At 43.8% G+C, this 57083-nt stretch overlaps 1 protein-coding gene across 1 annotated transcript; it reads right to left on the reverse strand.

Annotated features, from left to right (window-relative positions):
- Positions 1-8830: 8830 nt before the first annotated feature.
- On the reverse strand, positions 8831-54027 carry NOD2 (nucleotide binding oligomerization domain containing 2). Its single transcript, XM_069965937.1, has 11 exons — positions 53569-54027; positions 43306-43414; positions 26668-28465; positions 23126-23209; positions 21250-21333; positions 19827-19910; positions 19660-19743; positions 19284-19367; positions 16180-16263; positions 13495-13578; positions 8831-9906 (listed from the first exon to the last, which is right to left on the reverse strand). The coding sequence occupies exons 1-11, from the start codon at positions 54025-54027 to the stop codon at positions 9831-9833; spliced, it is 3030 nt and encodes a 1009-aa protein (XP_069822038.1). The 3' UTR covers positions 8831-9830.
- Positions 54028-57083: the final 3056 nt, after the last annotated feature.

A 57083-nucleotide genomic window follows, 5' to 3' on the forward strand; every position in this document is an offset into this window, starting at 1 on the left:
GAAACCTCGAGGGAGCCATGGCTGGAGAGTTGCCCCTCCTCTGGGCTTAAAGGGTAATGCTGTACTACAAATATAATAAACTGGATGTGAGATAGATCTGGCTGCAATACCTGTAACCTCATTGATGGCTAGGCGGATGTATCTCTTCTCCCTCAGGTCCACTTCTTGAGAAGGTGAAGACTCGATGAAGGGGTAGTCTTAAGCAGACCACCCCTTTTTCTCTGATAGAACCTCCAAATCATATCAAGGGTAGAGGGCAGTACAGTAGTCAAGCTCAAGGTCCTCTGGCGCATCCAAGATGGCACTGATCAGGGCGAGGTGCATTGCTTTATGGAACCTACTCTATGACATAAGCGATTTGTCATCACAGTGCATGGTTGCCATGGTTACTGCAGGTAAACAGCTCTAAAGCATTAACCCATTAATGACTGGCGAGGCAGTCTGCAGAGGTCACTAAACACACTTGTTAACAAGCAAACATCTTATGGTTAGTCCACACTGAGAATACTAAATAATATGGTTTGTTGTGGTCCATAGCAACCAATCACAGCTTAGCTTTCGTTTCTCAAATTACTCTGGTAAAATAAAAGCTTAACTGTGCCATGTGCAACTTAGACAGTCTATAGCAGCCCATAGCAACCAATCACAGCACAGCTTTCTTTTCTAAAAAGCTTAACTGTGCCATGTGCAACTTAGACAGTCTATAGAAGCCCGTAGCAACCAATCACAGCACAGCTTTCTTTTCTAAAATTCCTCTGGTAAAATAAAAGCTTAACTGTGATTGGTTGCTATGGGTGAGTTATGGTGCGTTTACACGTAACGATTATAGTGCGAATTTGCGCGATAACGATCGAATTCAATGATAATCTTACATGTAAACACAGCTAACGATCAAACGACGAGCGAGAAATCGTTCATTTTGATCTTTGAACAAGTTCTCAAATCATTGTTGGTCGTTCGCTAAAATTTCGCTGATCCCTTCGTGTAAACGGTCGTCACGAAAGTCTGCCCGCCTGCAGCCCGGCCCCCGCCCGCAGCACGGCCCCCGCAGCCCGGCCACGCATCCTACAGCCCCCTGCTCCGGCTCGATCGCCACCCCTGCAAGCCCGATCGCCACCCCCGCCGGCCCGATCGTCACCCCCGCCTCCCCGAACGCCCCCCCCCCCCCGCCGCCCCGGCCACGAGCATACCTTACCTGCTCAGCGTAGCGAGTGTTCGAAATTCCCGGCTCCCCTCTTCAGTGCAGTGCCGGAGCCGCTCGCTTCACTGTGTGAACTGACAGGGCTTTCTGCTGCCGCAATTCACTGAGTTCCGGACGCAGAAAACTGACATGTCAGTTATTTGCGGCCCCGTATGGGATCCCGGCCGGAGCGTATACGATGTGTATATGCTCCGGCTGGGATCCCATTTAAAGTAAGGCATTGTTCCGCCGCGCCATCAGGAACAACGGACGTACTTTTACGTAGTGTGAACATAGCCTGACATAGTAATTTCTGCTGCCAACCCTGTCCGTGACAAGACATGGACAGGAGTGGCAGCATAGAGCACTGTGTCAGACTGGAAAGGATACACCACTTCCTGCAGGGCATAAAGCAGCTGATAAGTACTGGAAGGGTTAAGAGTTTTTAATAGAATTAAATTACTAATCTATATAACTTTCTGACACCAGATGATTAAGAGGATTTTTTTTTCCGCTGGAGAACCCATTTAACCCCTCAAAGACAGAGCCAATTTCGATTTTTGCGTTTTTGTTTTTTCCTCCTTGTGCTTGCATTTTTCCACCTAGAAACCCACATGAGCCCTTATTTTTTGCGTCACTAATTGTACTTTGCAATGACAGGCTGAATTTTTTCATAAAGTACACTGCGAAACCAGAAAAAAATTCAAAGTGTAGTGAAATTGAAAAAAAACAAACGCATTTTGTTTATTTGGGGGAAATGTGTTTTTACGCCATTCGCCCTGGGGTTAAACTGACTTTTTATGCATGTTCCTCAAGTCATTATGATTAAAACAATATATAACATGTATAACTTTTATTGTATCGGATGGCCTGTAAAAAATTCAAACCATTGTCAACAAATATAGGTCACTTAAAACCGCTCCATTCCCAGGCTTATAGCGCTTTTATTCTTTGGTCTATGGGGCTGTGTGAGGTGTCATTTTTTGCGCCATGATGTGTTCTTTCTATCGGTACCTTGATTGCGCATATACGACTTTTTGACTGCTTTTTATTACAATTTTTCTGGATTTGATGCGACCAAAAATGCGCAATTTTGCACTTTACACTAGACACCAGGGAACGGCTGAATCCAGTAATCAGATGCAGCTGTCATGTCATGATTACTGTACCCGTTAATACCTGCGGTCCCGGGCTACAAGCGGCACCCAGGACCGCCGCGGTTCAGAGCGGGGTCGCCGCACGGCCCCGCTCTGAACGTCCTTACCGGCAATAGGGCGTAAATATACGCCCTTTGTCGTTAATGGGTTAAGGTTTAAAGGAGTTCTTTATAAATAAAAAATGTAAATAGCAGCAAATGTTATAAAATATATATTAGAAAAAAAACACTTCTCAACTGTTCCACACCAAAATGTGCTGAAAAATGTACTTGATAATACACGCCACAGTTTACACTGTGTGTATATATATATATATATATATATATATATATATATATATATATATATATATGTGTGTGTTGAAATCTCACATATTCCAAGCGTATTGCCAAGGAGTTGGATTGAGCGGATCTGTCATAATGTTTGGGTTCAGTAGGGTTATTTAAACCTAAACACACTATAGGTTCTTTATTATCTTCCCACACCCCCTGCCTGACATTTGTTAGTTTCACAAGACTCCTCTTTTAGGGTACCTTTACACGTACCGGATCCGCAACGGGTTTGCAGCGAAATCCTCATTTATGCACAGTTATGCTCAGCCAATCGCGCCTGAGCAGCTGATGACGCGGCAGAGGAGGGCCGGCATGAGGGACGGATGGAGTGGTTCGGCCGGCCTCCCGAAGATGACATCATTGTCCCAAGATGGCGGACGAGGGTCGACATGAATCAGGTGAGTATAGTGCATCACACTTACGGATCTAGCGTGGGTGGGGGGGGACATGGGGAAGGGGGCCATTCACTAGCATAACATACATTACAAAGTTGTATAACTTTGTAATGTGTGTTATTTAGTAAATAATTTTGAAATGCCACACTACCCCTTTAAAATTGCCTGTACTATTGATTTCTGCAAAAAAAGAAATTTAACGACAGTGACACTTGAAATATATTTGTCTGTGCTTCTATAGCATAGAAAATGTTATAATTCTCTGGTAAAAAGAGTCAAAGAGGCTTCTCCAAACTCCTTAAAGCGACTCTGTACCCACAGTCTGACACCCCAAAACCACTTGTACCTTCGGATAGCTGCTTTTAATCCAAGATCTGTCCTGCGGTCCGTTCAGCAGGTAATGTAGTTAGTGTCCTAAAAAAGAACTTTGCACCACCTCTCCGTCCCTCCTCTTCACCCTCTTCATCATTAGGAATGCTCCAGGCAGATTGTCTCCTATTCCCCACCTGTGTCAGCCTGGCACATGGGCTGGATTGTTAAGCACCTGTGCAGTGTTCAGCATGGAGAAAATGTTCCAGTGGCATTCCTAATGATGAAGAGGGTGGGGAGGAGGGACAGAGGGTTTTAGGAGGGAGTGCACATAACGTGTACATACATATTATATACAACTATGCACAATACAGTATATACACACTTCATACACAGATAAAAAGAAATGCACATTACCTATATGCATACATAGTACACACACACACACACACACACACACAGAAAATGCACAGCATACATGGATATGAAGAAATTACCTATATGCATTCATAGTACAAACACACATGCACAATACACACACCATAAACAGATATAAAAAAAATTACCTATATGCATACATAGTATGCACACACACGCACACTACACACATCTAAACAAATACATATTACATATATGCATAGATAACACACACGCACACACACACACGCATACACACAGACTCACATAATATACATACTTAACCCCTTAACGACCGCGGGCATAAGTGTACGCCCCCAAAACCCGTGCCTTAACGCAAACGGGCATACATTTACGCCCGCGGTTTCCCCTTTACGGTGATAACTTTTATACCAGCACCCCCTCTTCTGGTCCCTCGCTGCCCGAGCTACTGTAGCTTGCGGCACAATCCAAAAATATCAGAAGCAGTAATAGGGCCCTAATATTTAGCAGCCATGGAGCAGACCCAGCGCTTCTGGATATGAAGGACCCCGGATCGCACCAGGGCAACATTTTCCAGGTGACGTCCCCTACACTGGAAAACAGGAGACCCCAGAAGAAGAGCAGAGTGTGCCGTAACAGGGGGATCAGGAAGTACGCCATTTTCCAGTGTGACACCTGTCCTGATTACCCCCGCCTCTACATACAGGATCGCTTCAAGGCGCACCACACGTCATTGGAGTTCTACATTTTCTAAATTCTGTCCCTTATTCCTATTTTAGGGGTCACGTTGGTCCAGGGATTATTCTGATTGCCATTATGGAGTCGGGAAGGAATTTTTCCCCTGTAATGAGGCTACTGTCGTCTGCCTCACGAGGGTTTTTTTGCCTTCCTCTGGATCAACACAGGTTGAATTTGATGGACACCTGTCATTTTCAACCTTATAAACTAATAATTGGCCTAATACCCCCAAATAAATTAGAATGGTCCCTTTTCCCCAGCTAAAAAGGTATGGCCGCCATTCCCATTAGAGGCGTGCCATGATGCAATTACAAAGCCTCTGTGCTGCCAGGACAGTAGAAACCCACCACAAGTGACCCCATTCTGGAAACTACACCCCATAAGGAATCTAACGAGGGGGGCAGGGGGGATATGGCCCCCTGGTGACGGGCACATTTGTGCCGTGAAAATGAAAAAAAATTGAATTTTTTATTTTCACACCATATGTTCTACATATGTGCCTGTTACCAGTGGGGTCCATATGCTCATTGCACCCCTTGTTAGATTTCTTATGGGGTGTAGTTTCCAGAATGGGGTCACTTGTGAGGGGTTTCCACTGTCCTGGCAGCACAGGAGCTTTGTAATTGCGACATGGCCTCCATCCTCCATTCCAGCCTCTAAATGGCGCTCTGTCCCTTTGGTGGCTTGCCCTGTGCCCATATGGAACATTATGTCCACATGTGGGGTATTTTCGTACTCAGGGGAAATTACCCTACATATTTTGTGTTCATTTCCTTTTTTTAATCCCTAGTGGAAATCAAAAAAATCAAGGCTAGAACAACATTTAGAGTAAAAAAATGTTAATTTTTTATACTAAATCATTAATCTTGTCTTGATTTTTTCATTTTAAAAAGGGGTTAAAAGATAAAAAAAACACAAAATGTGTAGAGCAATTTCCCCTGAGTACGGAAATACCCCACATGTGGACATAAAGCGCCATGCAGGTGCAGGGTAAGCTTTCAAAGGGAAGGAGCACCATTTGGTTTTTGGAGGCTGGATTTGGCTGGAATGGATTTCGAGGGCCATGTTTCATTTTAAAGGCCCCTGTGTTGCCAAGACAGTTGAAACCCCCCACAAGTGACCCACTATGGAAACTACACCCCTCAAGGAATGTAACAAGGGGTGTAGTGAGTATATGGACCCCACTGGTGATGGGCACAAATGTGGAACAATGTGGCGTGAAAATGAAATATTACATTTTTTACACTATAATGTTAGTCTAGCCTTGATTTTTTTCATTTTCACAAGGGGTTAAAAGATAAAAAAACACACAAAATGTGTAGAACAATTTCCCCAGAGTCCGTAAATACCCCACATGTGGACATAAAGCGCCATGTGGGTACAGGGCAAGCCTCCGAAGGTAAGGAGCGCCATTTGGATTTTGGAGGTTGGATTTGGCCAGAATGGATGATGAACGCCATGTCGCATTTACAGAGCCCTCGTGCTGCCAAAACACTGGAACCCCCAAAAAGTGACCCCATTCTGGAAACTACACCCCTCAGGGAATCTAACAAGGCGTGCAATGAGGATATGGACCCCTTGATGACGGGCACATTTGTGCCGTGAAAGTGAAAAAATGAAAATTTTCCCTTTCACGTCACATTGTTCCACATTTGTGTTCATCACCAGTGGGGTCCATATGCTCAGTGCACCCCTTATTAGATTCCTTGAGGGGTGTAGTTTCCAGAATGGGGTCACTTGTGGGGGGTTTCCAGTGTTTTGGCAGCACGATCGCCTTGTAAATGCGACATGACCCTTGAAATCCTTTCCAGTGAAATTCAGCTTCCAAAAGCCAATTGGCGCTCTTTCCCTTTGGAGGCTCGTCCTGCGCCCGCTTGGCACTTTATGTCCACATGTGGGGTATTTCCATACTCGGGAGAAACTACGCTACACGGTTTTTGGGTTTTTATTCCTTTTATCCCTTTGTGAAAATGAAAAATTGAAGGCTAGAACAACGTTTTAGTGTAAAAAATAAATTTTTCTTTTTTCACGCCACATTGTTCTGAAAATCTGTGAAGCACCTGTGGGGTCCAGATGCTCACCGCACCCCTTGTTACATTCCTTGAGGGGTGTAGTTTTCTAAATGGTGTCCCTTTAGGGGTGTTTTTTAGGTTTTGGCACCCCAGAGCCTCTGCCAACCTGAAGTGGTACAGTCAAAAATGACCAAGTATAACAGAGGCGTTGAAATTCACTAGGCGCTCCTTTGTATCTGAGGCTTGTGTCAAATAGCGCAATAGGGCCACATATGGGGTATTTCTATAAACTGCAGAAATGGGGCAATCAATATTGGGGTGCATTTCTCTGGTAATAGGTTTATAATTATGAAAGATATTGGATTACATTAAACCAAACTGCACAGAAAATTAAAATTTTCAAATTTCTTACACACTTAGCTTTTATTTCTGTGACTACCCTAAAGGATTAAAAAACATTCTGGGTGTGCTTTTGCAGAGTTTGGGGGGTGCAGTTTCTGAAATGGGGTGCTTTGTGGGGCTTTCTAATATATAGTCCCCTAAAATACACTTTCAACCTGAACAGGTCCCTAAAAATATCTGATTTTGAAATTTTATGGAAAATTTGGAAATTTGCTGCTAATATTTTAAGCTTTCTATTGTCTAAGAAAAATGAAAGATAGTTTAATAAATGCTGCCAACATAAAGTAGACATGTTGCTTATGCTATTTAATATATAATTTATGTGGCATAACCATTTTCTGTATAAGCAGAAAAGTTTCAAAGTTGGAAAAATGCATTTTTTCTCAATTTTTCATGTTATTTTGTTTTTTTTCATAAAGATTTGTTAAAAGTATCGACTCCAATTTACCAGAAATGTAAAGTACCATATGTCACGAGAAAACAATCTCAGAATCAGCTGGATAGGTAAAAGCATCCCAAAGTTATTAATGAATAAAGTGACACAGGTCATATTCATAAAATTTGCTCCGTTCCTTAAGGCCATTTTAGGCCCGGTCCTTAAGGGGTTAATGTCCACACACACAAATTTACCTCTGGTACAGGAAAGCAACAGGTACAGTTCTCATGTTGTCAGATTTGCAGCCCCAGGGCCACATTGGGCAGGCTGCAGTCCCTCTCCCTCCTCTCCTCCCGTTTCCTGACTGCCAGCAGCAGCACATAAAGCAGATGGAGGCAGTCTGAGAGGAGGAGGTGACGGATGGTTCCAGGGAAAAGGAGAGGGGCTGTGCTAAATCTGCACACTACATGCTGCTGGTCACCCCAGTCACCCCTCCCTCTGTATAATATAATGAAATCCCAGGTTACTAGACAGAGGTAGTAATTGACAAGGTGACAGGCATGTGCAGCAGTGCTGCAGGATTATATGTTGTCCTGGAGCTGCTAGACAGGGAGGCCCATCCCCTCAGGGGTCCACAAAGGGGTAGGGCCCACCAGGGGATTCCCCTGATCCCCTGAGTGCCAGTCCGAGCCCAGGAGGGACAGATGTTATGTAGCTGGGCTAATTGAAGTACCACTAAGACACCTGTCACAGTGGACAAGGGTGGTAGCTTTGCCCACCCCTGGATACATGGCACTTCTTGTTTTAGGTAGGGTTACTGTGCAGAGGTGCAGAGTCCAGCTACTTAAACAGTTAAAGTCTTTACGGAGGAAAACTTTGTAGTGCAGTACAAATAAATAAATAAATAAATAAATAAATATATATATATATATATATATTATATATATATATATTTCACAGTTTAGGAATCTTGGTAACACAATAAGCATTGATACTTTGTACTTGTATGGCACACAGCTGCCTTGCTGGCAGAAAAAGGAAGATAAGAGTTGATACTTTTTCAGGCACAGCGTGGACGCTGGTAGAAGTAAAGATACGAGTTGACACAAGCTCTGTATACTTATAGACACTTATAGACGGGGACACCTATTAAGTTCAGCGTTTTTTTGCGCCGGGCCTAAAAAACTTTCCTGCAGCGTCGACAGTTCACAGATGTGTAGAGGCGCACTGCTTCTACATAAATCCTGTGCGAACCAGTGTGCGCACGGAGGGAAACCTACGCCAGCTCAGAGTCCTCGCCTTGCAAGCAGTACAGTGGCACCTGGTGGCGGGAACAGTATTCTATTGGCTATAGACCCAGAGCCTCTACCGCGTACTACTGATCTAAACATGTTGAGACAACAGCAGTGGACACCCGCTTTGGGGCACTGCACAAGATATATTTAGTAAAGAATATGTAGAACTACAATGACGCAAAGAAAACATAAGTTAGATGCTTAGTACCTTTTACTTCATACATACTTTGCAGTACATGTTGTATATATGCCATTGACTATGTCCATAGCATCTTATTAATATTTCTCCAGTGTTCTAATGTCTAAAAATTATAATCCTCAAATATAACATAAATATCAACAAATTAAATATTTTGAAATACTCATAGGCTAGGTTCACATCACGATTTTGCAATTCGTCTTACTGTATCCGTTTTGGAAAATGTACAAAGAAACGCGGTCAACCACATTTTTGTGTATGTTACAAAATGTTAAAAAAAAGGATCTGTTATGATCCATTTTTTTTATAATGTAAGTCAATGGAAAACGGATCAAAACGTATGGCATACAACAGCATCCGTTTTTACCATCCATTTTTGTATCCGTTTTTTTTTTTCCCATAGAAAGGATAAATTAAACGGATAGCAAAATCATGATGTGAACCTAGCCAAAGAGAGACATTTTGTATTTTGGGTTATTTTTTGTTAAGAATTAGATCAGAGGTCTTAAAGCAGCACTGTTTAAAGCTCCTGTGCAGCTCACGGCACATATCAGCTGCGGTTGCAGAAGCAGCTTTATACCCCAGAAAATGTAGTTTAATTGCCCCACACAGGAAGAGAGGACCATTATTGGCACCTCTTCCTGTCAATCATCCCCCCAAGTGCGCTGACAGGGAAAGAGCAGTGACTAGACAAGGGCGGGGAGCTACCCAAATGACTACCTCTCATCCTGCCGTGCGCGTGGGGATACAACTTCATTTTCTGCGGTATAAAGCTGCTGCTGCTACGGCCGGTATGCGCCGTGAGCTGCACAGTTGGGCTGATTGGTTTCCTTTAATGACTTCATGGATTCCATGGAAATTAGCTCTTCATATAATGTTTTAAATTCCTGGTGATACTGTCGTGGAGCTGTAGTGTAAAGAATGGGGGAGAGAGCAGCTGCCTAGATTTAACAACATTCTTAAGTCAATGTCTAATAATTCTTCTTATTTCCATATTCTGAGTGAGTAAAGAAGGATCAGGCTGTAGATAAGGTGATCATCCCTTAACAAATAGTCGTTCAAAATGTTCAAAAGTTTCCTTTTCTTCAGCTGTGAGCTTATTTCCTTCGAGCCTAGAGGATCAAGATATTAAAGAGAAAAAAATCATTGCTTGATAAATGAACTGCATTAGCGTCATCATAGGTTTTCACATGTTTGATCAAAACAGGGGCCAGTTCTGCTGTAAGACCATATCTAAGGATGAGCCTGCTTCAGCTATGAAGAATACTGAATGATGTTACCTACAAGTTACCACCTATATGTTACCATGTGATAACAAATTATTTATATATATAGTGGTACCTCGGATTAAGAGTAACTTGGATTGAAAGCGTTTTGCAAGAACAGCTCACAGTTTTTCAGAATTGTAACTTGGTTTAAGAGCATTGCTTTGGTTTAAGAACTCCCTGTGCTGGGTGGGGGTGAGAGTGGGGGAGGGGCATGGTAAGCAAAGCAGGGTCTGCAGCACTGTACTCTGACCCAGAAAGTCTCCCTCACTTTACAAATCATAGCAGATCCACCTCAGACTGGGGCTTTACTCAGAGTACAGGACTGTGGAGATAATCTCTCCATAGCTGTGACCCCTCTATGTGCCCACATATGCCCTGCTCATTTCTTCATGCTTCCTGCAGTCTCTGTCAGCCCTTGTGTTTCCCATCCCATCCTCTCCATTCCTGCTATAATGTACCTGCACTCACACTCAGCTCTACACACTGCTGCTATATTGTGCCTGCACTCACACTCAGCCATTCACGCTGCTGTATAGAGAAGTTTCTGTCACTGTCCTCCTGCACAGCTCTGTGATTCTCACTTCCTGATTGGTCCATGCTGAACACACAACCCTTCCCCATTGCTGTCATATGACCACACAGACCTCTAACAGCAGCCCCGCTTCTCTATTCTAGCCTGTTGTACTATGCTACTGCATTATGGGGATCTTCAGCTCCATCCTGTATCTACAAACTGCTTCTGTTTTTTCAGGTTTATGCACTTACTAATACGCCACATGCTGATTGCTATAATGTACAGTAACATATAATATCACATATTCAGCTGTTTCTAAATGTTTGTATCATTTGTTTTACATGGTATTTAGAATTAGAAATCATTATTTCTGGGGTGTGAAATCAATTGTCTGCATTTCTATGATTTCTTATGGGAAAATTTGATTTGGCTTAAGAGTAATTTGGATTACAACCATGGTCCCGGAATGAATTATGCTTGTAATCCAAGGCACCAATATATATATATATATATATATATATATATATATATATATATATATATATACAGTGGTACCTTGGTTTAAGAGTAACTTGGTTTAAGAGTGTTTTGGTTTAAGAGCTCACAGTTTTTCAAAATTGGGACTTGGTTTAAGAGCATTGCTTTGGTTTAAGAGCTCCCTGTACTGGGTGGGAGCGCGAGTGGAGGAGGGGCATGGTCTGCATAGCAGGGTCTACAGCCCTGTACTCTGACACAGGAAGTTTCCCTCACCTGCCAAATCATAGCAGATCCACTTCAGGCTGGGGCTTGCATCAGGGGACAGGACTGTGGAGGTAATTTCTCCATAGCTGTAACCCCTCTCTCCCCTCTGCTTGTGATCTTTAAACTGACAGCACAGATATACAGTACACATATCTGTGCTGTCAGTTTTCTTGGGGACACATAACTTTCCACAGGAAGATTTGTGCCTGACAACAATAAGGGTGCCTTCACACCTACCGGATCTGCAGCGGATTTGACTAAATGAATGAATGCAGCATTAAATCCGCACTGTAAAATCTGCTGCGGATCCGCTGCGGATACGATCAGTAGTGAATTACAACAGGGGCGTTCCGGGCGGCAGCCCGGGGCCCTGAGCTCCTGGAGGGCCCATGACAACCCAAAAAGACTTATACTTTCAGTGGTGTACTGTCTCCTGGCTAGACTTCCGCCATGATTTGCAAAAAAAAAAAATCACAGTTTTTTATATGGCAATTTTGCACAAATCAGGCCCTTATGACATTATCTGTCCTGTACTATGAATGCCAGGCTAGTGCTGCCATAGTTACAGTGGGGTGGGGGGCCCAGGCTTGGTGAACAGCCCGAGGCCTATGGTGATGTTAATCCGCCCCTGGATACGGTGTGTGTGAAAGCACCCTTAATTTGAAAGACTCGGTCAGCCGAGGATCAGGCCTTTTCCCCTACCATGGCTGATCTGTGTAAACGTAGCATAAGGCTGCCTGGAAAACATGGATACAGCCATAGGCTATGTTCACACAACGTATCTTTTCGTAAAAGTACGGCTGTTGTTGCAATTGGCACCAACAGCTGTACTTTTTATGAAAAGATACCTTGCTTTGTCTTCTATGGAATCCCGGCCTCAGCATATACACATAGGGGCACATGTATCAAGCTGTGAAATCGTATTTTTTGGCGGAAAGTGCCCATTTGCGAATAATGTTATTTGCAAATGGCCGTTTTGCGAATTAAATATTCGCAAATGGGCACTTTCCGCCCGGTACACCAGGGGGCAGGGAGGGGGTATTGAGGGGGCGGAACGGGGGGCGCGGACTCAGAGTCCACGCTATTTATCTTTAGATTCGCAAAAAAATAAGCAGGAAACCTACTCCAGCTCTCACAGGGAATTTATGTAGAGGCGTAGTGCCGGAGCTGCGGGGACATTTTTATGTACGGCGCAGAAAACGCCGGACTTAATAAATGTCCCCATAGTATACGCTTTGGCTGGGATCTCTCACGGGGCCATAGAAAACTGACATGTCAGTTTTCTGCAGCCACTATTCAGTGAATAGCGGCCGAAGAAAACCCTGTCAGTGCACACTATGGAGCAAGCGGCTCCGGCTGCTCGCTTCATAGTGTGCAATGGAGAGTTCTGTGCCCGCATCATAACTCTGCGGCTGCAAAGATCATCTGTCCGGTACTGCAGGACCAGCCAGGATGATCTTTTCAGAGACTGGCTTTTCCGTAACATCCGGTCTCTTATGAAGTCTGAACATAGCCATAGGCTGTATAGGCATGTTCCTACACAGTATTTTTGCTCAATATTTTGATCAGTATTTTGCAACCAAAACCAGGAGTTGATTGACAACACAGAAAGGCTATGTTCACATGGCAAATGGCAAATAACGGCCGTTATTTCAAAACGGCCATTGTTTTAAAATAACAGTAATTATTTGCCATTAGATGGAAAGCAAATAGCCCTCTCCATGCTCCACATCAGCATACACGGCCCTATTCCTTAGCCACAGCCGTACCCACTGCCCTATCCGCTAAGAAAAGCACATAGTCCTTTATATGTTCCAAATCAGCATTCACAGTCCTCTCCCTGCCCCGCTGCAGCACCCACTGTCCTGTCCTCTAAGGAAAGCAAATAGGCCTCTCTATGGTCCACATCAGCATACATGGCCCTGTTCCTGAGCAACAGCAGCATTCATAGTCCCCTTAATGCCTCAGAGCAAAGCAGATTCTCCTATTTTACCAGAAGCACACACAGTCTGGTAAAATGAAAGCTGTTATGATAGCGGTTATGGTTGCTATTGGTAAAGCCAGACAGTTTTGGTTTCAGGTGTATATATAAATCTATGCCAGTGAGCTCTATGCATTTTGCCAAATAAGGATGGGGAACACATTTTATTTACTTGCTCTATGGCATTACCACTTACCAGATGGCTGTAATAACGTTGTTGGACTTTAGCGCTTCAGCTAGGGCAGATACACCAGCTTTACTGAAGTCATTGTTAGAAAGTCTATTGAAATTAAAAGAAAAAGAAGAAAATTACATTGGTGGAGTAAAGGTTGTGTCAGTAAGCTTGTATGCTCAAATCTGCTGCAGATCTGCTGTGGATCCTCTATGTGTGAGCGCACCCTAAGGCTATGTTCACACAACGTATCTTTTTGTACGGCCGTTGTTGAAGTCGGCAACAATGGCTGTACTTTTTGCGAAAAGATACATTGCCTACTGTTCTATGGGATACCGGCTGTAACGTATACACATAGTATACGCTCCAGCCAGGATCTCTCGCGGCTCCACAAACAACTGACATGTCAGTTTTCTGTGGCCGCTATTCACTGAAAACCATGTCAGTGCACACTGTGGAGCGAGTGGATCCGGCCGCTCGCTCCATAGCGTGCAGTGGAGTGTTCTGATGAGGGAGCATAGGGATGCCCCCGGATCAGAACACTGCAAAAAAAGATGATCTTTTCAGAGACCGGACGTTCCGTGACCGAGCTGGGTCATGGAACGGCTGGTCTAAAACGCTATGTGAACATAGCCTAAGGGAGCATTCACACGTATAAAATCCACAGCAGATCCGCAGCAGATTTGATCTGCTGTATTCAGTTATTTAGATCAAATCTGCTGCGGATCCGCAGCATGAAATCGGCTGCGATACGGTGTGTGTGAAGCTACCTTAAGGCTCAAATAGGAGCTAGTAAGATACAGTGCAGCTGTATCAATATGTAGTGGCTGAGGGACCTGCTACATTTATTGCGGATCATCAGGCCTTAACCATCCGCCAGCTGGTACATACATTACCTGTTCCATGCTCTGGCTTGCTTTGGGGGCTCCCGATGTCTGGACATCCCGCTCAGCCAATCACAGCACTGCACACTGATTAGCCGCATGACGTCCAGCTGGGAACCCCCAAAGCAAGCCAGAGCGTGGAGCAGGTAATGTATGTATCGACTGGCGGAGGGTTAAGGGGGCTGTCACATACTCGCAGCGAGAAAGACATTCCGCTGTGAGTATGCAAGTGACATACGGGCCGGTATGTCTTCTCATTGAAATTGACAGACAAGGGATCCATAGTGGATTTTGCTGCAAATTTGCATCGTGAAATCCACTGCGGATCCGTTACATGTGAAACTGGCCTAAGACTAGTTGGAGGGCTGATTCCAGGAGGTTAAATGAGGTTCAGAATCATTGGAGAGTAGACCTAGGCTTACTTGCCAAACCACAGAGAGGGAGTGGATTGGTTTGGTAAAGGAAGCAACACTATTACTCATTTTCCTGAGTAACTTATTGAAACATACAAGAGAAAAATCGTGTTACGAAAATTATTAGCACCTTGTTATTTAAAGTTATGGTTAAATTATTACTACAGTTAGATTTGGGTGGTTCGTGAACAAATATAAAGGATATAGATTGGGACTTTGACCGTCTTTGACTAGGGATAATTTTCCAAATGTTGTGCAGAATACATTTGTAACACACTTTGCACACTTAAAGAAGCTGCATGAGGTCAGAATCTGTGAGCTATTAGGCCAGAGACATACATATATCAGTCGGTACTTCCAGAATATAAAAAAATAATTTTACTTTTCAGTGCAAAGTGTCAGTGAGGCTTTCCCAAGCAACTGATCTGCTGCAAGCTGTAATGCCTCCTCGCTTCCCTTCCCATTGCTGACTCTGCTAGGAGCTCAGCTTTCAACAGTCAGTGATGGGAGGAGGAACGAGGAAGCTTTCCAGCTTGCAGTAGATCAGGCTTGGGAAAGCCTTGCTGACACTTTGCACTGAAGAGTAAAATTATTTTTCTATATTCTGGAAGTACCGACTGATATATGTATGTCTCTGGCCTAATAGCTCACAGATTCTGACCTCATGCAGCTTCTTTAAGTGTGCAGAGACATACATATATCAGTCGGTACTTCCAAAATATAGAAAAATAATTTTACTCTTCAGTGCAAAGTGTCAGCAAGGCTTTCCCAAGCCTGATCTACTGCAAGCTGGAAAGCTTTCTCGTTCCTCCTCCCATCACTGACTGTTGAAAGCTGAGCTCCTAGCAGAGTCAGCAATGGGAAGGGAAGCGAGGAGGCATTACAGCTTGCAGCAGATCAGTTGCTTGGGAAAGCCTCACTGACACTGCACTGGAGAACAAAGGCATATTTTTGTGTCCTGGAAGCACAGACAGATATATGAAAAGTACCAAAAGTACCATATGTTTCCATATGTACCATATGTTTCTAACAGCTATCTAATGGTTTCAGCAGGGTGGAACGCGCATTACAGCTGACAGATTCACTTTATGGACCATCCTGAAAGGTTGTACCATTGTATAATAAAACAACTTGTTTGTATTGTCCTGGGTGGATCTGATATCAAGCTTTAAAACAACATAAATTCAGACCTAGTCTGTTTTCTACCATATTTTGATGTTGTCATTTGAATTCCTAATCTGTATGTCTTTGAAGGCACACCTACATACTGGCCATTATAAGGCATTCAGCCTGAAAAATTTCATACACAAATGACATGACAGTTCACTTTATGTAGACATCCATTGGGTGTAAGCCACAATCAATAATAATTGTTGAATATGATGTCACTGATGAATGTAATGTATGCTTACTTCAAAACTTTCAAGGCATAGTTTTTCTTGAGACTCTCTGCAATCAAAATGGCATCACTATCCTGGAGTTTATTTTCAGCAAGCCTACAAAAAACAGAAATTATAATGGTTATGTGTGTGTGTGTGCGTGTACCGTTGCGTTAAAATAGCCAGTAAATATGATCTGTTATATATTTGTAAAACCTTTTATTTACCAAAAATAATTCCCTACAGTAAATTCTTGGCCACTGGGTGTCTCCCTCCTTTGCATTTTGTTTTTTACCTCCTGTTGTTAAGAAAAATGCATCTCTACTAACAGAGACAGCAAGAAAGAACACAAGAAGTGTGGGCCAAGCTTTGCATATGCTAAGTGCAGAATAGGTGGAGATGACAGTCCTTTCCTGGGTTGGTTGCTTGCATGCATGTTGAGGCGCATGCATCCCCCAGAGGATCTGCACTGTTCATAACCGTTAGATTAAAGCAAATGTTGTTGTTTTTTTACATGAGCTGATCGACATCAGCGCGGGGATCCCTTATGGTTCCGGTGCTTGGCACCTTTCTTTTGCAGTGCACTGACCCAGCTCTATGCACTGGGGGGTCTCCCGAGTATGACGAGCTGTGACACAGCTCCATTAAAATCAATGGAACAGCATCACAGAGGGGAGGGAACTGGGTGAGGTTTAAAAAAAAAAAAAAGTACCACGCCACCGGGATCCCCGCACTGACGCCGATCTGCTCATGTTTAAAAAAAAAAAAAAGCGATGTACCTAATGGTACATTTGTTTTAAGGTTTTATTCTCATCTTAGCAGCAGTAACAGGTCAGTGCTTCCCATTCCTTCTGATGCTGCTGCTGTTCTGTCCATGTAAGGTAGATTAAGGCTTCCTTCCCATTTCAGCAGTAGGAGCAGTTCAGTGCATAGCGTAATCCCCTCCTTGGTGTGCTGCTGTTGTTTCCTTTCTTCTCCATCCACATGTCATTTATAATCTTATACTGTGTAAGCGGTCCCCTAGCACAGTGCCAGCCTGTTCATTTCACTGCACTTTTACTTATTCTTTTTCATGTCATAGCAGATAGGAGTGCTGGGATGTGATTGCCCTACAAAACTAAGTGAGAAAGTAACTGTGTGTATACTACTGGCACACAGCCAGATCTAGCCCCACTCCCTAAAATGGAAATTATAAGCCATGCACCATAGGGGGAGCACTCTTTTGAAGCAACAGGTACCCAACTAAAATATTGAATATTGGCGTACTAGCAGCTCTGTTAGTCTTGTGTTGTCATCCACTGACCCAAGAATCTGTCAGCAGAGACTCGGTGGCAGATTATAATATAGGCGGTTCGGAGGGCTGAGTCTCCTGGGGGGAGGGGAGGGGGGCACAACCATCCAAACCATCCACATCTGATCTTACTGCAACAGCAAAACACTCGGGGGCCCACTGGACAATCCTCCGTTGGGCCCCTGAGTGATGTGCAGCTGCAGAGCCAGTGAACTTACTAAAAACAAAACTCATCTCCCTTATGCTGCCCTGTCACTGCAGGTCTCCCATCACTTCTCTCCCTGTTCTCCCTTCTGGTACAGATGTGTTACAAATGCTGCCTGTGAGGGAAGTCCTGGCTACCTGTTAACACTTGGCAGCCGGGACTCCTGGAGCAGGCATAATTGGTGAGACAAATTTACTAAAGGGTTATGTTCTAAAGGGGTGACTACACTGGGGGCTATGGATTTAAGAGGGACTACATAGGGGACTATCTACTAAAGGGGACTACACAGAGGGTGATCTATTAAAAGGGGGGGGGGGCTACACAGGGGGCCATCTACTAAAGGGAGGACTATACTGGAGGCCATCCACTGACTTGGGGCCATATACTGACTGAGGGCCATCAACTTAAGGGGAACTACACAGGGGACAATCTAAGGGGACTTCTCATGGGACCATCTACTATGTAGGGGATGCACAGAAGACACACTGATATGAGCAGGCACACTGATGCAGGATCCTAGAGCAATGAGCTCACCTATATCAGTGTGCCATCTATGCATCCCCTATATAGTAGATGGGGGGGGGGGGGGGAAGGGGTGCATTTAATCTGCCACTGCTTACAATAGCCTGTATTTTTCTTCTGATGAAAATGTGATGATGTAACATAGCAGGTGTCATCAGGAAATTTTATTGAAATACAACTTCCCTGCTCAGAATAAAGTATTAGGTAACACTTACACAACATATATCATTTGTAATGTGTGACATTTCATAGATAATTTCACTATGTTGTTGAAAGCAGGAGAGAAGGAAATCCATGTTCCTGGTGAATTACAATTTGGGGGACATTTATTACACATGGGGGGAGATTTATCAAACATGGTGTAAAGTGAAACTGGCTTAGTTGGCCATAGCAACCAATCAGATTCCACCTTTCATTTTCCAAAGAGTCTCTGGGGAATGCAAAGTGGAATCTGATTGGTTGCTAGGGGCAACTGAGCCAGTTTCACTTTACACCATGTTTGATAAATCTCCCCCTTTGTGTTCAAATTGTGTTCAATTTGTCAAGAACTGTCAAGGGCTGTCTAGTGAAGAGGCGTATATTCTCACAGCAGCCTCTTTGCAGCAGTGATTGAAAGAATATGCAGTACATAGGGGGAATGGTACCCTTTATAACAGTCCCACAGCTTTTGCACTATTTTTATAGGGCTTGCTACTATGTTTGTTTTAAACCGTATCACCAATTTATTTTGCCCTAGATACAGAAATCTGCAGCATAATAATAGGTTTTCTTCGTATGTTTCCTCAATGTTTTTCTTGGAGGAAAAAAAAAGACTCTTTCTTATCTTGGGTTTATGCTAGATCCTGTATGAACTATATGTCTCCTTATGGTGCCTACATAGAGCATTGTTTTATGGAGATATTCTCGCCTAAAAGCATTATTCCTATTGGATAACATCAGCATAGACAGCATCTGAAGCGATGTAAGATGGCACCTATGAAATCGGAAGCATGCAGAGATAGTGTAAGGACCCCTAAACTTTTATAAATGCCACACTACGGCTTCATGGAAAAGACAATTTGCACAGAGATGTATTGGCATTTTAATATTGCTATAGCAGGATTGTATAAAAATGCTTACCAGAGTTCCTCCAACACAGTGTTCTTCTCTAACATGCCAGCCAGGGCCTCTGCTCCTACACTTCCTATGTTGTTGCCCACCAAGCTGAAAATCAAAAGTTATTTTGTGAAAATGAAAGAATTTATTTGTGAGGAATAAAAATTCTCACAGTTTCACTAGTTTTAACCACTCTGTTTTTTGTCACTCTTTGTTATCCAGGGGTCCATGAAATAAAATTATAGTTTTGTAGTTTGAGTGTGCACACTGACTGCATGTGGCACCTTCATAGATTTACATGGTTTCCACAACAGTTTAGTTATGCCAGGCCTACATTAAAAAATATTCCTGAGAACCCTATTTATTGTATATTAGAATATTAGTATATTGATATATTTACCTGAGCCATATCAGACTTTTGTTATTTTGTAGGGCATCTGCGATAGCTTTTGCCCCAGTATCCCCCACCTGATTCCCCCAGAGCCTGTAAATGGAACATTGAAATAACTTGTAAGTTATACTGCCCAAACAATCCTAATCTGATTGATTAATGAAATTTCTACTTACCCTAGATACTGAATGGAGTTGTTTTCACTGAGGCTGTCTGCTAATATCTGCCCACCGACATCGGTAATAAAGTTATTCCCAAGCCTGAGGAAGAATGTTTTTATTTTTGATGCTTTATATAGCAGTAGAAGAGCTGGACTGAATTTTTCAGCTCCTTTATTGCTTCTATCTGTGTCCAGCCTGTCATTTGCAGATTATGGGGTCAATGAAGTCAGTGATGTGTAGGAGAAAATGGTTGAAAGTATTATTTACGACCAGTCCATAAAACATACTGCCTTCCATCGACTTTGCAAATCTGCCGCCTGAGGCAATAAACCCATTCAGCCCCATGGCTGTCCTGCTTGTACAGCTATTGACCATATCTACCACTGGAGTGGACATGCAGTATTGCATAGTGGCCATTCAGTTTAATGGCTGTCCATGTAATATCGGACAGGTCGGAACTGCTAGAATGATAGCTGACATGATTTGGCCCATAGATATGGGTCCAAATTTGGGTTGTTCCTTCAAACAAACCCTGAGTCTTTCCTTCACATCGACTGGAGGAGGCAGATCGAGGGCAACATTGGTTATTTGTCTCCTCGTTCTTCTCACTCACCCCCCTTTGGCCCCTCCATAGGATATAATGAACAGTGTAAACCTATCTTCACTCTGCTTCACTGTGATATAGACGGCTTTGCCTTGATAATGACCAGATAAGAAGTAAAGGGGGTAGGTGGGAAAACAGCCCTGTGAGTGCAGAAGGAAGCTTCTTTGCCTAATAAAACCTATTACAGACTTTCATATATATATATATATATATATATATATATATATATATATATATATATTTATTTTTAACGTATTGCTTTCTGCAAATTTGTCTGAAATTACAGTTACATTGTAAATATTTTTTCCCCATTACTTCTGGTTAAGTGCTGTCCAGGTACCTTAATGAAAATTAGATAAATTGGTAAGTACACACCATATAAACCACCCGGGTGTTGTGTGTCAGTTAGCAGGGACGCCACCTTCCCACTTAGACAATCCAAAAATGAAGATACTGACACAAAAATAAAGTTTTAGCTTGTATTCAATTTCTTAGTTACAAATAACATATTCCGACCTTCACATAGTCCAGAACATCAACACCCTGTGTGCAAAGTTGCTGTTAATGAAGCTCCATCATTGTGTCCAGCTTAGGGCGCTGGTGAAGTCCACGAAACAGCTAAATGGCAGAGTCCTCCACTGCAGCTGGTGAAGGACTCTGCCATTTGGAGATTTTAGCAGTCAGACCCCAACCAATCTGATAGATGTTGTAATCTTGGGATAATGGCTCAATGGATCAAGTTTGCCTTTGAGGGGACAGCAACACTGGTTATCTTATAAATTCAGAGCTATATTACATACTATTATGTTATTGCTGTATTTTTATTTTCTTTACCTTAAGGCTATAAAATTCTGTCTGTGTTTCAACACGCAGGCTATGGAATTCATGCATTCATCCGTCAGTCTATTGTTGAATAACCTAGAACATTTTGGACAATCAATTAATAGATTTATTGGGCCATGTTCACGCTATGATCAACAATAGAGATTAGTTAACCGCGTTCGGGTTCGAGTCCATCTGAACCCGAACGTTCGGTATTTGATTATTTGGGGCTGTTGAACTTGGATAAAGCTCTAAGGTTGTCTGGAAAACATGGATACAGCCAATGACTATATCCATGTTTTCCACATAGCCTTAGGGCTTTATCCAAGTTCAGCAGCCACCGCTAATCAAATGCAGAAAGTTCGGGTTCAGATGGACTCGAGCATGCTCCAGGTTCGCTCATCTCTAATCAACATGTTTAATGTTTACTTAGTATGTTATAAAAGTGAACAAATCTTTACTGTAGCGTTCCTTTTAGTATCTATGGTGGCAATGTAGGATTTACATTGCAGTTCCAAATTGTATACTGTGGAATTTAAAGGGTGGAAATCAAACATAAATAAAATATGTTTCAACATATATCAAAGGTATACATTTTTATTAGCTCCTCTTCTATACATGTCAAATGGATATATCAAAAGCATAAGAAATATGATTGCTTTCTTTTATCAGTAATTCAATTATTTAAAAAAAATAATATTACACCAAGCGATTTTTAGGCAACTAACGATTAACGATAAAAGATCTCAAACGACCGCTATGGCAAATGACCCAAAATCGTTCGCCCAATTACACGGAACAATGATTGTTACTTATGATCGTTCTTGCAGTCATCTTGTTGTCGCTATTGCATACGTTTTAGCTATGACTTCTTATTACACCGAACCATGTGCGAACGATCAAACAATAAAAATAGGTCCGAATTCTATCAAACGACCAATGATTTCTCGTTGTTAGTTTAATTATTGTCTGCTATTACACAAAACGATTATCGTTTAAATCTGAACGAAAAACCTAACGATTTTACGAACGATAATCATCCTGTGTAATATGTCCCTAAATCTCAGGATGTTGGGTGCAGGTCCAGAAGCCAAGATGTATTTTCAAATATAATTTGTAAAAAATATAAAAAAGATATGATGATCACTTCCTGGATAAAATGGTAATGTCACAATCCGACTTCCAGAGCTGTGCGAGCTGTGGCTGCTGGAGAGGATGATGGCAGGGGGACACTGAGGGACACAGGGCACTGGAGGGACACTGAGCACCCCTCTGCCATCATCCTCTCCAGCAGCCACAGCCTGCACAGCTCTGGGAGTCGGGTCATGACATCATCATTTTATCCAGGAAGTGAAGCCTTGATGCAGTAGTAAGTGCAGGGAAAAAAGCAATTTATAAGCATTTCCCGTAATAAGTGTATATTGGGAATTTGTATAACTTCTGTGGGGCAATACAATAATTTAATAAAAATTGTTGCAAGACTTCTCCTTTAATATAACTATATATCCATAAGATATAACACCCTGGTAATGTAACCCAACCAGGGTGTTACATCTTACGGATATATATTATATATGTTAAATGTACCGATTACTTTGCTATGATTAAGGGGCGATACCCTGCAACGCGTCGGTGTGTTTGTATGCTGCTTGTTATTTTAAGATGTTTAGCTGAATAACGTTTCAAGATTTTTAGGAGCTATGGACGCATACTTCTTCAATTTGGACTATATGGTTAATGGCCCACAATATCGATTCTATGCGCTTCACGCCAGGGGAGCCACTTATATACAGGAACATATTGCAGATGGTGAGACAATATTTTTTGAACTTTTCACTGGTTTCACTGTCAGCAAATGATTCATAATGCTAGTCACGTCATTACTTACGCAATCTTCTGGAAACTTGGCCAGTGTAGGACCTGCTCCATTAGTCTGCACAGTCCTTTGTCACTTATGTTATTGTCTCTCAAACTACAAAAAAGAGAATGTTATATGTTAAATGGGTTATCCCTAGAAAAAATATTATCTCTCCTTGCTCCCCAGCACTGTCCTTCTGCCTCCCTGTTGTCTCGGAAGGTATACTTCCAAGGTTGGAAGCACACCTTGCTGCCATGTGTGCGGTGCTTGCTATGAGCGGGCATGGCCCATGAGAAGTGGGTGTGGCTGCCCAACATGTCAAACTTACTACAATTTTTGCCTTCTAGCAACCATAAATTGTAGTGAAAATCTACGCTGGTGTATATTTCTGAGGTTGCTACATAGACAGACTGGTATGCTTTAGGGTTTACCAAGGCATTCCATGTGTTCTTACAATGGCAGGGGTTTACAAGAAAATGTGTCAACATTGTTTTTTTTATTATTATTATTTTTTTATTTAATAGTTTGTCTTAAAAAAGTAAGACTTTAATTGACACAATAATGTGTTTCACTAGAGGCTGCCATTTGCGATAGCATTTGTGTAATGGTCACTGCACAACACATACACAGCTGCTTTAGGGCAGCCCACAGTACATAGGGCTAATGGACAGCTCCCGTCTGGTCTGCTACAATGAAGCTGTGAACTGACATGTGCAGCTCACAGCTCACATGGAGATGAAGAGGGAGCCAGACGCCATAGTTCTGCAGCCCCTGGAAAAGCTGCAATGTGACCCGCTCTACTCCGCAGGTACACAGAAGCCATTAACAGTCATCTCCCCTCCTTCTGTTCGGGTGCTCAGGCTGTGACTGAACTAATAAGGAGTCTGGGCCTCACGGAGGGGACGCTCAGAGAGGCAGGTAGTTCATGTGAGGCAGGAGAAGTTCAGCATGGGTAGTGGATGGAAGAAGGAAAAACTGTTACACTCACAGGAAGAATAAAGATAAAAGCTGTCAGTGTGTTAACCACTTCTTTCCCAATGTCAGGACACTAACTATGGCTACTTCACTGCATCTGCTATAACCTTCACTGATAAAGGATAACATTATAGTATACTAGAAAATGTACCCGGTGCTGCCTGGTTATAAAGTGTCAGTGTGTTAATTAGATTTGTTCCAAGGTCGCCCAGGAGGCAAATCTATGCCCTTGTTTTTTTTGTTTAAGGAGAAATCGCCAGGAGCCCTATATATCCCTTTATAAGCTATATACCCTGACAGTTCTGCACTGTTTATGTAAATTGTAGGTTAGAAATAAACTAAAAACTTTAAACATCCTAAATACCTAATAGCCAAACTGAGATGTCATCATGTGATCAGACTGTAAACTGAGCCTGGTTATATACAATACAACATTGGCAGTGTTATATACAGCCTGGTTATATACAACATTGTCAGTGTTATATATAGCCTGGTTATATACAACATTGTCAGTGTTATACAGAGCCTGGTTATATACAACATTGTCAGTGTTATACAGAGACTTGTTATATACAACATTGGTAGTGTTATGCTGAGCCTGTTTATATGCAACATTGGCAGTGTTATATACAGCCTGGTTATATACATTAGCAGTGTTATATACAGCCTGGCTATGTACAACATTGGTAGTGTTATGCTGAGCCTGGTTATATACAACATTGACAGTGTTAGTGGAGGTCCTGTATACTTGTAGTATATAGTTGGTGGAGGTCCTGTATACTTGTATTGTATAGTTCTGGGGTCCTGTATACCTGTATTGTGTAGTTTGGGAGCCCCCCCCCCCTGCCGACTGCAGACCATAAGTAAGGTGTGTGTGCAGAAAACCTGCAGCATTTAATAATCTACACAATCCTGCATCATCATAATCTGTCCCTCTTAGGCACTACCTTTCATCCTTGGTGAGGACAACACAGAAGAGGTTTCAAAGTTTCTAATACTGAGTAACCCCCCCCCCCCTTGCAGGTAGCCCCCGTACTGTATACACTCCTCTCCTTGCAGGTAGCCCCCATACTGTATACACTCCCCCCCTTCTTGCAGGTGGCCCCCATACTATATACACTCCCCCCCTCTTGCAGGTTGCCCCCATACTGTATACACTCCCCCCCTTCAGGTAGCTGCACAGACCGCTGTTAGATCGTGCAGGCTCCCCTCCAGTGTGTTCAGCGCTGTGCTGCTGCGGACACGGCTCTGGACGGTGCACGTTGCACGTCCCCCCCTAAGCAAGCTGGAGTAGTGTGTGCAGCGTCCAGAGCCGTGAGGAGAGAGCTGTGCCCGGCAGCGGCAGCACAGCGCTGAACACACTGGAGGGGAGCCTGCACGATCTAACAGAGGTCTGTGCGGGCGGGATGATGGGTGCCTCTGTCAGTGTAAGTTACGCTCCGGCCGCCAAGGGGGTTAATTTACATACTCGCAGCAGGATGTCAATCCCGCTGCAAATATGTAGTGTTATAGGGTTGTATGACACTGGACCGCAGCAGATTTCAGTGCAAATTCGCAGCGTGAAATCCGCTGTGGATCCTGTAGGTGTAAAGTTACCATTACTGTATTTATTTCTGTGGATCTGTTGTGAGGCAGCTGGCCCTAGCAACCAATCAGATTCCAGCTCCCTGTGAAAATGAAAGTAGTAATCCTATTGGTTGCTAAGGCTTCCAACTGCCGTTTCTCCTGGAAGCTGCAGCTCTAATTATATCACCTGTGTGTGCAGTGAGGAGATTTTCCCATTCATTTCTATGGGGCGCTCTTCCTCCTCCCCCTCCCCTCCTGTACATATGGCGTGGACGGGACCTTCGCTCTAACCTTCCCGGGCACCCAATGTATCTGTGGGCCAAATTTGTGGTCAAACGGTTCAGGCGTTTGGAAGTCTATTGAGGACAGACAGACAGACAGACTTTTATTTTTATGCTATAGATAGATGTGTTTTACATATTACCAGGTTCAGATTTACATTCCAACTCCAGCCCATTTTGAACCCCTTCTCAACACATGACATACCCTGTATGTGCATATGTATAGTACAGGCTCAGATGCTGCACCTTCACCTGCAGTTAAAGGGGTATTCTAGAGAATTGTTAAAATAACGTTATGGGTCTTAGAACATAAGGATGGGAAAAACGCAAACATGGTAAAATTTGTATAACATGCTGCTAATTTAAAATCTACACCGAAGGTCAGGTGGATTTGTTAAAATGTAACTTTTCTGGTACTATAATATACTGAGGATTGTCTACCTGTAAAATCCCGATTAAATAACTACAGCAGATCAGCTCTGGGTGAATACACCCATAATGTGCAGCAATTGTAGTTTGCTACTGTGCAAACACCAACATAATGGCACTACACAGTGTACACAGTCACTAGAGGGAGAAGTAAGGTCACTGTCAAGAAGAACAGGCGAGGTCAAATTTGCAGCAGTCAACCTACAGGTTGCTTTGCCTTCATCATATTCCCATCTACTTGTCAACACACTTTATATTCCATTAGCACTACGATTCCATTAAACTTATCATTTTATATCAAGGATAACAGTAACCACTTACTACAGAGCAAAGCACTTGTGAAGGCAGGGCATCAGCTGCCCAATTCCAATGTCCCCAACAGAATTGTGATCCAACTGTATGCCAATAGGTTTCTGCAAATGCTTCAGTACATAAGCCAATGCTGTGCATTCAGCTGGGCCAATCCCACAGTAAGTCAACTTCAAGTGATCAATATCTAGACCTTGCACCGCCTTCTCAGACAATGTCATGTCTTGTAGTTCATAAATGCACTTTATTAGCGACACAAATTCAGGCATAGCATGCATGCTTTTCTTCTCGTCTTTCAAAACAGGCGGTATGGAATTAAAGTGCTTCTGGATACCTTTGGCCAGGCATCTTTTAATGATTTTACATTTCCTAGGAAGGTTTATCGGCTGCCATGAATGAACCAGATTGTTGTAAAATGCATTAGAGAACAGCCCTGCTACAAATGTGGCAGTGATCTGGAGATTTCTAATCTCTATGTTATGAAACAGAGGTTTGCTTTGTCTGTGTAGGAAAGGCTGTAAACAAAATTGGGAAAGTCTGTGTACTCTTCCATCGGAATCCCTCGCTGGTTTTCGTTTCCATTTAAACAGATGGTTAATTGAAGAGGAGTCAATGTCATCATTCATTATTATATATAATGCTGCAAAAAAACACTGAAACGTGATATGAAGGAACTCGTAATATTGGGATGAAATTTGCTTTTCATCTGAAAAATTCCTTGAAATGACGAGAAACCCTAAGGATAAGTCCTCCTCGGTAACCCCTTCCTTCGTAACATCATGGTAAGAAAATACATATAATCCTTGACAGAGACCATTAAGTGCCAGTTTCCCAAGGTGTCTGATTGAATCAACTTTCTCTTTAAGAATATCCTCTCTTACTCTCAACTTTGTTGATGAATGAAGGAGGAAATGTCTAAGAGTTAGAAAATACATGTCAGTCATGGTCTGTGCAGTGTTGCTTCCACATCCAACCAGTTGCCTATGGCACTTTGATACAATCCAGCAGAAGACAGGGATATTGCACAGTCCATGCAGAGATGAACTCGCTTTCACCAAATTGATGATGTCTCTTGCCGTGTCTGGAGTGCTGTGGTGCCTCTTCATAAAAAATTCAATCCCTTCTTCAGAAAAACCTTTTAAATGCAGTTCTTTTCTTACATATTTCCTCAGGCTTACATTTACAGCATCTGGTCTGCTGGTCACCACTTTAATACAATCTTTCATCAGATTTCCTTGTATAAGGTTGAAAACTAGACCTGCTATATTTGTTGGTTCGGTAGGAGAGCAATGTGTACTATCATCTGTGAAAACAAACTTAAACTCATCGAATCCATCAAAGGTGACGAGGACTTGCCTTGGATTATCGAGAACGAACTGGAATATTTGATCCTGAAGTTGATCCGATGGCCAGCAGCATTGCTCATACAGAAGTGTCTTTAGAGATATTGGCTTGGTAATACAACACAACCTTCTACAACTGAATGGGAAAATGAAGCAGAAGTTTTGAAATGCTTGTCCATCAGCCCATAGATGTTGGATGCGTTGAAGCAATGTACTTTTACCGCTCCCTGCATCTCCAAGTATGAGAATGGTATCTGCATTGTCGTTGATTAGTCCTTGGGCATTAAATATACTCAGGAGATCCTGGTTTTCGAATCCCTGCAAGTTGTTTGAGTTTTTCGGTATTTCTAGGATACTCTCTGTGTAAATGTCATCCAATCGCATGTTCTCCGTTCCATCATAAGTACTAAGGAACTTTGACTGGGCTGATATTGTGGTCTTCAGTTTAGTCTGATATGCTAAACAAACTAAAACAAGACACAATAGACAAATTAAGAGTTGTCTTTACTTATTAACATAACATATTCGATATTTATGTGTTTGGAAAATGTCCTACTGAAACTGTTTGCATCCAAGTGCAGGTGTTACAATAATGTCACTGCATTTTTTCAAATTATTATTTGCTTGCACCTACCTATTTACCTATCTTAGTATGCAAAAAGAGTCTGTGGAGCCTCATTTAAGAGTCTCGAAAGGCTGGACTAGCCTAATATTGCTCCAGGTGCCAAGGGGTGCCTCCTTTACAGAGACCACCAAAACCACCAAATTAAGTGTCCCTTTCAGTCAATGTCCATCTCAAGGATGTGACAAGGGAAATACCAAAGCTGGGTATCCATCCACAGACAACTGTTTTGGGGTGTTGCCCATCATCAGTGGATAGGTGGGAGCAAGGCCTAGTAGACCACCATGGTAAAACGACTAGCTAAAAAAGATACTGTAGGCCGCTAGTAAAAGCACTCAACACAGTGAAAACCTAGGTGCACGTAGCTCTCTTAGCAGGCTTCTACCTACCTACTATGTGAAGTCTTCTTTACTACTATATGCCAGCTATATGGGGGTCTTTTTACCTACTTACCATATACCTAGTGCATGGAGATTTACCTATATGGGAGATCGACCTCCCTAATATTTGTGATACACTGTTACTGTATAGGGGAACATTGCGGTGTTGGGGCAAAAAGGATGTCCTAATATTGTATAAAGGCACATAAGGGAGCAGTATGAGTATATGAAAACAATTATTTCTGTTTAGGGGCACACACAATAGGAACCACTATTACTGTGGGGCACCAAAGAGAGCATTTTTACTGCTGGGGAACTATGGATGGGAAAAATAATTTATTTTCATTTAAAGAAACATGGTATCAGATTAGCAGATTTACTTGTGACATATTTTCAAGCTCGCTGAAGGTACTCTATGTTTTCTATACTATTCTATGATGGTTTGATAGGTACCTATCTGGAGCTGCTCCTAGCAGATTAAAATAGCTTTACTGTACTGGCTATTCTAATATTGTATTAAATCATGATATGTTTTCTAGAAAAACAGAATGGACAAAAAAAAACATACAAAATTAAAATGGCTTGGTAATATGCTGTCATTTCAAATACTTTCTGACATGTCCCACAGACATTTCAAAAGTTAAGATTAGTGTTGAGATCCCCTCAACGCCGGACTTAATAAATGTCCCCCTATGTATTTTTTTTTTTTTTAATTAAACAACAACTGTTGTTGCAGGTATGCAACAAATGCAATAAATGGTATGCAATAAATGTCCCCCTATGTATTTTTTTTTTAAATTAAACAACAGCTGTTGTTGCAAGTATGCAACAACGGCCATTGTTTAATCACAGAGTCCGTTCACAATAACCCCTATGGAATCCCAGCCACAGTTTATACACACTGTATACACTCCGGCCGAGATTCCATGCAGCCGCACAGAAAACTGTCTATTTTGTGCGGCCGCTATTCGGTGGCCACACGAAATAGACTGTGCACACAGTGTAAAGAATGACTCCCGACATTGTGTGCTATGGCTAATTGAAAGGCGGGCACACCCTAATGTGTTACAGAACGGCCACTGTGTTACCATGTATGAACATGGCCTTAAAGGGGAGCTCAGCACTGATACCCAGATAAATTAAAAATTTTGTACATTTAAATGACAGCAACACTTAGGGTGTTATTACACGGAACGATTATCGTTCAAAAAATCGTTAAATCGTTCGGATTTGAACGATAATCATTTTGTGTAATAGCAGCAACGATTAAACGACCAACAAGAAATCGTTGATCGTTTAATAGGATCCGGACCTATTTTTATCGTTTGATCGTTCGCTCATCGTTCGCACATCGTTTGCATATTGTTCGGTGGAATAAGAATTCACAGCTGAAACGTACGCAATATCGACGACTAAACGACCGCAAGAACGATCATAAATAACGATCATCGTTTCGTGTACTTGGGCGAATGATTTCGGGTCGTTTGCTTTAGCGGTCGTTTAAGATCGTTTATTGTTAATCGTTAGTCGTCGGAAAATTGCTTGGTGTAATAGTACCCTTAGACATAAAAACTCTATAAAAATGTATCTGATTCCAGCCTTTACCTTAGGTTTTAAAATTAAAGCATTTATGACTGATTGCTACTAGACAATAATGATGCTTGTTTCTGCATGATAAAAGATGTGAACCAGCACTCCACAAAAACTTAGGGGGACATTTATGAAACATGTGTCGGTTGTATATGCCCTGGAGAAGGTGCAGATTCTTACTTTCTCCTTGTTGTCCGCCAGCCGTAAACCCCGATTGCCTATTCAGCAGGTGTTGGGGGGAGGGGGTTATGGCAAGGTGGGGAGAAAGTGTGACCTTCTCCCACGTCTAAATCAGGGCGGAGATCTAAAACTGCTCAGGAGCAGGTGCAGATTTCTGCAGCCACCATAAAAAGGGGTTGGGCTTTATGCAAGACTGGCATACCAGTACACCAATCTTGATAAATGTTCCCGTAATGCCTAGATTAGTTCATATTAAAAGCAACGACAAAACACCAATGGGCAATGAATATACTGTGATATAGACGCCTTTCTCTTGTCATCTTTGACAAAGCTATGGGTTCAGGAATTCGCCTACATAAATTGTAAAAGACTGGATTCTAAAACAGTACCTAAAAATTTCAACATCAAATCATATGCTTGCCTTAGCCAATATCTGACATGAATACATGCTATAATAATAATTCGGGGTACTAAAGAGGAAGTAAAGTTCTGTGAAATGTTAAACATGTGGATTCATGTGAAATGGAATGTAGGGAAAAAAATAAAGGAAGTTTAAACAAAAGCTTAAACATCTTTTTTTTTTTTTTTAACTGTGCTACCAGTTCCATTAAAAAAAAAAAAAAACGTAAAAACTTTAAAGGGGCTTTACAGGTTTCCTGTGTAGGCAATGTATATATACCCATCTCTGTGCCTCCATTGTGTGGCTCCCAGGACCCACTGATGGCCGCCGGCTGTCATTTTTATCTGCAATCCATGTACGTTACATACCCAGCTCTTCCAGGTATGTGAAATTACAGCTGCAGGACACCACCAGCTGTCAAGGGGACCCAGGAGTAGCGATATGGGGCACAAGCATAGGTAAGTATACTTTGTTTATTATGTTCCCGCAACCCCTTGCCTTTCTGATTTTTTTCTATCTCACGACTTTTTTTTTTAACTCCTGTTATTTGAGAAAAATACATATACATGTCCGTACAGAGACTGTATTAGGCATCAGTTTATGATACAGTAGAAGAGGGGAAAGTCTTCCTACAGACCAAGAGGTAATAGACTATGTATGGACCTGAGCCCTGCGGAACTATGTACACATAGTGGTGCCCAGTAGGAGTATTCTTCAGAAATTTAAGGGCTAAATAGAAAAATAAATGCCTTGAAAAAGTCCTTTAAAAAGTTATGCCATTTTAGTTAGACTATACATGTCTAATCAGTGGGATCTAAATGTTGGGATCTCAGAAAATGTTGATGTAGAGTTGAGAGATGGCCGCATATTTGGATATATAGTGATTGTGCTGAGTAGGAAAGCCCCTTTAAGTGCACATTTTTAGTTTGAGAAAATTATTTTCCTTTAAGTGTGCTCAGACAGCTGGGAAACATTAAAATTGTGTATTCTTACCTCACTCATTCACCGCTCAACCAGGTAAGTAGGGAAGGTAAGTATAGTCTTTTTATGATTCCCAGCTGCCTGAGTACATTTTTTCCCCCTATACAACCCACTTAAAGCATGTGTGTTTTTTTTAACCAAAAGCAAAAGTGGAGTAGAGAAGAGGAATATTAGGAAGATGTATTATACATTTCAGCAATTTCTGCAACAAATCTACAAGACGTGAACATTATGTATTACTTTTTTATTATCTTACCATAGATTTTGGTTATTATAGGCCATCAATTTCAGAGTAATTGAAAATCCCTTTAAATTAAATATCCAATAGTAACTCAGAATATGTGTGTTTTTGTTAGGTAAGGTGGTTGATTTCTAATAACTACCAAAACCCATATAAGCATTATGATTAACCCCCTAAAGACGGAGCCAATTAAAATTTTTGCACTCTTGTTTTTTCCTCCTCATGTTTAAAAGGCCATAGCACTATTTTTTCACCTACAGAGCTGCAAATTTTACTTTGCAATGACAGACTTAATGGTTTTTATATAATATGCTAAATCAACCAACAAAACACAGTAATCACTGAACTCAAGGAGAACAGCGAAAAAAATTCCAATGAAGTACTCAATCAAGAGTCTCCACTGATGCCCCCAAAAATTTAAATATGCAAAGCAAGAGTCCGTGGAGCCTCAGTTACGAGTCTCAAAACACGGGATAGCCAGATATCTCTAGCCTGTTGCCAACGGGGTGCCTCCATGATGGGGAGAGCACCACACCACCCTGATAAATAACCCCTTAAATCCCACTCAGTTGCGAGTATTGGAACATAGACAGGGAAACAACAGGGTGGCCCCTTTTGTCAATGTCTAACTCAAGGTGCGAGTATTGCGATCATGACAAGGGCTTGCAAAGGCAGGCTTCCACCCACAGACAGCCGTTTCGGGGTTTTTGCCCCTCGTCAGTGTGGGGTAGGATTCTGGCTAGTTGGGGCAATGAAAAATCAACCAACAAAACACAGTAATCACTGAACTCAAGGAGAACAGCGAAAAAAATTCCAATGAAGTACTCAATCAAGAGTCTCCACTGATGCCCCCAAAAATTTAAATATGCAAAACAAGAGTCCGTGGAGCCTCAGTTACGAGTCTCAAAACACGGGATAGCCAGATATCTCTAGCCTGTTGCCAACGGGGTGCCTCCATGATGGGGAGAGCACCACACCACCCTGATAAATAACCCCTTAAGTCCCACTCGGTTGCGAGTATTGGAACATAGACAGGGAAACAACAGGGTGGCCCCTTTTTTTTTGAGTTAGACATTGACAAAAGGGGCCACCCTGTTGTTTCCCTGTCTATGTTCCAATACTCGCAACCGAGTGGGACTTAAGGGGTTATTTATCAGGGTGGTGTGGTGCTCTCCCCATCATGGAGGCACCCCGTTGGCAACAGGCTAGAGATATCTGGCTATCCCGTGTTTTGAGACTCGTAACTGAGGCTCCACGGACTCTTGTTTTGCATATTTAAATTTTTGGGGGCATCAGTGGAGACTCTTGATTGAGTACTTCATTGGAATTTTTTTCGCTGTTCTCCTTGAGTTCAGTGATTACTGTGTTTTGTTGGTTGATTTTTCATTGCCCCAACTAGCCAGAATCCTACCCCACACTGACGAGGGGCAAAAACCCCGAAACGGCTGTCTGTGGGTGGAAGCCTGCCTTTGCAAGCCCTTGTCATGATCGCAATACTCGCACCTTGAGTTAGACATTGACAAAAGGGGCCACCCTGTTGTTTCCCTGTCTATGTTCCAATACTCGCAACCGAGTGGGACTTAAGGGGTTATTTATCAGGGTGGTGTGGTGCTCTCCCCATCATGGAGGCACCCCGTTGGCAACAGGCTAGAGATATCTGGCTATCCCGTGTTTTGAGACTCGTAACTGAGGCTCCACGCACTGTTGTTTTGCATATTTAAATTTTTGGGGGCATCAGTGGAGACTCTTGATTGAGTACTTCATTGGAATTTTTTTCGCTGTTCTCCTTGAGTTTAGTGATTACTGTGTTTTGTTGGTTGATTTTTCATTGCCCCAACTAGCCAGAATCCTACCCCACACTGACGAGGGGCAAAAACCCCGAAACGGCTGTCTGTGGGTGGAAGCCTGCCTTTGCAAGCCCTTGTCATGATCGCAATACTCGCACCTTGAGTTAGACATTGACAAAAAGGGCCACCCTGTTGTTTCCCTGTCTATGTTCCAATACTCGCAACCGAGTGGGACTTAAGGGGTTATTTATCAGGGTGGTGTGGTGCTCTCCCCATCATGGAGGCACCCCGTTGGCAACAGGCTAGAGATATCTGGCTATCCCGTGTTTTGAGACTCGTAACTGAGGCTCCACGGACTCTTGTTTTATATAATATGCTGCAAAATCGTAAGATATTATTTGCACAGTGAAATTGAAAATAAAACACAATTCTTTTTTATTTGGGGGGGGGGGGGTGTTTACACCATTTGCCCTATGGTATCTATGTTCCTCAAGTCGGTACTATTACAGTGATATGTAACTTGCATAGCTTTTATTTTATTTTACAGCTTTAAAAAAATGTAAACCTTTTAAAAAACAAAATTGGCGAAATTTATCAAGGGCTTTGCGCCTATTTTTAGGTGAATAATTGGATTTTTGGCCCAATTTTGGTCTAAGTTCTATTTATGAGCCAGTATTCGACAGGTGAATATTTTTTAGATGTAACTTTTTTTTAATCTGCCTGTTTTGAGTATTCACCCAAAAGTTTGCTTAATCTGGGATTAGCACCCAATTTATCATGTGCGAATTTTTAAAAAGATACACAAACAGGTGCAGGCCTACGTCTGGTCAGTACCAGGTGAATATGCTTTTTGCATTTTTGGGTCTTTTTGTGTGACTTTTTTTGCGACTTTTTACTTAGATACATTTACTATGGCAGTTCTTCATGTTAATAAATCAATCACAAGATATTAGAAAGAAATACACACCAATCCTCATTAGAATAGTTAGTAAATGTCCCTTAACCCTTAGGGGACACAGCCAGTTTTCATTTTTGCGTTTTCGTTTTTCCCTCCTCGTGTATATAAGGCCATAGCGCCTGCATTTTTCCACCTAGAGACCCAAATGAGCCCTTATTTTTTGCGCAACTAATTGTACTTTGCTATGGCAGATGTAATTTTTGCCTAAAATGTGCCGGGAAACCAGAAAAAAATTATATGTGTGGTGAAATTGAAAAAAAAGGAGGAGTTTTTACTCACCGTAAACTCTCTTTCTCGTAGTCTTCATTGGGGGACACAGACACCGTGGGTATAGGCTGCTGCCACTAGGAGGCTGACACTAAGAAAAAACAAAACAAGTCGGCCCCTCCCAGCAGGCTATACCCGCCCACTGGCACTGAGCTAATTCAGTAGTGAAAAAGCAGTAGGAGGAGCCGAAACAACCATAAAGAAAAAACAGTCCACACTCAAAATCTGAAAAACAACACAGGCCAACAGGCAACCTTAATCAGACAACAGAGGGTGGGTGCTGTGTCCCCCAATGAAGACTACGAGAAAGAGAGTTTACGGTGAGTAAAAACTCCTCCTTTCTCGTGCGTCTTATTGGGGGACACAGACACCGTGGGACGTCCAAAAGCAGTCCCTTGGGTGGGAAGAGACAGAGTGGAGCTAAGAAGAGGAAGAAGCCACTGCTGCCTGCAAGACCATGCGGCCCAGACTCGCATCGGCCGATGCAAACGTGTCCACACGGTAAAACCTAGAAAAGGTGTGCAGCGAGGACCACGTGGCGGCCTTACAGAGTTGAAGAGCTGAGGCCCCATGACGAATGGCCCAGGAAGCCCCAACCGAACGAGTCGAGTGAGCTGCAATCCGGAACGGGGGCGACTTACCCTTACTCCGGTAAGCCTGAGCGATGGCGGAGCGGACCCAGCGAGCCAGGGTCGCCTTAGACGCTGCTGACCCCTTTCGAGGACCCTCAGGGATGACAAAGAGTGAGTCCGAGTGTCGAAGAGACTTTGTCCTGGAGAGATAGATGCGCAGGGCGCGAACCACATCCAGCTTGTGGAGCGCGCGCTCCCTTGGATGAGAGGGGGCCGGGCAGAAAGAGGGAAGAACAATATCTTCGTTGAGGTGGAAAGGCGAAACCACCTTGGGCTGAAAAGAAGCCACGGGCCTAAGTACCGCCTTGTCCTGGTGCAACACCAGCAGGGGAGGACGGCAAGAAAGGGCTGCCAATTCCGAAATCCTCCGGACAGACGTAACCGCCACCAGGAAAGCCACCTTAAAGGACAAGATGGCCAAAGGCACTTCCCGGAGGGGCTCAAACGGAGGGGACTGCATAGCATCCAGGACGAGATTCAGATCCCACGGGGGAACTGGGTGCCGATAAGGAGGTGCAATGCGCGCCACTCCTTGGAGAAAAGTCCTGACTTGAGGAACTGACGCCAATGGTCTCTGGAAAAAAAACTGAAAGGGCAGAAACCTGGCCCTTAAGAGAGCTCAGAGCTAAGCCTGCGTCCAGACCTGCCTGGAGGAAGGCCAGGAGTTGCGCCAGAGAAAAGGGAAGTGGAGGCGCAGAACAGGCCTCACAGTGACGGAGGAAAGCCTTCCAACAACGATAATAAATCCTTGCCGATGCAGGCTTCCGGGCCCTGATCATGGTCCTAATGACCGCATCAGAGAAACCACGTGATTTCAGAATCCAGGTTTCAACAGCCACGCCGTCAAACGTAGCGTGGCTAAACGCGGGTGGCAGAGCGGACCTTGAGTGAGAAGATCCGGTCGGTCTGGTAGACGCCAGGGGACGTCGGCGGCGAGGTTCACGAGATCCGTGTACCAGGCGCGCCGTGGCCAGTCCGGGGCCACGAGGATTACCGGAAGTCCTTCCGACTTTATCTTTCTCACCACCCGTGGCAGAAGCGGGAGAGGAGGAAAGATGTAAGGGAGGCTGAACCGACGCCAGGGAATCACCAAGGCGTCCGAGGCCAGAGCCAGAGGGTCCCTCGTCCGGCAGACGAACTTCGGCAGTCTGTGGTTGAAGCGAGACGCCATCAGATCCACATCCGGTGTCCCCCACCTGCGACAGATCTGGGAGAACACCTCGGGATGCAGGGTCCATTCCCCTGGATCCACCCGTGCACGACTCAGATAGTCGGCCATCCAGTTGTCCACACCCGGAATGTGAACAGCGGACAAGGCAAGCACGGTTTCCTCCGCCCAGGAGAGGATCAGCGCCACTTCCATCATGGCGGCCTTGCTGCGGGTCCCGCCCTGATGATTCACATAAGCCACTGCAGTGGCGTTGTCTGTCTGCACCCGAACGGGGAGACCGTGGAGCTGTGTCTGCCAGTGCAGAAGGGAGAGCCGAATCGCCCGCAGTTCGAGGATGTTGATGGGGAGGCAAGCTTCCTTGGCCGACCAGGTTCCCTGAACCGTCAGATCGTTCCAAACCCCTCCCCAGCCCCGCAGGCTGGCATCGGTGGTCACAATCTGCCAATGAACGGGAAGGAAGGAGCGACCCAGAGAGAGGCTCGGAGACCGTAACCACCACTGAAGGTCTTGGCGGAGGCGAGCCGGTAGTTTCACCCTCCGATCTAGAGAGGGGAGTGACCTGTCCCACCGTGACAGCAGGAAGAGCTGCAGGGGGCGGGAATGAAACTGGGCAAAAGGGATCGCCTCCATAGACGCCACCATCTTCCCCAGAACCCTCATACAGGAACGTATGGACACAGGGCGGTGGCTGCAAAGAGCTCTGATATTGGCCTGAAGGGACTGCAACTTGTCCTCTGGAAGGAAAACGCGGGCCTGTACTGAATCCAACCGCATCCCCAGAAAAACGATGGACTGGGCAGGGACCAGGGAGGACTTGGAACGGTTGAGCAGCCAACCGAAGCGGGAGAGCGTATCCAGGGTGATGTGGAGGCTCTCTAAATTCTGGTCCTTGGATGGGGCTTTGACGAGTATGTCGTCCAAGTAAGGAGTTACTGAGACACCTCGAGCCCGAAGAAGAGCCATGACAGCCGCCATGGTCTTCGTGAAAACCCGCGGAGCCGAAGCCAGGCCGAACGGAAGAGCCACAAACTGATAATGCTCTTCCCCTACTGCAAAGCGCAGGAAACGTTGATGAGGAGGATAAATCGGCACGTGAAGATACGCGTCCTGAATATCCACCGAAGAAAGAAACTCGCCTGGCTCCAGAGATGCGATCACAGAACGCAGGGACTCCATCCGGAAGTGAGATAGTCGGACGTGACGATTCAGACGCTTGAGGTCTAGAATCGGACGCACCGAACCGTCCCTCTTCGGAACCACAAATAGGTTCGAATAGAACCCGCGGAACCGTTGAAGAGGAGGGACGCGAACAATCACTCCCTTCGAGAGGAGGGAAGGGATGGCCTGGAAAAAACCGTCCGCCAGGGCAGGGGACCTCGGAGGACGAGAAAGGAAAAAACGATCGCGGGGAACGGAAAGAACTCGATCTTGTAACCCTGTGAGATCAGTTCTCGCACCCAGGCGTCCTGAACATGAGCAAGCCAGACCTCCCGGAACAACAGGAGGCGGCCGCCCACCTGAGGAGATCCGGGTGGAGGAAAACCTTCAGGAGGAGGAGGGCTTGGAGGTGCCAGGCTTAAAGGGTGGGCGGGAGGCGGCAGATCGCGCCTGCCAGGAAGAACGGTTCTTAGAGAAACCGGACCTTTTGTTCTGAGGGGCCGCCGACTTTCCGGAGCGAGACGGCGGAAGCGACCGAAAGGAACGAAAGGAGCCTGGTTTGCGACGGGGATCCTGACGCTTGGGGCGCTGCTGGGGAAGATTGGTACTCTTCCCCCCCGTGGCATCGGAAATTATGTCATCCAGACGTTTCCCGAAGAGACGAGAGCCCGCAAAAGGAAGACTGGTGAGAGAACGCTTGGAAGCGTTGTCAGCCCGCCACTCCCGAAGCCACAAGGACCGGCGAATGGCTACAATATTGGCCGACGCAAAAGCCGAACAGGCTGCAGCGTCCAGAGAAGCCGAACAGAGGTACTGAGCCGCGTCCTGAACCTGTTGGGCGAGGTCGGCCAAGTCCTCGGCCGATACGCCAGATGTAAGGCCGTCCCTCAGTTGCTTAGCCCACACTGAAATGGACTTAGACACCCAAGTGGAAGCAAGTGTGGGAAGGAGAGAGGAGCCAGCGGCCTCAAAAGCTGACTTAGCTAAGGACTCAGTGCGTCTGTCAGTGGAATCCTTAAGAGACGACGCATTGTCCAGCGGAAGAGTCGTGACCTTGGTCAGCCGAGAGATCGGGGGATCCACAGAAGGCGGACCTGACCAGCGAGACACGAGGTCTTCGGGGAAAGGATAAAGAACCGACAAGTGTTTAGGCTTAGAGAAACGCTTGTCTGGGGTCTTCCAAAATTTGGAAAACAGGTCATCAAATTCCTTGTGACTGGGGAAAGTGCTGCGGACACGGTGGCCGCTTTTATGGAAAAAGACCTCATCAGCAGGCGATGGGTCCGGAGCATCCTTCAACTGGAAGGTATCGCGGACTGCGGCCACAAGGCTGTCCACAGTGGAAGCCGCGTGAGAAACATCTTCAGGATCAGAGTTGGAAACCGACTCTGAATCCGACAGATCTCCTGGCGAATGGGATCGCCTGTTAGGAGAGAGATGCGTGGGGGCCAGGCTAGTTCCAGGGGAGCCAGAGGAAGAGCGAGAAGAGGCACGGCGAGGACGCTTGTGGGAGCGGCTCCTGCCGGGACGGACGCCACTGACTGCCGGTCGGGATTGGGCGGGCGCTGAAGAAGTAGCAGACAGGCGGTCGAGGGCGGCCGCCACAGACTGAGACAACTGAGCCATCTGCGACACTGACTGGCAGAGAGAGCGCGCCCAGGCCGGGGCAGACTCCTCAGACTCCGGTGGGGGGTCCTGAGTAGGGGACAAAGACGAACAGGACTGCATGGAGCAAGCAGCGCAGAGAGGCTGAGAGTGGCCAGAAGCAGATTTAGTGTTACAAGACGTACAGAAATAGTAGGTAACAGGAAGGAGGAGGATGCTGGCGGCGTGTGGATTCAGATCTTGAGTCAGACATAATGAAAAAAATTAAATATATATATCTATATTAGAAAAACCAGCCAGCTAGTGAATTCCTTCAGGCAGGCAGCTGTTGGAGACTAAGAAGTAACCAAAAAGCCTGCAGAATAACAGAAAAAACATACAGTGAAAAACTCCGGACAGTAATAGAAAAAACAACCAGGCATAAGAGTCCCAGAGAGGCCTTACCAGACAAATCCGGACAAAAAAAGGCCGAGGTCCGGTCAGGGCACAGGACGGCTGCTGAGGGCAAGATGAGCAGAAGAAGCTGGCCAGGAACGGCAGGCTGGGGGCTGTAGTCCCACAGAATGAGGGCTCTTGCGACCGGGGAGCTGCAGTCTGCTGTACCGACCGGGCTGCACAGGAGCGCGTCACGAGCAGAGTGACGCGTCACGTGCGTGCGTGGTGACGTCAGGCGTCGGCCCGCGCGGGAGAGAAGACCGCGCGCGGGAAATACAAAAAAAGACCGGGAAGAGCGGCGTGCGGACAGAGGAGGCCGCGAAACCGGAAGTCACGGGCCGGACCCCGGAAGTCGCGGCCCGTAGGAGAAGAGGAGGCCCCGCACCCGGCAACTACAAGACCGGCATCCCAGGACCCGACCCCCGCATGCGGTGACGGTAGTAAGACCGGAACGCCGCAAGAGGACGCGGGGGACACGGGAGCCGGAAGCGCATGTGAGGGGCCGCCGTAGGGGGCGGCGGGAGAGGGCGGCGGGCGGGGGCGGCGTCCGCTGGAGGGGACCGGGGGACCCGTACAACCCACGGGAGGGAGGGAAGAGAGAGCCGGGGAGGAACTACTTACCCCTCTGAAGCCCATGGATCTTCTGCCGGCACTGTGCCGCGCTGCCGCGCGCAGCTTTGGGGGGCTGGGCGGGCAGGGGCTGGCGGAGCAAGTCCGCATAAGGAGCAAACAGACAGCAGGGCTAGTCTGTGTCCTGGGCGCTGGGTCCGGCCGGTGGCAACCTAGGGTAAACAGCCCCTTTCCAGTTAGGGTCTGTGCCCTGGTTGCATGAGGGGGGGGATCAGGGTGAGTCTTTAAATGACCCACCGTGCCCCGACCTGTAAAAAGAAAGAGTTAAATTTACAGAAAAAAACACAAGCAGAAACTGGTCTGGAGCAACCAGACCTGCGTCTGCCTCCTACTGACACTAAGCTAAACTGAATTAGCTCAGTGCCAGTGGGCGGGTATAGCCTGCTGGGAGGGGCCGACTTGTTTTGTTTTTTCTTAGTGTCAGCCTCCTAGTGGCAGCAGCCTATACCCACGGTGTCTGTGTCCCCCAATAAGACGCACGAGAAAAATGTTTTTTTTTTTTATTTGGGGGGGGGGGGTTGTTTTTACTATGTTCGCCCTGGGGTAAAACTGACTCGTTATATATGTTCCTTAAGTTGTTACGATTACAACGATATGTAACATGTATAACTTTTATTTGATGGCTTGTAAAAAATTAAAACCTTTTAAAGAAAATATATGTTCCTTAAAATCTCTCCATTCCCAGGCTTATAGCGCTTTTATCCTTTGGTCTATGGGTCTGTGTGAGGTGTCATTTTTTGCGCCATGATGTGATCTTTCTATCGGTACCTTGATTGCGCATATATGACTTTTTGATCGCGTTTTATTACAATTATTCTGGATTTGATGCGACCAAAAATGCGCAATTTTGCACTTTGGGATTTTTTTGTGCTGACGCCGTTTACCGTGTGAGATCAGGAATGTGATTAATTAATAGTTCGGGCGATTACGCATGCGGCGATAGCAAACATGTTTGTTTATTAATTAATTAATTTATTTTTATTTATAAAATGGGGAAAGGGGGGTGATTCAGACTTTTATTAGGGGAGGAGATTTTGTGTTATTAAAAATACTTTTTTCTTTTACTTTACACATATACTAGAAGCCCCCCTGGGGGACTTCTAGTATATGCACTCTGATCTCTCATAGAGATCCATGCAGTATAGTTATACTGCATGAATCCATGAGATCGGTGTTCTATTACTTTTGGCTGCTGCAGCCAAAAGCAATAGAATGCCGAGCCGGGATCAGCGCCATTACGGAGCAGACCCCGGCCCGGGATGGATGCGGGGATCGCCCCCCCGCAACCGCGCCGCAGGGGGGCGATCCCCCCACTAGACCACCAGGGATGCATTTGAGCAATTATTTAGAAGCAGCTGTCAACTTTGACAGCTGCTTCTAAGTACTTAATTAGCGGGCACAGCGATCGGACCATGCCCGCTAATAGCCGCGATCCCGGGCTACATGCGGCACCCGGGATCGCGGCAGTTCAGAGGGGGGTCGCCGCGCAACCCCCCTCTGAACTCCCATAGCGGCACGAGGACGTTCAATAACGTCCTGGTGCAGCTATGGGTTAATGTTTCTTAGAAAATGCTCTATTATCATCCTTATAACGCTTTTTTTTGTCTATGGGGCTGTGTGAGAAGTAATTTTTTGTGCCATGATCTGAACTTTCTATCGGTACTATGGTTGCGCATATGAAACTTTTTGATCACTTTTTATTACAATTTTTCTTGATTTGATGCAACCAAAAATGGGCAATTTTCCACTTTGGAATTTTTTGGGGTGAATACGCACGTGGAGATACCAAATATGTTTATTTGTTTTTATAAAATGGCAAAAGGGGGGGGGGGTCATTAAAACTTTTATTAGGATTTATTAGGGATTTTTTATTAGGAGAGGAGACATCTATATACACAGCACTGATCTCTCAAAGAGATTAATGCTGTGTATATAATACAGCACTGATTGATTAACTCATTGCTGTATTACTCTGGGCTGCTGTAGCCCAGGTCTATGAATTACCAAGCTGGGATAAGCATCATTCCCATGCTGAGGCCCGACTAGGCAAGAAGAAGGCACCCCCCCCCCCCCCCTTTGTGATCGCGCGGGGGAATCCAGCCACTACACACCATGGATGGGGCTGTGCAGGGCAATTAAATGCAGCTGTCATGTTTGGCAGGCAACCCCCTTTGAACCTCCCTAGCGGCGCCATGACGTATCAGACACGTCATGGGTTTCTAAAATGACACTCAATATGCAATTACATAACTAATCGGCACTTTACTTACCATCTGTAACTTGAGCTACTTGCCCATTGCCTAAAGTATGAATTAATTCTATCAGGTATCTTGCTGGTTCATCCCCCTTTATCCTGAGGAGATCAAGGAGTCTTCTTGCCTTGATGAGCCATGAACACAAATGAACAGATTATAATGTACAGCATATGTATCATTGAAAGTTAAGCCACATAAGTAGATACATTAATACACAAATAAAAATCTGGCAAATTTTACAGTTCAAGAGTTGACAACGTAACTTGGTTAGAAGGATAGCCTGATGTTAGAATGATCACAGGTATCTGGCTCATGGAAAATCTTGTAGTCTTATGTATTCCATGGGAGAACCTTGTAGCAAGTCTCACTTATTCTGCCGTACCAGCACAGAAGAGGTGAAGCAGTACATGCTTCTAATTAAAATTAGTGGGCTGTCCATGTAATGCAAGTGCAAAGCCCTCCAAATCAAGACATTCTTTTTAGCTGTTTCTTGTTCTAGGACCTGAATATAGACCACACACTACTAACAAGGAATGGTCTAATAAGATATTTGAAATGGTTTTGAGCCGCGGACCGCCCCCTTCTCCCCGAATAACCTCCAATGTAAAGTTACTATAAGACTATATGGTGGGAATCAATATACTGAAACTCTTCCATAGCAACATCTAGCTGTGAGAGTTTTTTGTAACTAGCTTGCTGACTTGTCATAAATGTGAAATTGCTAATATAGGCTATATTTACACTACGTAAGTTTCCGGCCGTAGCGCGTTCTGTGAATAAGCGGCCGGAGACTTACGTAGTTTGCGTATAATGGAAAGTATACGAAGTACGGCTGCACAGTTCAAACTACATACGAACTTACGCCCGAATCGCACGCGGCGGCGTAAAAAATGAACCAGACCATTGTTTGCGGACGAAAATGCCGTAACTTACGCCCGTAGCGTTACATGCGGTCCCGTACGTAGTGGTGATTTTTCATTTTTGCAGCTTTTTGTGCCGATCCAAAAGGTTCTGCGGGGTGTCCGGGGCTAGGTGAAGATTTCCAAGTAAAAGACCGCTGTCAGATCGCTACGTAGGGCGCTCGGGAAGCGTAAGTAGACTTCGGGCGTAAGTTCGCGGTCCGTATGTAGCTGGCCGCAAGTAGCGTAAATCTCCGGCCTGAGTTTACCGCATATATGTCCGGCCGCGAAGATATGCGGCCGGACATATACGCAGTGTGAACATAGCCATAGTCTGTAGACTGCATACTACCAACTGTTCTTTATATGCTGACACTTTTTCATATTTGTCACAAATTGTCCCATACTGATCCCACACAAGGGGTTGTGTATTTTCCAGCATAAAACAAATAATTGTGTGGTGAGTGATTAAAAGACACTTTTTAGGTTGTGCTAAATTTTGTGTCAATTCCTAAAAACATTGCCTGCAGCAATAAGCCTCAGGCTTCAAAAATAGACTGGCTGTTCACCTTTTAATAAATTGTACTTTCAATACACTAGTCTATTACAGTCTATTACTCACACTGCAGCAATAGGCTATGTTCACACAACATTTTTCCTCTCCGTTTTTGAAAAGAAAAAATGATGTCCGTCATTTTGAGATTAAAAAGACGTCCATGATTTTATTGTTTGGCCCCGTCAGTGCAATGATGGCTATTGGTGCATTATTCTAGTTCAGGTGGACTAATTGGCCTTTGGGTGTGTCTTTAATTGAAAAATCAATTTAATTTAATAGTAAAAACGGTGAGAGGACAGTAAAAAAAGAAAAACTGTGTGTGAACAAATAAAAAATAACATCTGCTGTTTGCAAAAGACGTCCGAAAATAATTGTCATGATCATTATTCTGATGTCGGCACAGACATCTATTATTTTATACACTGTGTGCATTGGAAGTCTGTAATTGGATTACATTGAAATCAATTACATCGCATCAACAGATGTCTTTTTAAATAGAAAAGGCGGCCGCCTTTTCTGTTTTTTTTTTACATTGTGTGAACATAGCTATAGACTATACACAAAGAATACACAGATGATAAATGCCCCCCATAAGGTTGCCATAGAATAATGATATAGAATGTATGCATAGAATGTTGGCAAAGAATCTTGCCCTAAAATATTGACATAGAATAAAGGCTTAGAATGTTGATTTAAAATGCAGCTTAAAGGGAACCTGTCACCCCAACACCCGGACCGGAACCCACTTGAACTCCACCCCTTGATAGAGCCCCCCATACTTGGCCCCTCTTGCCGCTCCCGCTCCCAATGCTGGTCTAGCTGCGGCATTGGAAGATCGACGAGTTCAATGTCCATAGGAAATCACAGGAGTAGACGAGCGGGTGGCGATTTCTCAGCGGCAGGATCGGCATCGGGATAGGGACCAGCAAGAGAGGTAAATATGGTGGTCTCTATGGGGGGGGGATTGAATGCTGACATACAATACTGGCATAGAATGTTAAGACAGAATATAGGTTTACAATGTTGACATAGAATATTGGCATTGACTGTTGGCTTCAATATAGGTTTGGAATGTTGGCATACAATATAAGCTTGGAATGTTGACATAAAATGTTGGCAAAGAATGTTGATATAGAATGTTGCCATAGAATTTTGATAGAATGTTGATATAGAATTTAGGTTTAGAATGTTGGAAGAGAATGTTCCCAAAAAATGTTGCCATAACATGTAGACTTGGAGTGATGACATAGAAAGTTGGCATAGAGTGTTAAGTTAAAATGTTGGTATACAATGGATGTTAAGACTGTTGACATGGAATGACATGACTAAATAGTTGCAAGTCAAATTTGTGTATGAGATAGCCAAGATTATTGTTTATAAAATGATGGTAGTCCATATTCAAATCTGTATTAAATCAAAAGTTCAAAACATTGTTACCCTTTTTCTTGTCAGTGTAGAACATGGGTCTCAAACTGAATTTACCCAGGGGCCGCTGGAGGTAGAGTCTGGGTGAGGCTGGGCCGCATCAGTTTTTTCACAAGAAGGGGACTGGGGGGTGACACAGGGGACTGGGGGGAGCAGGGAGGCGACACAGGGGACTGGGGGGAGCAGGGGGGTGACTGTAGAAAATGGCGTTAGCACCTGTAGTTTATGGCTCGCCGCAGTAGGATGACATCAGAGAGGTTTCTTTATAAAATGGAGATTTATTGCTTCTTCTTTAAAAGTAGTGAAATTACAGAATTGAATAGAAAAGAATATCAGAGAAACGTCTTACAGCCATTAGTGTCCTTAGTTCATATGAGTCCTTTGAAGTGAAGGGTTTGTCTTACAAATCGTCACGAGCTTCAGGCAGCTGTTGCTTCACTCAAGCATCCTGGGAGACATTCCTTCCTTCACGCTTCCATCATGGATTCCTCACGCTTACATCACAACCTTCTCCTTGAAGGCTCTGGATCCTTCTTGTGACATAGGGCTCATACCTTCTGTACAGCCCTGATCCAACCAGTAATTAATATCTTTCACATATCATATGAAACATCTAGCCAATCCCTATTCCAGGTCTGAACACTTCATGATTTAGAAAATCATTGACTATATGAAATGCATTTCTCAAATATTGAGGTTCTCCTAATTTATGCATTTTCCTGATCTTGTTATTTATGAGTGCAAGCATGTCAGCTTTGGAACCATTTGGTACCAATCTGTCTTTGCTTGACAGCTCTGTGACAGGCCGAGGATCACGTATCCTTGGTCTCTCCCTACTTTTAGGTGTCTGAACAGCTGTCACACTCACTCCTGAATCATTTACTTTTGACATTGTCTCAAAGTAAGATTTGGGTTTTACATGAATCTTTTTACGTCTCTCTAAATAAATTTCATCATTGAAATATGTCTTAGAGATGCATGGCTGTTTTGACATTTTAATCTCTTTTTGACTAATTTGTGGGATTTCTCTGTGGGACTTTGACTTACTCTGCCACTCCTGCCGTCTGGCGATATCGATTACCTTGGCAGCTTCCAAAATAGATTCCTTGTCAGATGCCAATACTCTGGTTACAGGATCTAAGAAATTGAACTTCTGTATAAAGCTATTTTTTACATTGGACAAGTTAGAACAAATAACTCTATAAGCTCGTTTGTACATGGACATGAATGTAAAAGTACATTCATTCCAGCCAATTCTTAATTTATTCAAAATGTCCAAAGTAAGAACCTCTGTAGCATTGCAGAGTAACCTTAACCGTCCTACGTCATCACAATGTAACCATTCATCATTGTCAAAACACTTTTTTAATTCTAGGCATCTACTTATTTTTACTGGTAGCCAAAGTCTAAACAATTGGTTTTTTTGCTCATTTGATAGATCAAATTTCTCAGCAAAACTCTCAAAAATCTCTGAGTTCCTGCATACATGCACTTTCTCATCATATGCAGTTAATTCCTTACTTAGGTTTATCAAATATCCTTGTAACTTCAGTTTTAAGCTGGCTTCCTTTATATTTAAAAGTTTCTTCTGAAAAGAACTGTCTTCAGCATGGCCCATTGACACATTCTCTTCAGAAATACTACACTGCGTAGCTGTGTCTATTTTTGGATCAGTTACAGTCGTTACACTAGGATCCATACATTGTTCAACAAAAGAATGATAAACATTCACCAAATGTGCAATGTTTCTTAATCTTAAATCTTCATCTAAGTTTCTATTCATAGCACTACATTGTGAATACAAATGCATCCATGCTATACTTAAATCTGGCTTATCACTAGACTTTACTGTACATTCTACAGCACATTTCCCAATAGAAGATAAAGTTTCCATACTTACAAACTTGTTCGTGATCATCAGCACAGTCACGTGGCTGGATTCCCGTTGTCTTTCCTACTGTCCTTAGGTTCTCCGTGTTCCGAAAGCTTGAAACGTATGTCTCTGGGGTCTCGACTCTTCCCCCCTGTTCAAGCTAAAGGAGCTTGGTATGGCTGGCACGCCAAACTGTAGAAAATGGCGTTAGCACCTGTAATTTATGGCTCGCCGCAGTAGGATGACATCAGAGAGGTTTCTTTATAAAATGGAGATTTATTGCTTCTTCTTTAAAAGTATTGAAATTACAGAATTGAATAGAAAAGAATATCAGAGAAATGTCTTACAGCCTTTAGTGTCCATATGAGAGTCCTTTGAAGTGAAGGGTTTGTCTTACAAATCGTCACGAGCTTCAGGCAGCTGTTGCTTCACTCAAGCATCCTGGGAGACATTCCTTCCTTCACGCTTCCATCATGGATTCCTCACGCTTACATCACAACCTTCTCCTTGAAGGCTCTGGATCCTTCTTGTGACATAGGACTCATACCTTCTGTACAGCCCTGATCCAACCAACCTCCATCTTGGTAACTCCCATCTTATATAGGTTCATGACTCACTGTCAATGTCATGTGTGTGGGCGTGTTTATTATAATTGAGTGTTTGTGTCTGCACATATATGACCATAACAAATATAGAACTCTTTCTCTATACATCAGCATAACCTGTTTCCACTCATGGATGTATAGTTATCATGCTGTGTACAGCATTACCACCCTACATAGTCATGTAACCGTGAATAGTGCTGTGTACACTTATGTATCTATTTCCAACTTATACACGTCTCCTTAGTATAGAATATGATATTATAATGTCAGTATTACAATCACTTTATACAGTGAATAGTGTTGTGCTATTATGGTGAGGTCAGCAGTATATATATGACTTACATTATATTATACCAAGATATTGTTCATTGTAAAACACATCATATTTAACAGTGACACAGGGGACGGGGGTGACAGAGGGGACTGGGTGTCTCTGAGGGGACTGAGGGGGACACAGGACTGGGGGGATCAGGGGTGACACAGGGGACTGGGGGTCTCTGAGGGGACTGGGGGTCTCTGAGGGGACTGGGGGTGACATGGGACTGGGGATGACATGGGACTGGGGGGAGCTGGGGGGTGACACGGGACTGGGGGGAGCAGGGGGTGACACGGGACTGGGGGTGACAAAGGGGACTGGGGGTCTCTGAGAGGGGACTGGGGGGAGCAGGGGGGTGACAGAGGGGACTCCTCTCACCCACACATGCAGCTCCTCGATCTCTGGAAGAAGAGGCCGCGGGGACTGCAGGGTGAGGTGATCGCATCGCTGCAAGTCCTGGGGCTGTAAAGCAGGATCGGGGGTCTGCAATGCATCCCCCAATCCTGCTGAACAGCCCCAGGACTTGCAGCGATGCGATCACCTTGCAGTCTCCGCGGCCTCCTCCTCCAGAGACCGGGGAGCTGCATGTGCAGCAGGGACGCTAAGGGCGGCGGCTCTGCTAGGCGGCTGTAGGCCCCTGCACCGCACACCTCCCCTCCCACCACTGCCGCCGCCGCCCTCCTATCCGTCTTCGGGAGGCCGGCCGAACAGCTGCAGCCGTCCCTGATGCCGGCCCCCCTCTGCCGCGTCATCAGCTGCTCAGCCGTGATTGGCTGAGCATAAAGTTAAGCTCAGCCAATCGCAGCTGATGAGGGCCGCACTTACAGGAAAGCTACCATTGAGGTGGGGGCCACAAACTAGTGTCCCGAGGGCCGCAGTTGGCCCGCGGGCCGCGAGTTTGAGACCCCTGGTGTAGAAGGTTGATGTTGATTTTTGGCTTAATGTTGGCTTAGAATGTTAACATGAATGGTTGAGTTAGAATGTTGGGATGGAATGTTGGCATAGAATGTAGGGATTAAATGTTGAGTTTTAATGTTGACATAGAATGTCGACACAGAGGGGGAATTTATCAAAAGTGTTTCCGGCATACATCAGAGAAAAGGCACAGATTTTTATGCAAACCACAAATCTGTGCCTTTTTCAAAATCTCCGCTGAGAACATGAAGGGACCATAAGAAGGTATGAGAAGTTAAAGGGGTTTGTGAGTTTGCCCCTTTGTGAAACAACCAATACTTAACTGAAACATCTAAGTTAGAAGTTTTGGCGGTGCTGTGGAGACTTGGGATTCAGAAAGTGGGAGATATTTGGAGTGGTAATGTGATTGTCAGCCAGGCAAATGGGAAGGGAATGTTTAATATTAGTAATGGGACATGGCTGCAATATGAGATGCTGAGAACAACATCGGTGACTGATATAAGAGAGAAATCGTTGCAGCAAGCAAAACAAGATTGGCTACTGGGAAAGATAATAGTGCAACAAATAAAAAAAGTGATTGCCAAGGTAAATAGCAAGAGGAAATGGATAAGAATGTGGGGGGACTGACCAAGAATCTTCAAGAACATTTAAAAAGGCTCAAAATCCGGGAACCAACAACTCATACAGTTTAACATAGTCCATTGTCTCTATTATACACCAGTCTTTCTGTATAACATCGGAAGTAGAACACGTCATAAATGTCCTAGATGTCGAGTAAATGGAGTGGGTTTTGTACATCTATTATGGGCAGATTTTTAATTTTGGTCTCAAGTTTTCCAGAAAACAGAGCAAAAAGTAGGGGTTTTGCTGCCCACGACGGTAAAGTTTGACCTGTTGGGGGATACGGGAGGAATTGTGATGTAGAGGAAAAATATTAATGCTATTCTAAGAGTAATGTTTTACGCCAAGTTGGTGCTGGTCCGAAAATGGATAGCAAGTGAGGCACCAGGAGTTGGGGAATAGGAGAGATGTGTGACCCTTTATGAGAGATTTTATTGTTAGGAAGAGGTGGGGCGTTTTTTTTTCTCTTCTCTCTTTTTTTCTTTCTCTCACACAGTGGACAGGGTGGATATGGGGGAAGGAAAGGGTTAGGTGGTTTTGGGAAGGTGTTTATGGATTAGAAAAAATTATATTGTATCAGAAAGTTTTGTTTTTTGTAATATCTGCTTGTGAAGATGGGTCGATTTGTCTCTTCTATGCTTTTGTATGTGCTTTAATATGGAAACATTTTTTTTTTAAATCTGGCACTCTGACTGACAGTGGGCAGGATATTTTAACGGGCAGCTATCTCCCATAGCTGCCTGTGATTGTGTGTCTGGTACTGCATCACCAGAATTTCTGAGTATTTCCTAGTGTTCCTGACCTTGGCTTGTTTTATTTACTTTGTTTTTGTCTCTTGATTTTGTACTTAGCTACCATATGACCAATGGTAGGTTTCCAGTCTGGTCTTTTGGTTCTTCGCATGTTATTCTGGTTTTGACTTTTGGCCTAACTTTGCTTTTGCTATCTGATTTTATTCTGATTTGCTGACCATTCTTCCTTGACCATGCTTCCCTGGATGTAGCCAGTATTAAGACAAGTGTTCAGTTGGGATCTGCTATCTAGGGCAATATGTCCAAGTAGGTAGAGACAGTGGGTAGGGTACAGTTAGGGATCACCGTTCCCCTATGGTGTTGACATAGAATGGTGGCATAGAATGTTGGCTTAGAACAGTGACATAGACTATTGGCATAAAATGTTTACATTAAATGTTGGCATACAATATAGGCTTGGAATGTCAACAGAATGTTAGCAGAGGATATTGACATAGAAAATAGCTATATAATATTGTCACAGAATTTTGCATTAGACTGTTGGCATACATTGTATATTTAGGCCATTTTCACATGGCGTGTGAGACCGGCTGTTCTGTGACTCAGCCACGTCACAGAATGGCCGATGTCAGAGAAAATCATCCCGGCCAGTACTGCAGTACAGGCTGGATGATCTTAATTTCTGTTGAATTGGGATAGGGGATCCATGTGCACCTGCATCCCAATTCACCGTTGCATAAAATGGAGCATGCGGCCGGAGCTGCATGCTCCATTGTGTGAACTGACATGTCTGTGCAGCCGCTATTCATTGAATAGCGGCCGCAGAAAATTGACATGTCAGTTTTACTTGCCGGTTGGATTCTAGGCCGGAGTGTATACTATGTGAATACGCACCAGCCAGGATTCCATTCATTCAAATACAACATATGTTTTGCATAAATCACAGCCACTGTTGCAAACTTACGTTGTGTGAACATGGCCTTAGAATGTTAACATTGGATTGTGGAATATTAATAAAATAATATGTTGACACAGAATATTGGCATATAATGTTGACATGGAATGTTGGCATAAAATGTTTGCATAAAATGTTGGCTTAGAATGTTGAGTTACAATGTTGGCATGGAGTTTTGGCTGGAAGCAGGTGTAGATTTGGTACGCCGGGCACAGATTCGGGCGCCCGGCCGGCCGGATTTACTGAGAGGCGTACGCCTCTTAGTGAATCCTGCCTGAAAAAAGGGGGCAGGGCCTAAAATAAGACCAGTGTACTTGTACACCGGACTTCGTAAATACCCCCCAGAATGTTGTTAGAATGTTGGCATAGATTGTTGGCATAGAATGTTGGCTTGGAATATGGACATAGAGGGTTTGCATAGAATATTGGCATAGAATGTAGGCTTAAAATGTTGACATAGAATGTTACTCCCTCTGTGGGGCAGCACTGCTGTAGCCAACTAAAATCTTGACGCAGGCTCAAGGGTTAAATCATCGCTCATTATCTGTATCTTAACATCCAAAAAGTAGCAGCTTTCCAATACAGTGGTACCACTTTCTGGAATTTCTCAACATAAAGGGGTAAAATTATCATTGTGCGCCCCTGGTGTACGCCACAATAAAGGAGCAGATTTGCCCGTTTTCTGTGTAGTATGCCTGTCGTATACACTGTTTGCCTGATGGGCGGGAAGGGGGGTACAACAAAGCGGGGAGAACATGTGGCCCCTTTCTGTGTCTGATCTTTAAACATTTACGCCTGGAAACAGGCATAAACCAGCCAAAAATCTACAGCTGCTTCTGAGCCAGTGTACATTTTTGCGCAGAGCTGGCCGGCTGTACTAAGAGGCATACGCCTCTTAGTAAATCTGGCTGAGGAAAAGGGGCGAGGCTTTATTTAAGACTGGCGTACTCATACACCAGGCTTGATAAATGTTCCACAAAATATTTCACACAGAATGTTGGCATAAAATGTAGGCTTAGAATGTTGACATTGAATGTTAACATAGCATGTTGACATGGAATGTTGGTGTAGAAAGTTAGTTTTAATGAAGGCTTGCAGTGTGGGCATAGAATGTTGGCATTCAATGTATACATAGAATGTGTGCATATAATGTATTTATAAAATATTTGCATTAATTGTTAACTTAAAATGTCAGTATAGAATGTTGGCTTAGATTGTTAGCATAGAATACTGTATAGGCTATGTTATTAACATAGGAAGTTGTATCTTTGAGAAGAAAATTTACAACAATGATGAAAAATTAAACAGATATACATACAATGGTATAATTTTAAAAATCTATAATCTATTAGAAAATTTACCTTCTGTGGTGTTGAAAATATGGGCAGCTGTATATGCTCAGTTTCAATCTGTGTGATATAGCGTTGCTCCACAAGTTTTTGCAAAATAGCATTTATATAGTTATGGATTAAGTTGACAATTGTTGGCCGTTCCCTTTGTAGATACTGAGAAGGTTGAGGTAGGTCCTCAGGAGACTGTAAACAGATTTGGTCTTCATGAACAGAATTCTCAACTTTATGTAAAGCATCCAAAAAATGCTTACAAGCAGTTTCACCTTTGCTGGTGATAGTGTCCAGGAGGCATCTAACCAGAGTAGACAAGGGTTGACCAACAAGACTCAATCCTTCATAGTCTTCCCAGTTAAGGACACTTTGAGAAAGAAGATGGTCAAGCAAACGTTCATATTTCTCCACTGACCCTCCAGCCAATGTAGGCACCAAGTGACTTCTGTTAGTCTGAACAGTCTGCAGTGAGCTCATCCCACATTCTGATTATAGAGAACTATTAAAAATTCCTTATACAAGGAATAGACTTCTAAAAAGACAAAAACAAAAAGTAAATGTAAGGTGGTATGTCAACTACTAAACACAACTAAAATTTGTAAATGTAAGTTCATTTGTCAACTACTAAACATGTTGTTACAAGTTTGTACATACTACAGTGACAGACAGCTAACAGACATAAGTAAACAAGGCACAAGGCTTTGACCAAGATGTACTGAACAGATTTGTCACCTGGGATTTCGTGCATTTGGGCATACATGTACATCTCTGCAGGGTATAGAAAATTGAAGCGAGCTCAGGAGCGCTTTGTTGTGGCATGTCACTGACAGTGAGGACCTGGCTGCTGGTAGTGATCGCGCTGCAGCCTGTCATTAACCCCTTAAACACTGCAGTTGTGGCACGATCACAGCGTTTAAGTGTGACAGGATCAGGTCCTGTCACTTACTGATTGGGATCCCCACAACGTAACTGCCTGGGTCCCGACTTCCCGGTTTCCCTGACTACTGTAAGTATATTATTTACATTCTTGCAGTCTGATCGCTGATCTTCTCATAGGGTCTGCTTCAGGCATGCTCTATGAGAAGATTGCAGATAACACTAATTAGTACTATGCTATGGAATAGGATTGAGCAGTGTATAAAATCTAATAATTGCATGTAATAATCCCCTAGGGGGATTTAAAAAGTGTAGAAAAAAATGTTTTTAAGAATATGCCAAGGCCACTCCCCCAATTAAAGTTTAAATCACCCCACTTTCCCATAAAAAAAAAGTAAAAATAATGTATATAACGGATTAAAAAAATCACAATATTGTTTCCGCATGGTGAATAGCTTAAACAAAAAGCGGTAAAAAAAAAAGAAGCCAGGATTGCTGATATTTTTATTACATTTATATACCAAAAATAATATAAAAAGTGATCAATTTGTCCCATCTGCACAAATATGGTACTAATAAGAACTAGAAATCATGGTGCAAAAAATTACACTCAATACAGCCCCGTACATGAAAAAAATAAATGCACAATAGTCACAATAGGGCCATTTTAGTCAATCTATTTGCAAAAATGTTCCTCCCCGCTTTCCAAGAGCCATGGCGCTTTTTTTTTCCACCAACAGGGCTGGTTGGGGTGTCATTTTTTTGCGCCATGATCTCTAGTTTTTATTAGTATCATATTGGTGTAAAAGAAAAATTTTGATTGCTTTTTTATTAATTTTTTCTGATATATCATTTTAGAAAATCAGCAATCCTGTTTTTTTTTTCCTTTTTTTTTCCGCTTACGCCGTTCACTGTGCGGGAATGATAATGTTATATTTTAATAGATCAGAAAATTGCACATGCTGTGATTTGTAACATGTTTATGTACTTTACATATTTTTATTTTTATAATGGGCAAGAAGGTATTTTAAACTTTTATGGGGAGTTATAAGGGGTTTTAATACTTTTAAAAACTTTTTTAATACACTTTTTTTTAACACTTTCACTGTAAAACATGCAATCATTGGATTGCATATACTGATCTATGGTATGCCAAAGCATAGATCAGGGTTATTGGCGATCTGTGCATAGAGCCTGCCTGAGAACAGAATCTTTACACAGAACCTCCATCCGACAGGACAGAGGTAAGTGGCTTACCCCCGCCCATTGGTACAAATGATCGGGACCGCCAAAGCATGGCTGCTTAACATGTCTCTGACTTCCTTAAAGGGGTATTCCCCACAAGAGCTAAAAAAATAAAATGCTCCCAAACCTAGCTGAAGTAGTGAAAATAGCAGAGCTGAAGTAGTGAAAATAGCAGAGCTCAAGCAGTGAAAATAGCAGAGCTGAAGCAGTGAAAATAGCAGAGCTAAAGCAGTGAAAATAGCAGAGCTAAAGCAGTGAAAATAGCAGAGCTGAAGCAGTGAAAATAGCAGAGCTAAAGCAGTGAAAATAGCAGAGCTAAAGCAGTGAAAATAGCAGAGCTGAAGCAGTGAAAATAGAAGAGCTGAATTAGTGAATATAGCAGAGCTGAGGGGCCACAGGTGAGCGCTGGGGGGGGGGGGGGGGCGGCAGACGGCGGGTGAGCAAAGGTCGGGTGTGTGGGTCACAGCACCAGGAGCGGGCACGGTTGGCTATGAGGTAGAGGGTCCTAACAGCACTGGAGGGACGCTAAGGGAGACTGTAGCTATCCTCCTTCTCTTCAGTGGGCAGGGCCATAATAGCTAACCCAGGCCATTGAACAGACGGAGGACACGTGAGGCCGACACAGAGGGTGGGGGCCAGGAGCAGGGAGTGGAGACGGGTTGGACTGAGATTTAATGATTTGATGTGTTTGGTGAGGGTGGGGGCACCTAGATAACAGCAAAACTGGGCAGAATCCATAATGAATTGTTATTGGAAAGATGGAAAGTTGTGAGTGGGCAATGTATTAATGCAAAAAAAAAAATTGAGGGGAATACCCCTTTAAATGCTGTGATCGCTATAAATCATGTTATTACTCTCAGGCATGGTTATGCTTGGTGAAAATAATTTTTAGCCTTTCCCCTACAAACATACCCATTTTTCCAATAGGGTAAACAAACACACAGTCATTACTCTCTACAGGGGTCACTTACGGCATTTGGGCTACCCTGGTGCCTATGGCAGCCTAGCCACCTGGTGCCCCCATACTAACTGCCAGGAAAGGAGAAAGTACTATTCTCACAGTTTAACCAGTTACATGCCACAGTCAAATTATGACTGCTAGGTGCAGGTTTTTGAGGCCAGTTCTAGTTCCTTTGGGTGCCATATTTTGGCAAAGATCAGGATGATATATCCATATAATTACATCTAAGAGTAGGTAACAGTTAAATTTCAACCTCTGCTATAGCTCTCAGCACATTCTTGCGTACTTTACGATCAATCTATAGAAAAGCCATTATTCCCTTATTACAGCCCCGTCTTTGTCACAGAACCACTCACGGTGCCGCTCACATAGAAGTAGAGATACATTTCCCTAACAATGAGCTGCATGTGACTGTTCTCTGATATGAACTCTTCAGTCCAATAGAAGTGAT

The sequence above is a fragment of the Dendropsophus ebraccatus genome, chromosome 4 (assembly GCF_027789765.1).
Source record: "Dendropsophus ebraccatus isolate aDenEbr1 chromosome 4, aDenEbr1.pat, whole genome shotgun sequence".
Classification (NCBI taxonomy): domain Eukaryota; kingdom Metazoa; phylum Chordata; class Amphibia; order Anura; family Hylidae; genus Dendropsophus; species Dendropsophus ebraccatus.

What these genes read in the sequence shown, in the direction of transcription:
- NOD2 (XM_069965937.1), bottom strand. Translation starts at nt 54,027, where the DNA reads ATGAGCTCACTGCAGACTGTTCAGACTAACAGAAGTCACTTGGTGCCT. An exon ending in CCAAGTTTCCAGAAGATTGC is followed by an intron (nt 21,334 to 23,125) that starts GTAAGTAATGAC and finishes AAAATGTTCTAG; the next exon opens with GTTATTCAACAATAGACTGA. An exon ending in AACTCCATTCAGTATCTAGG is followed by an intron (nt 19,744 to 19,826) that starts GTAAGTAGAAAT and finishes TTCCATTTACAG; the next exon opens with GCTCTGGGGGAATCAGGTGG.